General features: G+C 40.4%; 2 protein-coding genes across 2 annotated transcripts; one reads left to right on the forward strand and one right to left on the reverse strand.

The window, feature by feature from the left end:
* Window positions 1-7,942: 7,942 nt before the first annotated feature.
* On the reverse strand, window positions 7,943-42,923 carry WDR36 (WD repeat domain 36). The gene is made up of 23 exons (XM_009904354.2): window positions 42,762-42,923; window positions 41,700-41,727; window positions 38,126-38,226; window positions 36,499-36,616; window positions 35,507-35,639; window positions 33,532-33,586; window positions 32,614-32,746; window positions 30,504-30,679; window positions 29,831-29,951; window positions 25,929-25,994; window positions 24,904-24,987; window positions 23,686-23,840; window positions 22,507-22,621; window positions 21,186-21,351; window positions 20,797-20,905; window positions 19,999-20,078; window positions 18,468-18,575; window positions 17,352-17,449; window positions 15,405-15,544; window positions 14,649-14,765; window positions 14,365-14,446; window positions 11,512-11,699; window positions 7,943-10,032 (listed from the first exon to the last, which is right to left on the reverse strand). Exons 1-23 carry the CDS (start codon window positions 42,906-42,908, stop codon window positions 9,883-9,885), a joined length of 2,670 nt encoding a protein of 889 aa, XP_009902656.2. The 5' UTR covers window positions 42,909-42,923; the 3' UTR covers window positions 7,943-9,882.
* Window positions 42,924-58,505: 15,582 nt separating this feature from the next.
* Window positions 58,506-71,513, forward strand: SLC25A46 (solute carrier family 25 member 46). Its single transcript, XM_054178576.1, has 8 exons — window positions 58,506-58,892; window positions 60,656-60,698; window positions 62,969-63,026; window positions 63,524-63,601; window positions 64,996-65,096; window positions 67,287-67,343; window positions 67,806-67,863; window positions 70,782-71,513. Exons 1-8 carry the CDS (start codon window positions 58,640-58,642, stop codon window positions 71,358-71,360), a joined length of 1,227 nt encoding a protein of 408 aa, XP_054034551.1. The 5' UTR covers window positions 58,506-58,639; the 3' UTR covers window positions 71,361-71,513.
* Window positions 71,514-72,089: the final 576 nt, after the last annotated feature.

Raw genomic sequence — 72,089 nt, forward strand, 5'->3', positions numbered from 1 at the left:
AAACTAGATTCAAATGGGGGAAGTGGAGAAACCAGGGTCACTGGAAATGAGTCTGGGACGCTTGAGAGGTGGTGTGCCAGCTCCACCACTACTTCATGGGAGGTAGGAAATAATGAGCCATGTGTTGGGGAAGATTCAAGAGCCAACATGGAAACACCAGAACATGCAGGGCTCCCTGGTAGGTTGGTGGCCATGGAGGTAGCTGGGAGTGTTCAGACAGCAGGAGTGAAAACTGATGGACTAACTCCCTCTCTGAAATGCTTCTATACCAATGCATGGAGCATGGGGAATAAGCAGGCGGAGTTGGAGATCTGTGTTAGGCTGCATAACTATGATATAATTGAAATCAATGAAACATGGTGGGACAGCTCCCACAACTGGAATGTTGTCATGGAGTGCTATGTACTTTTCAGGAAAGATAGACCAACAAGGCAAGGTGGTGTGCTGCTCTCTATGTGTGAGAGCAACTGGAATGTGTCAAGTTCCACCAGGGTGGGGGAGGTAGAACAGTTGGAAATCTTGTGGGTAAGAATTAAGAGACATGGAAAGGTAGGGGAAACCATTGTGTGGGTCTACTATAGACCACCAAATCAAGCAGAATATGCTGATGAGGCCTTCTATGGTCAACTGGAAGTAGCCTCTAGAACACCCTCCTTGGTACATGTGTGTGACTTCAATCACCCTAACATTTGCTGGTAAACCCACACAGCCAGGCACAGCCAGTCTAAAAGGTTCTTGCAGTGTGTCAATGATAACTTCTTGCTGCAGGTAGTGGAGTAGCCAATGAGGAGAGGCACACTGCTGGACTTTGTATTAACTAACAAAGAAGGACTGGCTGGAGACATTAAGATTGGGAACAGCCTTGGTGTCAGTGATCATGACATGGTGGAGTTTAGTATTATACAGGGTAGAAGCAGGGCACTAAGTGGGATCACAACTCTGGATTTCTACAGGGCTGGTTTTGTACTATTCAGAGATATTCTTGCAGGAATCCCATGGGCTAAGACTGGAAGGTAAAGGAGCCCAAGGAAGTCAAACAATTTTTAAATGTCATTTCCTCCAAGCCCAAGATAGATGTGTTCCCTTGAGTTAAAAATGGGGTACATATGCCAGGAGACACGCATGGATGAGCAAGGAGCTTGTGAAGGAAGTCTCAGGATAGAAAGATACTTATAGTTCATGGAAAAAGGGACTTGTCACATGGGAAAACTATAGAGTAGTTGCTAGGGCATGTAGGAGGGCAACAAGGAAGGCCAAAGCCCTCTTGGAACTAAAACTGGCAAAGGAAGTACAAGAGAACAGGAAGGGCTTCTTCAAATATATCAGTAGGAAAAGGAAGAATAGGGAAGGTGTGGTCCCACTGCTGAATGAGGAGGCAGCCCTGATAACTGAGGATGCAGAGAAGGCAGAGTTGCTGAATGCCTTCTTTGCTTCAGTCTTTACCCCTAAGACTGAACTCCCCTATGAATTCCAGACCCCTATGTTGAAGACTGGAGTAGGAAGGACCTTCCACTGGTCCATGAAGACTGGGTTAATGATCATTAATGAACTGAATATTCACAAGTCCATGGGCCCTGATGACATGCACCCAAGAGTGTTGAGAGAGCTGGCTGATGTTGTTGCTTTACCACTCTCCATCATTTTTGCAAAATCCTGGCAGACAAGAGAGGTGCCTCACGACTGGAGGAAAGCCAATGTCAGTCCAGTGTTCAAAATAGGCAAGAAAAAGGTTCCAGAAAACTATAGACCAGTGTGCCTCACCTCCACCCCTGGAAAAATAATGGAGTGGCTCATTCTGGAGATCATCTCCAGGCACTTGGAAGAGAAGATGATCAGGATCAGTCAACATGAATTTACTGAGGGGAAATCATGCTTGACTAATCTGATAGCCTTCTATACCCATAACTGAATGGGTAGATTCAGGGAGACCAGTGCATGTAGTCTACCTTGACCTTAGTAATGATTTTGACGCTGTCTCCCATACAATCCTTATGAGTAAGCTCGGGAAGTGTGGGATAGCAGAACAGTGAGATTGATTAGGAACTGGTTACAAAATAGAGTCCAAAGAGTGGTGGTCAATTGTGCCAAGTCCAGCTGGAGACCTGCAACTAGTGGAGTCCACCGTGGACCAGTGCCGGGTTCAGTCCTGTTCAACATCTTCCTCAATGACATTGATAAGGGGACACAGTGTCTGCTCAGCAAGTTTGCTGACAATACCAAACTGGGAGGCTTGGCTAATACATCTGAAGGCTGTGCAGCCATTCTGTGAGACTTGGACAGACTGGAGAGCTGGGCAGAGAGGAACCAAATAAGGTTCAACAAGTGTAAGTGCAGAGTCCTGCATCTGGGAAGGAATAATAAAGAGCACCTCTGGCAATGCCAGCGACGAACAGTGTGAGCAATCTGGCAGCGCAGGCCTAGAGCCTGACATGGTGGTAGACCATGCTCAGCATAAGTGCAGAGCCAGCTATCAGTGTACCAAAACAGTGCTGTTTTGCAGCATGTAACTAAAACAAGACACTGGTAGCTAGAAACATAGCAAGTTATCTTGGGACAACAGGACATGCACCTGCATCAACAAACCTTGCGTGTCATCAGTAGTTGGACCAATAATCTATAATAGTGTGATGTGTGGTCACTCATAGGGAACCAATGAGTCCATGCCAACAAGGCTCTCTGAGTTTATATAAGTTAGAATAGAATAGAATAGAATAGAATAGAATAGAATAGAATAGAATAGAATAGAATAGAATAGAATAGAATAGAATAGACCAGGTTGGAAGAGACTTTCGAGATCATCATGTCCAACCTATCATCCAACACCACCCAATCAACTAAACCATGCAACCAAGCATCCTGTCAAGCCTCGCCCTGAACACCCCCAGCGACGGCGACCCCACCACCTCCTCAGGCAGCCCATTCCAATGGGCAATCACTCTCTCTGTGTAAAACTTCCTCCTAACCTCCAGCCTAAACCTCCCCCGACGCAGCCTGAGACTGTGCCCTCTTGTTCTGGTACTGGTTGCCTGGGAGAAGAGACCAACCTCCGCCTCACTACAACCCCCCTTCAGGTAGTTGTAGAGAGCAATAAGGTCACCCGAGTCTCCTCCCCTCTAGCAATTCCCTTGCTAGGCACTTCTGCCTGTCCTATCTCTTCTCCTTCTATGCTTTACTTTACTGTGCTATACTCTCACCTTAGGCCTGTGCCATAGGCCTGCAATACTGGAACAATAAAGGATCAATACCCGATCATATTGGTCAGCCATATTGATTCCAATCATCTCCGTCCCAAAAGTACCAGTACAGGTTAGGAGGTGATCTGCCGGAGAGCAGTCCTGTGAGGAAGGACCTGGAAGTCCTGGTGGATAACAAGGTATCCATGAGTCAGCACTGTGCCCTTATGGCCAAGAGGGCCAACGGGATCCAGAGGTGTATTAAGAGGAGTGCATCCAGCAGATGGAGGGAGGCTTTCCTCCCTCTCTACTCGGCCCTGGTGAGACTTCACTTGGAATATTGTGTCCAGTTTTGGGCTCCCCGGTTCAAGAGGGACAGGGATCTTCTGGAGAAAGTCCAACAGACAGCTACCAGGATGATTAAGGGACTGGAGCACATGCCCTGTGAGGAAAGGCTGAGAGACCTGGGGCTGTTTGGTCTGGAGAAGACTGAGAGAAGATTTCACAAATGTTTATAGATATCTGAAGGCTGAATGCCAAGAGGGAGGGGACAGGCTCTTCTTTGCACTCTGTGATAGGACCAGGGGTAATGGATATAAACTGCAGCACAGGAGGTTCCACCTCAATATGAGGGGGAACTTCTTCACTGTGAAGGTCACAGAGCACTGGAATAGGTTGCTCAGAGACATTGAGAAGTCTCCTTCTCTGGAGACTTTCAAGATCTGTCTGGATGTGTTCCTGTGTGACCTGTGCTAGATTCTATGGTCCTGCTCTGGCAGTGGGGTTTGGACTTGATGATCTTCGGAGGTCCCTTCCAACTCCTAACATTCTGTGATCCTATGACTCCATCAATACAATAAAATAATTACAATTTATTATCGATTGAATTAGGACTAGTCGCATTCAAATACAGACAAATGCCTAACTTTACGTACACCTGTTTGAAATTCTGGTCTATAGTTGCAACTTCAACTGTTTAAATTATATGTAGCCACCATCGTTCACCACCTTCTGTCGGCAGTGCTCCTGGGTGTCTTGGAAGAAGTGGAGCACTTTGACAATAATTACTTAACCCACTGCACTGATTTGCAGTCACAGAATCCATAGCTGCTCTCAGCCTCCTGGCTGAAATGCTGTAACACAGCAACACTGATGCTCCAGACAAAGCTGTAGCTGACTCAGATGGGGCAGCTGCATTTGGGAACAATCACAGGAGCTGTGAAACTACTGCAAGCACCTTAGCTTCTCTTTAGCTCATCTGTAATTCAGAAGTTATATAGAATCACTGTATATCTCACTGTATCTGTGAATGAGAAATAGAACCAGAATATGCTTTCCAAGACTCATATGCTTGTATTTTTACTTCCAGTAGCTTTGCTGATATTAATCCACATTAACAGCACAATTCTGCACAGATCTTGTTGCCTTTCAGGAAGCAGTTTAACTTATAAAATATATAATCTGCATGCTTTGCCACACTAAGATTTTACTTAGTTAAATAAGATTAGGAAAATCATAATTAAAGTTCAGGATCTGGTGCCTTCCAACATCACAGCTCATAACGTCATAAAAACATGCAGGTTCTCAGTAATTAACTGCTCCACAGTACCATCTACACTTACAGGATGTAGGTGATAATCCCCAGAGACCACATGTCCACCTCAGGACCATAGGCACATCCCCGTAGTATCTCTGGTGCTGCAGATGATAAAACATTTGTCAGTAAGATGAAAGTGAATGCAGAAAACAACAGCCACCCTTCACTGTGTATAAAGCAACAGAAGTCATGTCAGAACACAGAACAAAATGCAAAGTGCACTCTGCTTTCAAATTGCTTGTTATGTTTTTGAAAGGAAGAACAGAAAGCTAAAGTAGCACTGGATCTGCAATTTGACAACAGAGGTAGTACTTTTACTGTAGTATTTTATTTATTTACTAGATACTTTAATTGGGCTTTATTTGTGGTATTCTCTTTTAATTGTATGTAAAGACAAGACCATTTCAGTCAATTTGTTTTGGTGCAGTGCAGAGCAGGCAGGAAGCCTCAGCAGTCTCAGGGTACTTTTTCTCTGCAATGGTTACTTAATCTCTGGCCAAGTATCTTGACAGACACAACTTGAGAAAAGCTGAGTAGACTGCCCTAACACTCAGACAGTATCTGTCGCTCCTGTGTGTGACTGAATATGTGCAGTTGCACACTCAAACTACAATGTTCCCACCTGAGTCGTACCTGGACCCTGCAACCCGAGGGTTCATAGCCCTGTGCATCCTTGAAGTTTGCCTCCAACTGGGCAAACCTCCCTGGGCAAAGTTCCTGAAGTAGCAGGATGAAAATGCCCTGTCTCCAGAGGAAGAAATGGAAATGCTTGATAATGGGGGAGGCAAGACCTTTGCTTCCCATGCCTTTCGGCCACAGACAAAAATATTCAACAAATTTGGAAAAAATAATTTGAAAAGACACTGCTAAACCACACTTCCACATATCAGTAGCCTTTCTTCTCAGCAACCATTATAACTGTATTAATATCCATCAGATGTACAGGATGACTGCACAGTCCTTGATCCCATTGGCTCTACAATGCACGTGGAATGGTAACCACATTTACGGTACACAGCGGATTTCCTGTGTTTAGACACAGCAACATTGCAGCACATATGCCTCTCTTCACTTTTGTTTCACAGCTTCACTGTCATGGTGCTGAGAGAGCTGGCAGATGAGCTGGCCAAGCTGCTTTCCATCATTTTCCTCCAGTCCTGGCTCACTGGAGAGGTCCCAGATGCCTGGAAACTGGCCAATGTGGTCCTCATCCACAAGAAGGGACGGATGGAGGAACCTGGAAACTACAGGCCAGTCAGCCTGACCTCAGTGCCAGGGAAAATGATGGAGCAGATTGTCCTGGCGGCAATAACTGCGCACCTGAAGGATGGCCAAGGGCTCAGGTCCAGCCAACATGGATTTAGGAAGGGCAGGTCCTGCCTCTCCAACCTGATCTCCTTCTATGATCAGGTGACCCATCTGGTGGACGTGGGGAGCCCTGTGGATGTGGTCTACCTGGACTTCAGCAAGGTCTTTGACACCGCCCCCCACAGTAAACTGCTGGCTAAGCTGTCAGCTTGTGGATTGGACTGCAACACTCTCTGCTGGGTTAGGAACTGGCTGGAGGGCCGAGCCCAGAGAGTGGTGGTGAATGGTGCCACATCCAGCTGGCGGCCAGTCACCAGTGGTGTCCCCCAGGGATCGGTGCTGGGCCCCATCCTCTTTAACGTCTTCATTGATGATATGGATGAGAGGGTTGAGTCAGTCATCAGCAAGTTTGCAGATGACACCAAGTTAGGAGCAGATGTTAGTTAGTTAGAGGGTAGAAAGGCTCTGCAGAGGGACCTTGACCGACTGGACAGATGGGCAGAGTCTAATGGCATGGCATTTAACAAGTCCAAGTGCCGGGTGCTGCACTTTGGCCACGGTAACCCCATGCAGAGCTACAGGCTGGGGTCAGAGTGGCTGGAGAGCTGCCAAACAGAGAGGGACCTGGGGGTGATGATTGACACCCGCCTTAACATGAGCCAGCAGTGTGCCCAGGTGGCCAAGAGGGCCAATGGCATCCTGGCCTGTATTAGGAATAGTGTGGCCAGCAGGAGCAGGGAGGTCATTGTGCCCCTGTACTCTGCATTGGTTAGGCCACACCTTGAGTACTGTGTCCAGTTCTAGGCTCCTCAGTTTAAGAAGGACATTGAGACACTTGAGCGTGTCCAGAGACAGGCAACAAGGCTGGTGAGAGGCCTTGAGCACAAGCCCTATGAGGAGAGGCTGAGGGAGCTGGGGTTGTTTAGCCTGGAGAAGAGAAGGATCAGGGGTGACCTCATTGCCATCTACAACTACCTGAAAGGTAATTGTAGACAGAAGGGGGTTGGTCTGTTCTCCCAGGCAACCAGCACCAGAACAAGGGGACACAGTCTCAAGCTGCGCCAGGGGAGGTTTAGACTTGAGGTGAGGAGAAAGTTCTTCACTGAGCGAGTCATTCGTCATTCGAATGGGCTGCCCAGGGAGGTGGTGGAGTCGCCGTCCCTGGAGGTGTTCAAGAGGAGATTGGATGTGGCACTTGGTGCCATGGTTTGGTCGTGAGGTCTGTGGAGACAGGTTGGACTTGATGATCCTTGGGGTCTCTTCCAACCTTAGTTATACTGTGATACTGTGATGAACAGTAGGACCAAGATGGACTGAGTCATCCTGAAACATATGGCAACTCCATGATGAGCCTGAAGCTTTGGTTGGCTGTTTGCACTGACCCAACCTTCCAGTATGCTCCTGCTTTGCTTTTGGTTGTAAGAGAGGAACACCATAACCACTTTTTTGAGTCATCTAAATTTATAAACTCTTCTTGAGACTTCAGAATTTGAATAACCCTCATGGAGAATTTGGGGTGCTAATGGATGGAATGAGTTGCAGCATACACATCAGTGGAAAAAGGTATCTTCCAGAGACCAACACTAACCAGCAAAGCTCCATGACATGCAAGAGCATCAGAAAGCTTATTCAGTCCTTCTCAGGAACAGGAAATAGCTAGGGTAGAAGGTTCTTGTTATTCTGTCCTTAATTTTTCTCTCCTCAGTTTATCACTGATTCATGAAAAAAGAAAGACACAGGTACTAAGGATATTTAATGACACCATTTTATTCTAACACATACTGCAAAACTGTACTAAAAAGAAAACCAGACTTCTTGCACTGACATGAAGTAAGGCACTGATTGGACTTCTCACAGATTTTTTTAATCAAAAATAGTTTTAAAACTGGTGGTGTGATGAAAAGTCAGTATATAACATACCACACAAGAAATAATTGATAGGAAGTCAAAAGGAGAAACTACTTACATATTGGTGATCATTAAATCATGCATTAGAGATCATCAACAGAGTTCAGATATGCCAAGAAGTACCTTGGCTTTTCTACTTCACAGAATTTAAATTAATGTCTTCCAGTTTCCTTACTCTGGGACAATGACACCTGCATTATGACACTTCATAGCCTTTCCTAACATTTCTTTTGAAGGAGTTAAATCTGAAAGGTACGAAGTGTTCAAATACTTCAGTGATTCACACTGGCTGCTGAATAAGTTGATAAACATTTGCATCCATTGATTATCACTTCACATTTGCATATGGTTCCTCATAAACCCTCTATTTTTACTTGAAAGACAAAGGGAAGTAAAGGTTGTGGGTTTACTATGGCTCAGAGGGGAGCAACCTTCACTATGTAGAGTCTGAATCCAGCTAGGAACAAATTCAGGGAAAAAGATCCAACTAATGAATTTGGTGTCAAAAAAACCATGAATTCCAAGTAAGTCAGGAAAGCACAACCAAGTCAAAAGAAAATGGTGGAAAGACTGGGACCTAACTTGTGATGTGTACAGAACTTGCAAAGAGAAGCGGCTATGCTCAAAGGACAAAAGAGCAAAGACAATACATTGAAAATGGAACATAGGAACACAGAATAACAGGCCTCAGAAGAAGCTGGGAATGTGGTGACACATAGTAACACAAAGAACTGTAACAGCAAGCTGCTAGTCACAGCTAGTCTAAAATGGGCTAAGTATTGTGTGAGAACAGTAAAATCTTAATTAGTTTTTCTGCTTGGAAGACAACCTGGGGTTAACAGCTAATGATTTTTCTCATATCCTATTACACATGCTATTACAATTCTGAGAGGATAGTGAGTTCTTATGTGCAACACAAAGCCCATCTATCAAATAAAATTTTAGCATCCCTTAACACTTGCAATCAACACTTGATCTACATCACTAGGTACCATTCTTGATATCTTGGGTAAAGAACTAATACAGGAAGTAGCAGATGATAGATGCACTTGCATCTACTAGCAAGCAGAAATTATTTTATTTCTGAAGAAGTTATTAGTGGCAAAAAGTTGCTCATCAGTTTGACGCATGGAAAAGGGGACAAAATAAAAGGCTAAGAACACGAAGCAATTCAAGAGAGCTATCAGTCTAAGCCTAGAATCAGCTTTAAAAGTAGCCAAACACTCTTGAAATAGCAGTGAAGACTAAGAATGTTGAGGAAAAAACAGTAGAGATGAGATATCACTAACATCCAAAGACTTCTCTGAAGGAAATGATTGAAGTGTTCCACGTAGCCTTACAATACCTCTAAGTACAAGAATGTGTAACACATTTAATGAGATCATCTAGACTGCAAATATTGTGTCAATAGTATCATACTTAAGTTGTTTGCAAAATGTTAGCTTGCTGGTTCTGCTTTCAGAAGAATGGTCTGGCTAGCAAAAAGTATGTGTTTTTTCTCTTGATTACATCAAGTTGTTCAGGAAAGCAATTGCACCAACAGTAATTGTTTATTAAGCATAATACAGATTTTGGCTTCCTGCACAGAAATGACATTCCTATTTTTTGTTTTATTTTGAAAGCCACTTCTTCATTCTCATGAAATCATAAAGTAAGTAACTACATTACCTACAGCAGTCAAACTGTTTGTTTGCTGACAGCACAAGTTCCACATATTAATTTTGGCTCTGACTGAACTGTACTCAGTTATGTATGTTCTAAAATACTTTGCCATATACAAATGCACAGAATACAGCATCACAAGTCCCAGTATAATTCCTGTAATCTAGTATTTTTGGCAATAAATTGTGCTGTTATTCCAAGGGAAATTTCATTCAGGCAAAACCCTTGAGTATTTTACAGCAAAGCACTTTTTGTGTATGTTAACACACACAGACTCTGATTGAAAAGAGTCTGTAAATTAATCCAAATTTCCTCAAGTTGCACTGACAGTCTGGAAATCTCTTCCAATAGGTTTGGCTCTGATGAAAGAATCTTAAGATGCAACTGAAAATAAAAATAAGCAGTTAGAGAAACAAATAGATAGTAACAACCTCTGAAAGTTCAGTTTCTTCATTCAATTCCAATACTTTACTTTCAGCAATCATAGAATCAAGTAAGGGAAGCACTCTTTTCTTTCAAGTATTTCCATCCATTTAATACTGCCTTCCTCAGTCTTTTACATGCCACTTTATTCCCACATATATGTTAGAGGAGACAAGGCAGCAAACTGTCTTAAATATATTATTGCTCTACTAGACCTTCTTCTGATGCTGCTGAACATGTCCTAATCACACATTTCTCCAAAGGCCAACTCTCTCTTTCCAAACTGCATCACAAATTCCTCTTCAAGCTAGAAAAGCTAAACAGATGCTCTGAGGTCAATCAGGACTATTATTTTAAGTATCGGTTTTGCATAAAGATGCCAGCATGCTCTATACAGATTCAGAGATGACATCACTATGTAACAAACAGTAACCTTGCTAAAGCATAAAGAAAAGAAACCTCTAAGTCTTGTTGAGAAGCAATACATTATTACCTCTTAATGGATTAAATAGTTATTTTCCTGGCTACAACTTAAATTCAGTCTTGCTAAACTCAGAGCTGTTTTACTTGGAACCTACAACAGGAAATTTATGTGCCACATAGTGAGTTTATATTATATGTGGCTCAGATTAGGAGTATGTTTTTGAGGCAAACTACCTAGCTGTCCCTAATCCAGCCTGGAAGATGTAAGTTTCTTTTCTATTAAAATAAACAGAAAGATAAATTCTAACATGTAATATTGCAACTAGTAATCATATCCAGTTCACAGACCAGTCTATTAATAAATAGACATGATAAAATGCCACTGGTGAATGGCAAGACCAAAACTCTAGGTGTCCTATTTCACTCTACACATCTATTTGTCTGCACTACTTGTTCTTGTGGAAGCTGCCCTGCACTTTCTGTCTTAACCCCAACAAAATTCAAAGAGTAAGTCATATTTGTTCACCACTACATTCTGTCTATAGAACAAATATCTGCAGTATTACTCTTAAGAAACAGTCAGTTAGACAGCATTACACAGTGTCTGAATGTTTAGAACAACTTTTTCCTAGTAAACTGTAGCTAACTTGATTTCTCCAGTTTCATAAACCAGAGTACACTGACAAGGTAAGCATTTGTACAAGAGTTTCAATCTTCTGCAGAATCACTTTCTCTCTAACAGTGTACCTTAACTTAGCAACTAACAATTATTGAGAAGTTACACCAAAAAAAAATCCATTCTAAGTGGTGAATACTAGAATAAAATCTGTCTGGCACAGTCCTCTTCACAGTATCTGGGTTTTGGCAAGTTTTCCTTGACTCTGACCAGATGAGCTGGCAAGCTATCCAATACATTGTTAGTCATTTAAAAATTATTCCCCCCAAAAAATCACCAAAGTTACATCCTTTTAGAAGTTAACTATCATTTTAACATAAAATTAGTAAGAAAATTGTTACCTTTAGAAATAGTGCAAGATATGCTTGTGCAAGTTCAAAGTTGTACTTCTTGTTCAGCATCATCCCAATCATTCTCAAAAAGCTTAGCATCACCCCCACTGAGCCACCAGATTCAGGGGCCAAGCCCCTTAGTTCTATCTCTGTATTAGATGGTCCCAAACTTTTCAGTAAGTTAAGTGGAGCTGTATCTGTGTTAAAACATTGAGAGAGACATTATCTTCTGCAGAAGAGAATCTTAAAAATCCTTCCTGTGGACAGATTTATTCCAAAATTATTAAGCTATGTTTCAAGTTTCTACTGTTTCCTCACTTTTCTGTTTTCCACAAAATACCATTCCATCTTCAATTTGCTGTCCTATCACATACTACAGAGAAACACCTCTGTAACAAAACCGTTGCATCTCTTTTGTTAGTTCACTGTGAAAAATACAAGTAACTTCTTTGTACATCTATCACTTCCCCCCCCATTTTATGTCTTTTAAGCTGCACAAAATTTCTAATTAGCCACATGACATAGTCATTTTACATCACTTGTCATAAAGAACATATATACATATATATATTTTCATATATGTATATATATATACATACATATATATATAAAAACTTTGGACTCCAAGCAAATATATCCTAGAAGAGACTGGTTACTACTGCCTTTACTAGGAATCTTTAGTATTTATTCTTATTGACATTAAGCTAAACTGAATGATCAGCTGGTGCAGCTAAGGTCATTATTACTTTTGTTAAGTGAACTCCTCCTTTTACTGGGACCTGGGGGAAATCTTTTCTCTAATACAAATACATGCAACTTACAAACTGTTTTTCCCTCTTCATAAATGTTCTACTTCAGGATTTCTACAATACTAACTGATCTTTGAGAATTCTATCCACTTGCCTTTAAAATGCAGAAATAAAAACATGGTTGCAAACACAGCTGTTGGTAAACTTTTTTAAAAATGTCTTCTAATTACTATTTCTTTTGCTAAGAGGTTGCTAAGAAAAGCAAATTCCTATACTCCTATATCATGGTAATGGTATCAGGCACTGGCTAATATTCCTTATGTGGTATAAAGATATTTTCATCTGCATTTGATTCTTATGAAAATCATTAGGTAGTTTTCAATGTAACTGTGATATAAACAGATGCACTGACTCATTTTTGTGCTGGACATTAAAAAACAAAGCATGGAACATAATGTGAAGCAATTGGAACAGTATGGAACAGGTGCCCAGATCAATCTGTGTTCTACAGTCCTAATCAGAAAATCATAGAATCAACCAGGTTGGAAGAGACCTCCAAGATCATCCAGACTAACCTATGACCCAGCCCTAGGCAATCAACTAGACCATGAATGAGAAGGTATGAAACTCTGCCTCCATTCCATGGAAACTCCATTCCAATGGCAAGCCAGGATGGCTTCTAATAACAGTATTTATTTGCATAGCCTATTCACCTTTAGAAGACTTATTTATAAACCAACGAGCACAGAGCCATGTTACACATCCTGAGTCATGATCAACAAGCTCCCTGGACAAGGATTACAGCACAGACCCAGGAACCTTACAGTAAAGAGGCCTGAGTGGAGGCCATGGGGACCACTACTGCAAAGCATCATGCAGTGCACTTTCTCCTTGGTACAGGACTGAATGGCTGGAAGGCTGGGGCCAATGAGTGGTGGGGAATGGAATGGTATATGTAATTAATTAATTCCTCATTGAAAAGAACTCACTAAAACATACCCTCAGTAAGGTTGCAGATGACATCATGCTGAGTGACTCTGTTGATCTACTAGAAGGTAAGGAAGCTTTACAGCAGGATCTGGACATGTTAGACCAATGGGCCAACATTAATTGTATGATGTTCAACAAGGCCAAGTGCCAGGACCTGCTCTTGAGTCACAACCCCACGGTAAGCTACAAACTTTGGGGTATGTGTTTGCAAAGCCACAACTTGGAGGGGGGCACAGCAGTATTGGTTGACAGTTGACTAGAATACGAGTTAGCAGCATGCCCAGGCAGTCAAAGTAGTCCAGTGGCATCCTAGCTTGTATTAGAAACAATGGGGCCAGCAGGAAAAGGGAGGTGATCATCCCCCTTTACTCGCACTGGTGAGGTCACACCTCAAGTATTATGTTCAGTTCTGGGCCCTTCACAATAGCAAGGCACCTCCATAGAGGTGCTGAAGCATGTTCAGAGAAAGGCAATGAGGCTGGTGAAGGGCCTGAAGCACAAGGCCTATGAGGAGTGTCTGAGGGGGCTGGGGTCGTTCAGCCTGGAGAATAGGAGGCTGAAGAGAGACCTTACTGTTCTCTACAACTACCTGAAGGAAGGTTGATACAAGGAGGTTGCCAGCCTCTTCTTCTTTGTGGCAAGTAACAGGAACTAGAGAAAATGGACATAAGCTGTGCTGGGGAAGACTGGATATTAGGAAATATTTCTTCACTGAAAGTGTTGTCAAACATTGGAATGGTCTGCCCAGGGCAGTGGTGGAATCAGCATGCCTGGAGATGTTTAAGTGGCATGTGGACCTGGAGCTTAGGGACATGGCTTACCCTTCAGTGCTGTATCCAACTAGACATAGTCTGTGATCCTGTTATCTTAAAGAACCTTGCTTTCTTTCTCTATATGGGTTTTACTCCAAACTAGGCTTCATGATGCAAGCAAGTTGGAATACTGCATGTTTCATCTAGACTGGCTACCAACATAGTATTTTACATACAAAACCTGTATTATTTGCCTTTGCTACTCTATTATTGCCTATGTTTTGCCTCACATGTTCTGTAAGGCATTAGAAATCAAACATTTATCAAAATATTATTAAGTACATTTTTAGTTAAATGTTTTATTAACTTACATTCATTAGTGCTCAGGGCATCTTCAAGATGAATGTAGAAATCAGATTTCTGCACCAGTACTCCAAGGTTTACTACCTTTGACTAGACCATGAAAATATAAAGAGTGTACAAGAATACATCAACATATTTTTACATCTCAATTACATTCTTTTCATACTGATACAAGACTTAAAGAAAAGAAAAAAATCATTAGTGTAAATGTCTTAAACCTGTTACTTTAAAGCCTTTAGCAAGATTTCACTCAGAATTAGATAAACACTACTATATTAATTGCTGGTTTTACCTGTGTTTCATTTTCTTCCGCTGGCGCAACATATCGAGGTATAAGCCCAGGAACTGTTGGGATGAAGAAAGGGGCTGACTTGGGAACTTTTGGTGGTTCTCTTGGTTTATTTTTTTTCTGTTAATTAGATATTTGAATTAAAATCATCACCATAGTAAGGACATGTAGGATTTTTTTTTCAATAGTCTTATTTTATAAAATACTATGAAAATTTTAAGCAATAAGTGAAAAGTAATTGAGTAAAATGTTCTACCACCAAATACAAAGCTACTATTTAAAATAAAAACCAGCCCTTCTCCCAAATCTCAGGTAGAAGGAAAAGCATATCCTTCTACTGCAAAAACCTTGAAAAATATCTGAAGCGTGATCAAATTTTGTGATTAGGTAAATGTACCTCATAGAACAAAGACAATATGATATATGCTGCCTGTATACTGTTTTTTCATACACTCCTTCCTTATCCAGTTATGGAAATGCCTGACAGATTTTTGAGGCTTAATCTAGAACAGCGTCACAGGCTCTTACTAGTTGCACTGACATGGAAATACCTGTCTTCAGACAGCTATTTTGTATGCTGCAGAAATAGCAATGGGAAAAGTTATGAAGCATTTCCTCCTTCCCAAGATCTCTTGACCATCCAATAGAGTGGTTAAAAAACAACTGTATGTCTCACATTACAGGAGAAAGAGCCACCTTCTTAAAAAACACAATCCAAATACTACAGCAGATAAGCAGTGGTATGCCTAATATCATTACCTTGATAACATCAAGACTGAGGAGATTTTTCCACCTTGATTCTGGTAATAAGGAAAGGGTCACCAGCTGCTTTTCCAATTGCTCAGCTGAGACATACTCTATTGTTTCAGCACAAGTTTCTTCATCTACCACATCCACATCTACCAAGAATATATCTTTCATGAGCATACATCACATTTTTAAAAGAAACACTAAACAATACTTTATTTGATTCACAACATTTAAAATAACCCACATGCATAACAGCTATATGTATGATACTAGCATAATGTATAGACGAAGATCTACAGAAACAGTATTTATTAACCTGATTAAAAAAATTGTGAACAACACAGAATTAGATAATATTTTAAGAACTAACAAGATTTATCCATATACTTTGGGTGAAATGATATAGTTTATAGGAGTCATAAAGGAAGAAAAATGGGATACTTTAAAATTTTGTTAATTGTTTTAAAATATATACACAACAATTTTAGTTCTGAGCTACAAATCTGTAAAACCTTTGCATTTAAATAGGAACAATTCACAACCCATTTATAGGGATGACTGAAATTGCACGTAAAAATGAGGAAAATCTCAACATTGAAGCGCAAGCTCACAAAACAAAAGATACGCAGCCTGTCATTAGTTTTTCTCTAGACTTCCCATGTGGTCTTGACCAAACACATCTATTTTCCCTTCTTTTTTGTAAAATATTACATGGCTAAAACCACAAATGTCACAGAAAAGGCTAAACTAACAAAGAGATGTAAACCTGTGTCTAAACAGGAACATTTCACAAAGACAGAAAGTGAATTAAATCATTCATCCAGAATCAGTTTATAGGACTGAAAAACTCAAAAGTTCTGGGATGAAATCCTGTCTCACTAATTGCAGTATCTAAAATAAATACATGTTTGATGAAGCAGTCATCACCAAGTATATGCCTCTCTTACAGTCTACAGAAAATGGCTGTGCTTCTGAAGACCTCTAGAAGGGGATTTGGTTTTCCCAAGTATAGCAGTGCTTACTATTGGATCTCCATCTGAACAAGAAACACAACCATTTCCATTAAATGTATCAGAAGTGCAATATGGGCCTTTCTTTCACTGGGAATCTAGCAGAGATACATGGCAGGCCAGCCAAACCCAGGTCTCTTGCCTACAGGATGATATATAGCAGCGAAGCTACCATGACATACAGGCAGAGAAAAAACTTGGAGGGAAGTGGCACAAAGGAAACAATCCCCTTCCCAACAATATTAATTTCAAACTGACCTCATAGATACTCAGCCAGATTGTTCAGCCTTCCGGTACCTAAAGGGGGCAGGGCCTACAGAAAAGCTCACGAGGGACTGTTTACAAAAACAGTCGCAAAAGGCTGAGGGGAAAATGCTTTTAAAGTAGAGCAGGATAGACTTAGATTGGACTTTAGGAATAAGTTCACTGCTATGAGGATAGCAAGACACTGGAATAGGTTGCCCAAGGAGGTGGTGGAGGCCCCATCCCTGCAGATATTCAAGGTCAGGCTTGATGGGGCTGTGAGCAACCTCATCTAGTTGAGGATGTCCCTGCTACTGCAGACGGGTTAGCGTAGATGACCTTTAGTGGTCCCTTCCAACTGAATGCATTCTACAAAAACTAAGGGTATTTACTCAAGTCTGGGATTAAAGAAATCCAGCAAATAGTACAGATATTTTTATTACTTAAAAAAAATCTCCCTGAAGATATGAAGATTACTAAAACGTAATTCTTCATGTCTGAACATAGAAGTATGACTAGATTTGAGTAAATAATACTAGCATATGACTTAAGGATGCCAAAAAATGGTAGAAGAAAAAGGAACAGTTCAGAGAAGTAATGCTAAGACACTGCAAGTAAGTTTTTAATTGAGGAAAGAAACCATTTTCTATTTGAAACACAATAGCAAATAAAAAAATAGAATACTCCTTCATCTGAAGATTACCTTGCACAGGGCAGGTGCTAGGGCGTGTCACCATAGAAGGTTCATAATCTGATGGAAGAGGCCGCAAAGAGACAAGTGAATACAGAGAACGGTTTGACCTAAAAAATAAAACAGGCATTTCATAAACAAATTTCAAGTGAACAAGTATTTTAGATATCATTTGCTGCAATCTAATACTACTGCAATACAGCAATTCACCAGGTTCTATTCAAGATCTACCTCATCTGCCAGGTAAATGAGAAATTCAGTGCAATGATATACATCATTGGAAATTTGAAATATAAAAGTTATGCTGAAGCATTTACTGCCATGAATGTTTAATATATATGGCATTATTAAGTAGGATTACCTCAACCATTTCCAGTCATTCTATTTACTTGAAATTGCAAAATTGCCTATCTGAAAAACCTGCTTGCACATATTATGCAAGAAAATAATTATTCATCCTGCTTTCACAGAATTTCAGAGTAGTACTCTTATCACATTTTCTTGATGTTTGGAACATGCATGCAAGTCACTGTGGAAAATGATGATTTTCATTAATATAAACTAGCGCCAGTAAAAACATCTGTCATTATTCACAATAAAACACTTCTACTTAAGTGCAGAAACTCTAACAATGCAACACTCCTCAGCCAAAACTACAAGCAACAAGTATAACCCAAAAGATCTACCAAAAGGAAAAAAAAAAAAAACAAAATCACTTGAAGTATTTGTTACTTCAGTACTGAAAAGTTATTTTTTCATTTAAAGCCATATCATGAGGAAATGGAAGTTGAATATATTTTTTATCTGTGCTAATCTATAATCACAAAATATCAGAAGTCTCAGCCAATACTTTATACTACCACAAGACAAAAGGCACCAATAAGCACTGACATTTCAAAAAGTGTAAAACCAAAACACAGCAGAATCAAGGAAACAATTAGGTATGGTGTTTACAGGAATTCTTTAGAGTAAGAAAGAAAGAAACATTTTGAAACAAGATGTCATTTAATTATCAGAGTATGTATCTTAACTGCAAGAGATTTCAACATCTACAAATCACAACACAGATATCCATCTACAAACCAGAGAAGACAAAGCCCTGCAGATAATTATACATTATGTACTCACCACAAATAAATTCCAAGATCATCTACATGTGTTGAAGCTAGAAAATCTCCTGTAGGAGACATGGTAAGGCTTACAGCTGCAGAGTCTACCAAAAAACAATCTATGAGGCTATGGAGAGAAAATAGAACAGAGAAATTCTCCTCAGTATAAACTTGATTTTCCATATGTATGTGAACAACAGCACAAGTATGACTGCCTGCAAAGAGGACACTAGAAGTATGTATATGAACTAGTATATTAGAAGTATTCAAATACAACATATAAACTCGGCAAATGAATAGCACTGTGCAACAAACCACTCATCTCTATAAAATTTTCTAAAATCAACTAAAGTTGGTACATTCACACTACCTCCTGAGACCTTCAGGTTCTGTGAAAAATGGGATGAAACATCTCTCCACATTCCAGACTTTATGCTTAACACTAACATTTTTAGTAGTCATAAATTCTGTACTTCAAATCAGCTCTATGCTGCTCTGCCCTCACCTGTTAACAGTATGCCATTAATGATCAAGTCCCTCTCAAATTTCTTCATACACACCTGGTTAACACTAGGACCTTATGCTCCTAAAGGAAAGAATGAACTGCACACTGCACAACATTATTACCTGCAGGAGTTTGTTTTCACACTACCATTATCTTCAGCCTGATACAGTATACTGATCATTCCCTTCACTATTGCAGAAATTTGGAAAAAAACCCAAACACATAAAAAGAAACTTAAAATATTCAGTTGTATGTATTTAAACACAAGCCTCCTGTACACAGTAATAGACTTTCACTCAAGCATAGCACTGCTTGTTGATAGCACTGCTTGTCCTTTTTGAGGTATAAATTTGTTACTTATAAGAAGCAGCTCAACAACTAATTCATTTGGAGAAACAGCAAACAAAAACAATGGACAATGTGAATACTTAGTACTTGTTTACAGACCAATACAAAAGCAAAGTGACAAGTGATGACAGCAGCTCACTCAACTAGCTGTTATAGTTAGGCTAGTTCTACTAGCTGCTTAGCTGTGTTCACTAACTATAGGAAAAATACTGACATAACAAAACAGTTTAAACCGTAGAATCTTGTGGGCATGTATTGGTAGGGAGCACTCCTGTGCGGGTTTAACAAACCATGTCTTTGCTTGATCTGGTGAAAGATGTCCTGGCCAATGGCAAGGGGGTTGGACTAGATCTGCGATTCTTTGAATACTTCAGCATACCACAAAGCAATTCACCTTAAGCGGTCTCTTATTTAGACTATAGAGTTGCTTTCAGACAAAGAACAAATTAACTCATTCATAATAAATGAAAACTCCAGGTTTCAACATTAGATCTTCAGCATATTGCTGTTCTGTAAACCCAGAAAAAGGAACATACTGGCAGAATCTCCCACAACTAAAATACTGGATGTACTGAGTTGTTACGCCATATACAACTTTGAATATCACACCGTACAGGCTGGTGACAGACAATCAAGCCACAGAAAGCTTTCTGCCGCTTATAATAAATTTCTACTACATATTTTCACACTGACTCACCATCCAGAGGGAAGGTCCCAAGTCTTAATGGTACAGTCCATTGATGAAGTTATTAGCCAACGACCATCAGGACTGAAAGTCTAAAAAGAATTTTCAATAGTAAAATTAATGGCACAACTGACAAGGCAGGTCTTGGTTTATGGTTCAAAATTAGACTGCTCCATAACACCAGGATGAAATGCCTGGCAATTAAAAAAAACACCTGAAACCACCTAACTGAAAACAAGGAAAGCATGAAAGTGGGAGCTATTTCACTACAGGTTTAAATAAAACAGATGTTAGTAAAATAACTTTGATCTTTGCTTTTATGTTAATGATGAAAACCACTGAGAATAAAACTGAAGAAATCAAATACTTACTTATTAACACTTAGAATTAAATCAAAAGCTAAAAACTACTTCAGCAAACACTACAAAGCATTATTACACAAGACTCAAACCAAGGAACTCCAAGAGTGTTGTATGATCTCAGATCTGTTTATACCCGTTATTTACCTTGTCTCATCTGCTCTATATATAGTTCAGACTCTTGCACAATTCTGCTCCTTATTCCTAATGCTTAGTTGAAAACTGCAAATTATAGTAAAATCTCAGAGTGGACTAAAAATACAAGGCCATCAACATTTTAATTTGAAAACTAACATGGCCAAAACTGCTGTAGAGCTAAAATACAACTTCACTATTCACAGATGAACGTAATACTTAGTGACTTAATATACACAGAGAAATCCACCATCTTTAAAACTAATTAAGTATCTTTGTTTACATCACTTTCAACAGTAAATGAATTAAAAATTACCATGTCATTAATTTGTCCATGGTGTCCTGAGAATGTTCTGACAATCTTCCTGGTTTCAATATCCAAAGCACTAATACTGAAGTCATCAAAGGCAACTCCCAGAATATTACTGCCAAGAACCATGAGTACATATTACAGTGAATATTCAAGAGACAAAATAATAAAACCAACATTCTAACATTGCTCCAAAAATCTTTTATCCTGAGATAATTTCAGATAAACAGCAGTTTTACAGTAATTTCTTTTCTTTTTTTGGGGGGGGGAGGCAACTAGTCCTCAGTTGTATTTCAAAGCATCAAAAATTTAGCCTTGATTAGAGTATTTGGTTGCTATCATAGGCACATACTTATAGAAAACATAACGCACATGAAATAGCTTCAATTTCTTACCTGTCTCTGTGAAGCAGAATGCCACTCGGAGAAGAAGACAGCTCAGTAGTGTAAACCAGCTCTTTTGTTTTGAATTTCCAAAATTTAATTAGTGCTTCACTACCAGCTGTGATTATCAGCTGGTTTAATCCATCCACTACTACTCCTCTAATGGCCCCCTTGTGTGCTGCCAATCAAGAGAAATGAAAGTTGTGGTTCAGAATTTAAACACAGCACAGCAATCAGTAGAACAGCAAGAAATATTCCGTATGTCTTCACCTAACTACACTAAATGCACAGTAAGTATGTGACAATTCTAAAGCCATCTGACAAGTTTGTTCCAATATTGCAAGTTTCTTTATCAGTACATAATCAGAATTGCTTTCAAATAAGTACCTAGAATACAACACAGAAGTTGCCAGTAATCGAAGACGAATAATAGCTTTTATTTTTGCCTTCAGTTTTTCTGAATGTGAGATCTGTGGGACTTTTGAATCACTCATGTAATGCTCCCAGGGAGCCTATGCACGCCAGACAAAATTTACAGCTTCAATTCTGGCAAAAAGTATGGGAACCTTCCTAGGCCACTTTATGCTGTTGTGTAAAGATAAGGCATAGCTCTTCTGGTGTTTGTGTCAAGGGCAACTGGACAATAACCAAACTTACAATATTCATCCCACTATCAAGCAATGATGTTTGCTATCCTAGCTAGCTTTGAGAAACCCAGTAAAGTCTAAAGAAAAGAATTCAGATCATGAGAGCACTGTTACAAATTGCACACTTACAAAACAACAGTGAACATAAATGACAATACATGACAAGTATACATACGTACACAACCATTACTAGGAAGATTTTAATGTAAACAACAGTGTTCAGAATTTAAGTTACAGATGGGTAATTGAAAATATTAGCATATGCAAAGAAGTGGACTTCCTTAGGATTTCAATTTTTCATGCATGTAAACTATTCTTTGACTGCTAAGCAAGGAGCACAAACAGATGAGAAAACTTTCTCAAGAGCAACCCTGTAGCAGGAAGCTGAAAATAGAGTTGAGGATAGAGGATCTCTTTTTAGTGCTAATCATTTTGGCAACTGACAACTTTTCATTAGTTAAAACTAAATACATGGTAACATCAGAGCTGTTAAAACTAACAGGGGTCCGGTCCTTCAGAGCAGGTTTCAAATTACTCCTGATTACAGTGCAAGGTAAGACTGTGTAGGGTAACTAGAAAAATGGAATATTCCCAACTTTAATTCAGAAGCCATGTCAAATTTCCTAATGATAGAACACCAATTTCTTGCTGTTGAGACAGCATTTTAGAAATGTAGCAGTTCTTACCTCTTTCTTTGCCGAAACACCCTCTATGAATGCCAGATTGCATGTTGTACATATCTACTTGCCCAGTTGACAGCCCAATTACAGCAAAGTTCCCACATGAGGTAATGTCAACTGCCTTTCACAGAGGAAAAAACCGAAACACCTATTAAGACAATTCTTTAAGTGTATACCTGATTAGCAAAGTTGTCAGAAGATACAAAACATATCAGGGATACAAAATACTAGTATGTTTTTATTAGCTTTCTTCAAGGAAAACTGCACAGAACAAACGACAGATTACATCACAAAAAAGTAGAGAAAGGAGCTCCCAGAATAAACAGTCAAAAAGTAGTAAGTATGGCAGTACATGCTCCTGAAGGGCTGTCCAAGAGTACTGGAACAGGCTGTTCAGGAAAATTATTGAGTTGCCCTTCCTGGAAGTATTTAAAAGATGTAATACCTAATAATACCAATACTACAAATTCAACCCCCAAAATAAAGTCCAAGCACATTAACTGCATGTCACTTTCATTACCCCTATCACTAATGGCACCAGGTTAATTTCACATGGAGCTTAAACAGTAAGAAACTAAGAAACAATGCTTTGGAAAGATATAGTGCAAAGGATCTAGTTGTTAAAAGAGGTATTTACAATTGAATTGAACTTGTCTACTGCTTAGCTATTAAGCACAAGGTCAGAAAAACAAAGTACAGTAGTAGTATGTCTAGTGTATTAAATATGCCACAATAACTATTTATCTTGCAAGTTCATAAGCCTCAGTGAACACATTGATCTCTATTGTTGAGTGCTTGATTTTTATTGTGTCCTGCTCAAGTCCAGCATTTTAAACCACATATCTTGCCTGCAGTTTGGAAATCCATTATCATAATTAAAGTTATATTATGCAGTTTCCACTCACAAAGCAAACTAATCACCATAGTCAGTATAACATCACTATGACAGATTAAAGGTAAACACCAACCATATATTTGAATCAGACAATAAAATCTGTACTTAACCTGGGAAAACACACAGCACTTAAGACCATATACATTACAAAATGGCTAACAGGACATATTGAGCTAGCAGAAAGCTCTTTGCAAAGCAACTAAAACATTCTAAATGTTGCTTCTGTATAAAGAGAAAGCAAAACATCATATACTGTAATAGTGAAGAAATATTATCCTCAGTAAACTTACTGTTGCATATATATCAATAGGCTTGTGTTTGCTAAATTCTTCTGGCTTCAGCTTATGAGTTCCTATGCAAGTTTTCTGATAGTTCCAAGTTGTACAGGTTATATACCCTTGATGGCAGGCAACAATACTATCCCAGTCACTCTGATGTGCCACTTCTGCAATGTAACATATTCTTTTAGAAACAATCAATCTTAAATCAAGCTCTTCCAATATGGTAAGAAACAGTACTTTGAAGTACCTTTATGCAGAACGAGTTCATATTTAGTGTTCTTATCAGATAATCAGAAGGCTATCACTCAGAAAACCTTGCATTACAACCATGTTTTACTACAACCCCAGGAGGTGGGGCACTGGTTGCTCTCTCACTCTTCCAGTTCTGTTTTTGGGCTGCTGCGCTTTGCCTGTTACAGGATCTTAGCCAGGTATTCTTTTTTCCCTTTCCCCTGTTCTCTCTCTCTATATTGGTGTGATCTGATACCTTTGTAGCAGGGCAGTAAAATGTTTTGTGTAAATCAACTAACACTCGCTCTCTACCTTTTTTTCCCCTCCTTATCTCCCAGTAGGGGGAGAATGGGAAAAAGGAGACAGGAGGGGGATAGGGTAGGGGAAGGCTTATCTTGTATGACACATATGTAGCCGAAGGGCTACAAAAACTGCAAATCCAAACCTTCCAACACATGAAGCAATCAACTATCCTCAGAAGATAAAGGAACAGCTACACTTAAGAGAAAAACTTCCAAATCTGAGGAGGACATTAAATAAACACAATTTAATGAAATTTAGGTAACTGAAATTCTGCTTCAGAAAGTTAGATTCACTATCTGCACACTGAATTACAAATGAATAGCATAATTAAAACTTACTTCAAAAAGTGACTCAAATAAAGGAAATGGGGAATCAAAAGTGACCCTCTATAACTAAGACTTCCTCAGATTTCCTAAGATTTTCCTGGTTCTCCAGCCTAGAATAATATGTACATCAGAAGGAGGTTCCCAGAGTCAGCCTAAAACTCCCACACATATTTAAGACAATTTTTTTTTTTTAAATAATAGACAAGTTAGTATACGAAGTAAAATGCCATTTTAAACTATCATTCGACAGTACACAAAGAGCCACAGAATCTCATTTTCATACAGCATGGGGTTTCAAGTGTCTTGAGGGTTAAAAGAAAAAATGAAGAGATAATGGGCTCTCTAATATACCTCAAAGATTACTTACCTGAAGCAAAGACTGTAATTGGTGGAAGTGCCATTGTATCAAGCCTAAGACCTTTCTTTTTTGATTTCTTTTTGTTAATTGAACCTTAAAAAAAAAAAGAAGTATCTCAATTCCATGGTTAGATATGAGAATGATGGCTTAAAAAAGAATTACTAAATGTAGAGTTCCTACTAAATGTAGAAAAAAATTAGCTTACATTAACACAGTATTACTGTAACCTAGGATTGAGGCACTAATAATAGAATTCCTGTCAATATTCATGTGATGCTGAGTATATCACTAGCCTATTACATTCACAGATATACTGCACAATCCATTTGTGGTAGGATCCTGTGATGACATCCTGAGGTAGAGGTCACCCTCATCACAGCTAAAACCACACACGTGACTATAAAGCAACAGGTATCATCTAGTCCTTTCAACAACCTAAAAGCCTGGATTTTGACATTTAAGCCCAAAGGATATATATCATCAGTTAATCTATATTTGCCTATCCAAATGTATCTAAATATAAATATACACATCAATATAGATAGGGATACTTAAAAATAAGAACCATTTAACCTCTTCCTGAGCCCTGGTCTCTGAACTGTACAAGGAAGTGTCCCTTTACCATGGCATTGTGTGGAAGATCTGTTTTTTAAATTAACTTCTACATTAAATCAAAGGAACTAAAGTCAAGAAATATAAATTAACTAGTAATGATCAACTGAATGGAAAGAATATGAAGTAGAAAGTTGTAATTACATGTCCTGAAATGCCAGATATGGCTTTATGCATTTTAAACACAAAAATCATGACCGGTATTTGCCACAGTGAAATAACATACACTGCCAGGATAAATGCTTAAGTACAATCACATCTCAAAGTACACTTTATATATATCTGAGGAAGGACTGAAAAACTGAGGTGAATAGTTTTCATACAACAGCTTAAGTGAAAATAAGGCCTCCCTTGCTCCTGCTTGCATGAACACCTTTCTGGGTTTTTTTTAACATTATTTGTACTTTCATTGCAATACTTACCACGTCCTAAACTTTTATTGAACTTTTCATGCACTGTTGAAAAAGACTGCAATGTTCCATCTTGGCCTGACAAAATGTTAGGAGAGAGTAGTGAGGAGCAAAAATCAACTTGATGTTTATTTGTAAGCTATCTGAGCAAGAAAAGTAGAAGATAAACACTAAGAAACCTCAAACACCGTAAAGTATTTACTAAGAAAAAAATACAGATACAATACAAGCAGTGGAACTAATGAAGCCTAATTTTTTATGGCCTACATCTGATACCCTACTACTTTGCTCCACACATCACCAGAAAGACACCTCTATCACAGATGTCTTCTGCATGTTCCCAGTTCTCCATCCTTCCTCCACCACAATATCTAGCGGTTCCCAGCTTTCTAAGATTAAAACCTTCAATAAACTGTTACACTCTTCAAATACCTCCATAATAGTTCCAAAGCTTCAAAGCTCAACAACTGCAATGGTTAGACAAAAGATGAAAAAAAAAGAACTAAGACATACAGACGCTGATTACCCAGGGAGCTAGCACAAACAAAATCCATAAAAGCTGAACTGTAAATCAGGACATTAATATGAATTCCCTCCTCTACCCAGTGACCAATGTTCACAGAATTTATAGGAATTTAATTGAGAAACAGAATGTGCAAACCTGAAACTAACAGATAGGTCCACTGTGGTGTGAGCACATGGACAAGGCAGAACCAGAAACTAACAGGAAATGAAACGGTACAATGCACATAAAATTAAAGGCATTCAGATGATTTTTAAAAATCAGAACAATCACAAAGTATTTTTACTAGGCCAAACAAGTAAGGAAGTGGAAGATTAGTCAAACTTAAAAGAATCTGAAAGGTAATGCAACAATTACAGTATTCCTTGATGTCAAAATATGGAAGTACTGGGAACTAGAAGAAATGTTAAGTAGGGTGAAAGTGAATGAGAGTGAAGACACCAGTTTTAAGAAACCAGTAGCACATAAAAGCACCCCACAGCACTGCTACCTCATTTCTCTTGCACAAAGTTTTACCACTGGTTCAGAATGAAATGCTGAGAGATAGTTTCTTTTCACTGCAGGTACAGGAACTCTCAAAGCTTGAGATCCTTTTCGCTGTAGCAGTTGTCTTTGTGCCCTATCCATGTTTAAGAACAGCTAAAGCAGTAAACTGCAAAGGCAAATGTGAAGGTTTGTCAAGCAACTCTTGACTGTGACCATGGTTCATCTGGTGTGAGCTGAATTACTGTCAAGTAACTAGCTACTTGATTTCAAGTTACTAGTCAGATGACCAGCAAGGGATTTAAAACACAGCATAATTCTGTGCTGTATTAGGTGCAACCTTCATAAAAACGTAGTGTAATGTTTTGAAATACTGTCCATGTCTAAAATTTCATTACTTCAGAGTTACTAAGCATCAGGCAAAAAGTCATAGAATTGCTTTAGAAGTCTGACTGTTTAACACAGCACTGCCAAGTCCACCACTAAGCCATAATCCTAAACACTATATATACGCACATCTTTTAAATACCTCCAGGAATGGCAACTCAATCATTTTCCTGAGCAGTCTGTCCCAGTACTTTTGGAAAACCCTCTTGGTGAAGGAATTTTTCCTAATAGCCAATATAAACCTTCCCCAGTGTAATTTGAAGCCATCACCTCTCATCCTATCACTTGTTACTTGGGAGAAAGGACTGACTTCCACCTTGCTACAACCTTCTCTCACATGGTTATAGAAGTGATAAGATATCCCCCGAGCCTCCTTTTCTACAGGCTAACCAATCCCAGTCTCTATTATTCCATTACTGAAGTGTTCTAGGCACAAAACATTATGATCTAGTACTTCATCATTCTCCATCATTTTTCAGAAGCCCTGGCTCACTGGCGAGGTCCCAGAAGACTGGAAGCTGGCCAACGTTGCACCCATCCACAAGAAGGGCCGGTTGGATGAGCCAGGGAATTATAGGCCTGTCAGCCTGACCTCAGTGTCAGGAAAGATTATGGAACAGGTCGTCCTGAGTGCAGTCACACAGCACTTCCAGGATGGCCAAGGGATCAGGCCGAGCCAGCATGGATTTAGGAAGGGCAGGTCCTGCCTGACCAACCTGATCTCCTTCTATGATCAGGTGACCCAACTGGTGGATGTGGAGAGACCTGTGGATGTTGTCTACCTGGACCTCAGCAAGGCCTTTGACACTGTCCCCCACAGCAAACTCCTGGCCAAGCTGTCAGCCCATGGCTTGGATGGGAGCACACTGCATTGGGTTAGGAACTGGCTGGAGGGCCGAGCCCAGAGAGTGGTGGTGAATGGTGCCACATCCAGCTGGCGGCCAGTCACTAGTGGTGTGCCCCAGGGATCAGTGCTGGGCCCCATGCTCTTTAACATCTTTATTCATGATCTGGATGAGGGCATTGAGTCCATCATCAGTAAATTTGCTGATGACACCAAGCTGGGGGCAGGAGTTGATCTGCTGGAGAGTAGAGAGCCTCTGCAGAGGGACCTCGACAGGCTGGGCAGACGGGCAGAGTCCAACGGCATGAGATTTAACACATCCAAGTGCCGGGTTCTGCACATTGGCCACAGCAACCCCATGCAGAGCTACAGGCTGGGGTCAGAGTGGCTGGAGAGTGGCCAGGCAGAGAGGGACCTGGGGGTACTGGTCGATGGTAGGCTGAACATGAGCCTGCAGTGCACCCAGGCAGCTAAGAGGGCCAATGGCATCCTGGCCTGCATCAGGAACAGTGTGGCCAGCAGGAGCAGGGAGGTCATTCTGCCCCTGTACTCTGCACTGGTTAGGCCGCACCTTGAGTACTGTGTCCAGTTCTGGGCCCCTCAGTTTAGGAAGGATGTTGACTTGCTGCAATGAGTCCAGAGAAGGGCAACAAAGTTGGTGAGGGGTTTGGAACACATGCCCTGTGAGGAGAGGCTGAGGGAGCTGGGGTTGCTTAGCCTGGAGAAAAGGAGACTCAGGGGTGACCTTACCACTCTCTACAACTACCTGAAGGGAGGTTGAGGACAGACAGATGATGGTCTCTTCTCCCAGCAGCCAGCACCAGAACAAGAGGACACAGTCTCAGGCTGCACCAGGGGAGGTTTAGGTTGGATATTAGGAAAAAGTTCTATACAGAGAGAGTGATTGCCCATTGGAATGGGCTGCCTGGGGAGGTGGTGGAGTTGCCATCATTGGAGGTTTTCAGGAGGAGACTTGATGGGGTGCTTGGTGCCATGGGTTAGTTGTTTAGGTGGGTTGGATTGGTTGATGGGTTGGATGCGATGATCTTGAAGGTCTCTTCCAACCTGGTCTATTCTATTCTATTCATTTCCTGAGGGACCTACATATAGATTTTTAAATATGGTAGCCTCTAAGGAAGAAGAATCACATATTTTTACACTTTCAGATTAGTATCTTGATACAAGTGACCTGGGGAACAAGTATTACAGACGCAATTGAACTGTAACAAATTACAAAGACAATGCAACCCACAAAGCTTGCTTAAACTAGTGAAAAACGTGGAGTGTCTCCTTTAAGTAATTAAATGCACTATGCTGATTATTTTTAACCTGTCCCAGCAGAATTTCCCTAGTTGTTACAGGTTATCATTTTGACTAGCAGACAGTTCCTTTAGGACATAACAAAACAATTTTTATTCAAACTTATAAATATGCATAACAAAAGCTTTTCTGGTTGTAACTACTTTTCAGCTTACCTGCTGACACACCCTCCTGAGGAAACTGTGAAACTGGAACAGTGCTAGATCATACTGTCTACATTAATAATTTGCTACATTTTGTAAAGACATAAACCTAACACTTAACATACAATCTACTGTATTAATAAAATAAAGCCACTTTGCTCTGCAGGTTTTCTTTATCATATACAAAATTGGACCAAAGAATGACAATTCATACCTGCACTAAGAATCTGCTGTCCATTTTGCCCATGGTATCTGATTTTTGTTGGTGGTGCACTATGTCCCATTCGGCTTCTCAATACACGTCCTATACCACCAGGTCCGTCAAAAATCCACACCTACTTCCCAAAAGAAAGAATTAAAATGAAACTGATTAACACAATGCTACCAATAATTACATCTCTTGGTAGTGGAGCAGGCTTAGCTGAGAGCTGCCACAGCAAACCTCACACATTGACTTTCATCCTTGACCCTAGGACACTGCAAGTTTTCACTACATACAGCAGCTGATTATTTCCTGGGGTCTATTATGTCACTCCACCAAGGGCTAATAGCATCAGGGGACACAAAGCACAAGAGACTTCTACCAACAGCAACTGTTCATTAACCAGAACATTATAAAAACAGATGAATATTTAAAATAGTGCACAAGGATATAAAGAGTGCTTCTGGAAAAGTGGATCCAATGCTTTCTTCTTCAAGGCTATCATGAAGCAATGACATCAAAGCAGCAAATCCTTAAACAGCCCTGCTACGGATCAGCTGAGAGCAACTTCAGCAACTGGAGTTTTGCTGTATTTGAATTGCTAGTTTAATCCAAACAAAAAATTGACACATTGGAGGACTACAAAAGAAATTAACAGCAGATAGCAGCAGCTATTGTAACTTACCCGTATAGCATTATCAGCACCATTAGTAATAAGAAGAGGCTCTCCAGGGACAAACGACATACCAGCTATTGCTGTGGAATGGGCATCTTGCATCTGACACATCAGTTTCTTTTCTTCTAGATCCCACAAAGCAATGTGTCCAATTGGACTACCAGCTGCCATTACTGGGTGTCCATCTACTCCACAAAAGAAAAATAAAATTAAAAATTTTTTTAAAAAGTCCAAAAGATTTGTTCTTTGACTTGTCTCAAGAAAATACTCTCAAATTGACTCTAAAAATATTTTTTATTGAAATGCTATAGTAATTCAAACAGAAAAGAAACAAAGTTCACTGCTCATAAAACCAGGATGTTTTTTTCTTCATAGCATGTAACCAATGTACCTAAAAAGCAAGCAGCCAATGTCTAAAGGTTTTGCCTGAAAGCACAAAAGATTTTGTACCTGCACCATTTTCAAAAGTTACAGTTTCTTCCCCAAATTTACCAGCCTTCATACTATGGGATGGAAGAGCTATTGTAACACCACTCCAGATGTTATTCATAGATTCATTCATAGAATGGTTTGTGTTGAAAGTGACCTTAAAGATTGCCTAGTCCCAAGCCCCCTACCATGGACATGGACACCCTCCACTAGACAAGATTTCTCAAGGCTTCATCCAAGCTAGCCTTGAACTTTTTCAGGGCAGGGAATTCATAACCTCCTTGAAGAATCTCGTCCAGTGTCTCACCACCCTTACTGTAAACAATTTCTTTCTAATATACAATCTAAATCTACCCACCTCAAGCTTAAACCATTCCCTCACGTCCTACCAGTACAAACCCTTGTAAAAAGTCCATTCCCAGCTTCTTGTAGGCCCCCTTCAGGTACTGAAGTTACAGGTCTTTTTTAGATACTCTTAAGGGTTTGGCTCAACAGCTAGTAAAAATAAATTTCAGAAGTTTATCACAGATTTTTTCAATCATTGCAAGCAATAATTAAAATCTCAATTTGAAGAATTTATGATTGTGTAATATTAAGGAGATAAACACATCATACTAACTTGTAAAAAGATATTACACATTCGAGTAAGTTTTAAACTTTATCTTGTGAAGATGGAATTCCTCCAAATGTCCTGTGTAGCACCAACAAAACAAAATTCCCAAACAAACTAAATAAAAAACAGTTTCCAACTGGCACATCATAGATAACTAACACAGACAGGCTTAGGGTTCTGTTTTTCAGAAAAGCTTCAAAGATACAGAAATTTGCCAAGTTAATTTTAATTTAAATGAACAGCACTTTACTCAAAGACTGAAATGAGTACATGAGTTCAAAAGAACCCGATTACATTTACACTAAATTTCCTAACACAAAGATGGGAAGGGAGAGACTAGAAAATTTCTGAAAGCCACTCATTCAAGCAGGCAAGGGAAGTTATTTAATGTTGTTAACATTTTGAGTTAAATGGAAGACACAAAAAGGCACTCTTTCTACTTCTCACAAGTCTTTCCACAAGTCCCACCAGTAGCATTCTTCCTCAAAAGGGTCTGCATCAATCTATATTCTGTTAAGACTTGCAAGTTTGTCTACACAGATGAAATTAGATTCAGCATCAACAGCTCTATAGACAGGACCAACATTAAAGCTTTAGTAACTAGAATGTGCTCATCATTAGACAAAAAAAACTTGTAAGCCATGTTCCCTTGTGCTACATTCAGTAATAACCCAGATGTTGATATTTTAACTTTGTTTTGGATGGGGGAGCCATTACTGGAAAGTTAGCATCCAAACCTATTTAAGAGTGTACTGAGTACTCTGCACTAATTCAGATAACTGTATTAACTCTTGGTAGTTTATAGACAGTCTTACTTTTCTTTGAAAAAGAGGGCACTGTATGTCACATTTCCAGTGCTCTGAGACAGTACACAAGAAAACGCTATAAAACAATACAATGAAGGTGCATGATATCCCTTACTTACTAGCAACTTCTCCAGATTATTTGCAGTCTCTGAAACCTAAAACTCTCATCCAGAATTTTGATTCTGAAATGCCTTATAAGAATATATGTTCCTACATTCCAATTAGCTGCAGTGATTTTATACACTTTTTCATTAAAAGTGCTAAGACTTACCTGTACGGAAAGATATTGCTGTGATGGGACCCCAGTCTTGTTGAAATTTCATCAGAGTTTCATCAAATTTAATATTATGTACAATGATATGACCAGACACAAGACCAATAGCAACAACATCTACTGCTGGAGCCTGCAAGAAGAAGTGGAAGAGCAACTGAAATGAAACAGTTTATTGCTACACTACTAATATCCAATACATACAAGGCAATGTATCTAAGCCCAGTAAAGGAAGGCATCTTGCATGAGATGTTTATCTGTATTACCTTAATACATGACTGAACATCTGATACATCTAAACAAGATTTTGTACTTAAGTCTCCACTGGATGAAAACAATTCTGTTTCCAGAAGCTGGAACTCCTTTGAAAAACACTTCAGCAAATTTTCTGTAGTTCTAGTAGACTGTATACACCCTGTCACAAAACCCCATTTAACATGCAGACCATGTTCAAAGCTGCCACCAATGCTACCAGTAAGTTTTAATTGATTTTGTATCTACAAAAATACAGGATATGTACTTACAGAATCTTTCCTTGAATTGGCAAAATCTGTATTTTATTAACCTCCAAAGGAAAATAAATTCAGCAAAAACCTACTAGCTGAAAGAGTTATATGATACACATCTTGCAAACATGCAATTTCTGTGAATTTGTTGCATCATTCAGCAACTAAAGACTACAGACAAGACAAACACTGAAACAGGTAAGACACTAAATGCAACAGAACTAGAATTAGAGGAAGGGCAGATAATAAAACCTTTATATCCACCTCTCTTCAATTCCTAAAATGCTCAAGGGTTATTAAAAACTACCTGAGAGAATACAAGTAATATTTATTGCTGTGATTTTACACAATTATATTCTGCCTGCTATTCCTGACCAGTTATGTAAGAAAGTAAGACACAAAAAATACTAACTTGTTCAAGAGTTGTGACTGCTGAGCGCCATCCTGGAAACGAGTATAAGAGTTTGCTGGAAAACAAACAAACAACAAACCCCATAAATTGATTAACCCTTCTGGATTTTCCACAACAAAATGGATGCTTTCTATATGCTTACATGGAAAAGTAGGTCAGCACCTGTTCCTATAAATCAGTTAAAAGGAAAAAAAAATAAGTACAGTTAAGTAAGGTTAAGAATAAAAAATGGTTAATTTTTATTGAAAAACTTCGTGTCATGCATTAATACCTCAAAGGTGATATAATTACAAAACACAAAATAGGGCAGATCCCTTCTATGGCAGCTGATCCCTATGTGCTTCTGATCATAACACACTTCTTCAGAATTCTTAACATCAACATAAAAAGACAGCCTTAGTCCAACTTCTAAGAAAAAATAAATCCTTCATCTGCAAAGTAACTACTCAAGTAGGTCCAGCAGGGCCACAAAGATGATCAGAGGATGGAGCACCTCCTCTATGAGGACAGGCTGAGAGGACTGGGGCTGTTTGGGCAGGAAAAAAGAAGGCTCCAGAAAGACCTTGCAGCAGCTTTCCAATACTTAACAGGGGGCCTAGAGGAAAGATGGGGAGGGACATGTGTAATGGTTTCAAACTAAAAAAGGGTAAATTTAACTAAATACTAGGAAGAAATTTTTTACTGTGAGGGTGGTGAGACACTGGAACAGGTTGCTTACAGAAGTTGTGGATGCCCACACCCTGGAAGTGTTCAAAGCCAGGCTGGATAAGGCCTTGAGCAACTGAGTCTAGTTAAGAGGTATCCCTGTCCATGGCAGTGAGGTTGGAGTAGATGATCTCTAAGCTCCCTTCTGACCTAAGCCACTCCATGATGACAATGACAAAACTTTCCCTTCAGTTTTTCCAATGTATTCTTTTGTCTAACTGTGCCCATACCTACCTACAAGGTATCTATGTAGGAAACAAGTCAAACCCAGAAACTCCTTGACTCACAAACAGTGCTAAAAGATTAGTAACCGTTCTCTAAGTCTTTATACACTTCAAAACCAAACTAAGCCACCTAGCGAAGACTTTCTGTCATCTCAGATGCAGCTAAAGGCATTGAAGAGCCGTAAGCAGAGTAATTTGTCTGTATTTTTAGGTTGTTCCTATTTCCTAACTTTTATAGCATATACAGCATCCCCAAAGCATAGAAATATGAAAGAAAAAATTAGCACTGATATCACTGAAAGTATACAGTAATTTTGAAAATATAACACTCGACTATGCAAGTTGCAGTATGCACATTAACATGCAGTGTAGTTTACTGTAGCAGTAATGTTCACAAGTTATAAAAGCATCTGATCATGGTAGGGACAAAACAATCCCATACTGCTCTACTACAATGTGCTCAGAGACACCTTCATGTCTACACATTCAGTTTAAGTATCAGATGCTACTAATTACCTCCATACTAACCGCCAGCAGATCCTTGGACAACAAACAAGCAAATTAAGCTTAGAAGAAGGGTGGCAGAAGGCCTGAACAAGTATTCACTATTATTTTAATTATTTCATAAGAAATCTATGTGATTCCAATAAATAAAACTAAATAATTATACTTAAAACAAAATCATTAAAAAAGTCATAGAATGGTTTGGGTTGGAAGAGACCTTGAAGATCATCTAGTTCCAGCCCCCTGTAGCATTGGCAGGACCACACCAATCAAGGCCTCGTTCACCTGCTGGCCCTGAACACCTCCACAGCTTCCCTGGGCAACCTATTCCACTGTCTCACCACTCTTGCTGTAAAGAACAATCCTTGATATTTTGCAGGGAGAGTAAACAACATGCAACTTGAAAGGCATCAGCATTCAGGGAGCAGCAGCTCCCTGTTCCTGGAGTCAGATCAAATGAAAATTTGTGCCAAACAACATGGCATTATTTACTGCACATGAACATGAAGCATGAAGTGTATCTAAGTTATTAGGAATCTTACTTGGAGCTTATATTCCACAGCTGCAAGCTCCCTTGCTCACTCGCAAGGAGAACTTTATTCAAATAGGTGCTGGGATGCAGAAGTGCAGAAACAGCAAATGTGGCATTATCAAAATCCATGTGAAGATACTCCTCTGAGGAAAAAAAACACAAAAGAAACAATGTTTGCATGACTACCCCTACAAACCTGCAGGCTTGTCATTTCTTGGCAGATGTAAAGGTACAACCAATGTTTACCCCATATACATCCAGTAACTGGTGTTTTTTGCATTAAAGGATTAGCAAATGCATAGCAGGACAGGCTAAACTTACTTTATAACATGTGTTGGCTTGAAGGTATGTTTTCCCTATCTAGCACAACAATGCTGGCAAAAGTCTAGTGATTCATATCTTTCTGAAGGATTTCTGCTCCTGCCTGAGCAAAACACCTCAACTGATTAGCCTTTTGTTTGTTATAGCAACTTCAAATTTCTGAAGCCTGTCTGCAGTCACTTTCAAGACTCAGCAACCAAGCAGGAAATGATGCTGCTCACACTAGTAAGAATGTTTACTAAAGGAAAAAACACACAGCACTCAAACAAGACTTTGTAAGGCACTTTACAACAACATAAGGAGATGTGGACACAATCTTACATCAACCTGCAACTGTCATGGAACTACAGGATTTCAGAGATGGTCCCAAAACTGCTGTACTGCAGTTTTTACCCAAAAACGGAACACTAAAATGCAGTTTCCATATAAGCACCTCTCTTTACACCTATATGGAAGTTTACTGGGTCTCCAAATGTGGTGTAGGATCCATTCATGAAAAATTATTGCAGGCCTAGGACTTCTACTAGTAGCATTATAATTTAAGAAATTTTTTTCTTTTTTTTTGTTTTTAAGAATAAACTGCTTCTGAACATGCTCATTAAAAAAAGACCAACAATGTAATTGTTCAATGCTTAACAGTCTTATCCTATAAAACATTAACAAAAGTAAAGTGTCTTTCACCTTCTGACTGTATATTCCAAACAATAAGAACATTATCAACATCCACAGAGATGACATGATCACCAAAAGGCTGCAGAAGGTGTATCCTTGCCTTGTGACCTTCATAGGTATGAACCACCTGCAATTTCAAAGTAAAAATGTTTTCAATAGAAGCTGTTTGGGTAGCATATCATGTTAACATATAACTTGAAGACAGCTAACACATGACAGCAGCAAGTTTAAATAAAATACATGGAAAGGCCACAGAACTGAAAGTGGAAAGTAAATTGTTTTATCTGATACTTCATAGAATGATAGAATTGTTTTGGTTGAAAAAAACCTCTAAGATCATCAAGTCCAACAGTTAACTTGACACCACTGTGGCCATTAAACGATGTCCTGAACTGCCTCGTCTACGCACTTTTTGGACATGTCCAAGGAGAGTGACTCTGCCCTCCCTGGGCAAGCTGTTCCAATGCCTGACCACTCTTTCAGTGAAGAAATTTTTCCTAATATCCAGTCTAAAACTCCCTGGTGCAACTTGAGGCCATTTTCTCTCAGTCTATCACTTGTTCCTGGGCAGAAGAGACCAACACCGACCTCACTACAACCTCCTTCCAGGTAGTTGCAGAGAACAGTAAGGCCTCCTCTCAGCCTTCTCCACACCAAATGATCCTCCAGCCACTCCTCATAAAACTTGTTCTCCATACCCTTCCCCAGCTTTGTTGCCCCTCTCTGGACAAGGTCCAGAACTCAGCATCCTTGTAGTGAGGGTCTCAAAACTGAAAACAGTATTCAAGGGGCAGCCTCATCAGTGTACAAGAGCACAATTACTTCCCCAGTCCTGATGGCCACACTATTTCTGATACATGACACTGCTGGCTCACACTCAGCTGGCTGACAGCCAGCACACCCAAGTCCTTTTCTGCCAGGGAGCTTTTCAGTCACTCTGCCCTAAGCCTGTGGAATGCATAGAGGAGTTGTATCCTAAGTGCAGGACCCAGCATTTGGCCTTGTTAACCCTCACACAATTAACCTCAGCCCACCAATCCAGCCTTCTGCAGAGCGTTCCTACCTTTGAGTATATCAGCACTCCCACTCAGTGTGGTGCTGTCTGTAAGCTTACTTTAGGGTGAACTCAATCACCTCATCCAGGTAACTGATAAAAGATATTAAAGAAGACTGGCCCTGAAACTGAGCCCTGGGGAACACTGCTTGTGACTAGCTGCCAACTGGATTTAATTCCGTTCACTACAACTCTCTGGATTTGGCCATGCAGCCAGTTTTTTAACCAGCAAAGACTCCACCCATCCAAACTGTTAAACATTTAAAACTGTTGGCAAAAATACTTTAACTAAGTATTTTTAATTACTTAATTTAATTTATGGAAGTTAATTATTTTTTATCTTCAAGTAACTACTTCGTTATTTTAACTAAAACAAAATCATAGGTAAGCCATTAAAATGGGAGAATGAGAGCAAAGTCAATATGCTTTTTATTCCTCCTTCTGCTGTTTTTGTTTTCCTACAATTGAAGGTACCAAAAAAAATCTCTGGCAATAGACATCTGTAGAAAATTAACTGTCTTGAAAATACAAATGCTACACAACTGTTTGGTACTACAAAGCAGTAAGTAAACTAATAAAAACCTCTTTGTTCCTGGCAAAAGCATGAAGAATATTGTCGTATGAAGCAAATATCAACATGTGGTCTGCTGCCAAACATGTAATGTCCTGTGGCAAAGCATTACCTGTTAAGCAAACAGAAGAAAAGTTTAACAAGTTTCAGGTACATAACAAAAAAGCAAGCCTGGAAACGTATTTATTTAGTGTGCTGACCCACCAAGAAAGCTCTCCTGTTGAACATTCTGTAGAGTTTCACAGAGCAATGCACACATTTCAGCTGAATGCTATTATCATAAATAACACCATACAAGTAGCATTATCATGAATACGAACGATAGATCACAATCTTTTGAAACACTTAAAATATCATATTAGCACTCTAGGTAAAGGCACACTTTAGATGTATTGGAGTTTCTAAAGAACTTATCCCACAACAACACTTCTGCAGATTGTATAGGCCCCATAGCCTACTGGACTGCAAACAGATAATGCAATGCCTATTAGGTTAAGCTAACTGGAAGCTAGGGACTCCCTCATGCAGCTGTTCCCCCAGATATGGCTACAGACAATGGGAATCTATGCTGTAAGAAAACATCCCACTCCCTACCTTGTGACTGGTTCAGATAGAGTAGCGCAAGTCAGCTACTTCACTAGCTCAAATGATGAAAGAGTCAAAACTACAGACCACATTGACAATCTGCTGCTGTGGTCCCAAATGGTAGAAAACTCCAGGAAAAAGCACTCTCAATATAGAAGAAATGTTAAAAACGCGTTATCACGGCACTTAACGATTGTACAAAGAAACACCAGATCAAAAATCCATCATCAGTCACAACAGGGAGTGCACCTACCACACAAACCTGCATCATCACATGTCACCTTTGTATCATACTATGTGTTACTTTGTATTATAAAGTATTAGCAGACACAAAGAATCCTGTACTCCTTGCCAAACTGAAGCACCGCTTCAATGAAAAAAAAAAAAACAACTAAGAAATAAAAAAGCTTGCACTTAGAGAGGTTTCATTTGTGCAAATGTGTTAAGACATCTTCCCTTAATACCTCTGAAGCAACTCAGACCTATAATCAGGCTACAGAATTATAGAATGGTAGGGGTTGGAAGGGACCACGAGATCATGAAGTCCAAAGCAGGTTCACTTAAAGGTCAGAGGAACCCCTTCAGATGGGCTTTGAACATCTCCAGATGTTAAAAAAAACCCACAACAGACCTTTCTGAGCAGCCTGTTTCAGATCTCTGTCACCTCTAAATTAAACAAGTGCTTTCTCATGTGTAGATCGCATTCAGTTTGTCTCTACTGCCCCTTGTCATGTCACTGGGCACCACTGAAAAATACTGGTCCCATCCTCCTGATGCTCACCTTTTAGGTATTTAGGAACATTTGTGAGATCCTCCCTTAGTTCATTTCCAGACTAAAAAGACTCAAGTCTCTCAGTTGTAAGTGGTATATTTTAGTGCCCTAATCATCTCTATAGACAGGTAACTAGTATTTCACATGAGCTGTACAGAAGATTGCTTAGGCCAGGACAGTTTTAAGCACACTCCCAGTAAGAGTACCAACTACATAACATCAGTAACACTGATGAGTAGCACCTTTTCCCTTAGTTTTGTATGCAAGCATCTCAATTTCTGAAAAAGCTTACGTGGTTACAGAATCATAGGACAGTTTGGGCTGTAAAAGAGCTTTAAAGGTCATCGAGTCCAACCCTTCTGAAATTAGCACAGACATACTTAACTATACCAAGTTGCTTAAAGGGCAGTACAATCTGATCTTGAAAGGGGTCACGGATGGGGTTTTCACCATCTCTCCATGTTACCTGTGTCAGTGTTTCACCACCCTTACAGTAAAAAATGTCTTGTTTTTTATCTAGTGTAAATGCACCCTCTTTTAGTCCCTTGTCCTAATGCAACAAACTCTGCTAAAATGATCTATTTATTTCTTAGGTCCTCTTGAAGTATTTAAAAGGCTGCAGCAAGGTCTTCCCATATCTGTGTAAGATGTAGTCTGTGAAAAGGATTTAATGGGACATGCAACATTTTTATGATTTTGTAAGCCCAAAAGAGAATTAACATTAATGTTAATGTGTTTACAACTGTAACTATTAACTGCAGACCTCCTAAATCTAGTCCTGATTGTGTGACTTTTATTCTGCAAGACTGTAGGTGTTCTGTTAATGAAAATTATTTTGCTTTATAAGGTTCATAAGAACATCACATACAAAGTAAAAAACCCTATTTTTCAAAACAGCGTGCATCTCACTAAATCATGTAAACATCAGCTGTAAATAACCTAGTTCAACCTTTCGTGCAGCTCCTCCCACAGCTGGATTACCAGTATCGGATAGCATTAACTGCATCCATGCCCAGCAGTCTTTAGAACTTCTGGGGAAAGAGATCGCTACAGCTCTACACTGTAAAGCTTCTGTCTGTAGACCCTTCTGTCTTGGTCAGGGTCATTTTTCTTAACCTCTGCTGTGACCCCCTCAAGCTGCAATTTGTGGCTGTTGCCTACCTATTACCTTGTCTACCACGCCACCACAAATTCAGCTCTGCCATGTCCTTAACTGTCCTTCAGGTAACAGACTACCTCTAGGTTGTCCCATATTCTTCCCTTCACAACACTAAATAAATCCAGGTACTTCAACGCCTCTCCTCATACTCCTCAGCTTCTTTCACTCCTGAAAGAAAAGAAAGTGCTGGGCAACCACACTGTTTATCACAGCCCAGGTATTGCCTCACCAGCATGAAGTACAGGAGAGCTAACAGCCTTCCCTGTGCCACATTCCCAATGCAGCTCAGTACATGGCTTGTCATATCCAGTTATTTGATCCAAATTCAACTTGGCACAAGCACAGCCCCAGCTCCTTTTTCGCAAGATGCCATGCAGCCAGTCAATTCCCATCTTGTCCTGCCCAGGTGTAGTGTTCTGCACTTGCTCTCACTGAACTTGGTGAGGTTTCTGTTGGCCCAGTTGTTAGTATTTTGCAACACTTCCCTGAACTGAAGCCCTGCCACTCTGGCTGTCAGCTACTCCTTAGCCAAAGCATGATCTACGAATTTTTGCTAAGAGTGTACACCACCTCATCACACAGGTTGTTGGTGAAGGTACTGTTGACACCTAGGGTGTTATGCTTTGTTACCAACTGGATGTCAAGCCACTGATCCACATGCTTTGTATTCAGCAGTTCAGCCAATTTGTTAAACTTTCTGAAGACTTCTAGTCTCATCAACACCTGTTTTGTTCCTGTAATTACTTTCCTTCTATAACACAGCCTTCTAGTAAACACAAAAACAAACAAAATCCCCAAACAAACAGAAAGTAGGATTTGGTATTAACAGCTTTAGTCATTGCTTACTCCTTAAGGCTTAGGGAGTATTCTTGGAAGAACAAGAGGAGCAATATGCACTGCCAACAGCAATCTTATTTCCATATTGCTATGTGCAATTTCTTAAGACTATTTTCAATATATTTCAGTGCAAATATTAGTACATACAATGAATTTTCCATTTTTGAGTTGAGAATAAAATGCAGATGTCAGATGTATTAAAAAAAAAAGGTAATGATCTGTGTATACTTACTCACAGCAACAATACCAAGTTTCTTCACCTGCAATGAAAACAATAAAATGGCATTTATAGTGATTAGTTGCAATGAATTTTCTATAAAAAGAAATTCAAAATTCTAGCAACCAACCAAGGTAAGGAATTTATATGCCCCACAAGAAAGAAAAATCCTTCATTTTAGTCTACAACAGTATCTTCAGGAAAGGCTGCAAATAGATCAAAAGGACTAAGACAATATGTTTTCTAAAAGACAACTATTCAGCAATAGTAAGTTGTGCTTCTTGATATACTTCACCCTAATGCACAGGAAACTGAGCACATGCTTAGACAGTTTGCATAACTTGAGCAAATTTGTTTTCAAACCATCTCTGCTTCTACTTCACTTCCACTACAACCACACTATATTGCCACCTCTGTTCACATAGATTTTTTTTTTTTCAGTTAGTCATCTTTTTTCAGGGACGTTCATTACTGTTTTAGATCAAAGTCAAGATTGTCAGGAGTGAACACTAAAACACTATACATGCACAGAAGTTCTATGCAGTCTGCACTCTACTGTTCACTATAATCACTCGATTCAGTTCTGCTTTGGTACTGTTTCTCTATACCGAAAATGCTCTTATTATACAGCACAAAATGAGTCAGTGTTACTAGCTTTCAACTTAGAGAACTAAATTATGCTCATGTGTTTCTGTACAGAAGAATCTAGTACGATCTAGTGGTTTGTCCCTCAAACTGTAGCCCTTAACCGCTAAAGTGCAGCTGTCCAAACTGGAGATGATCTTGGTTTATCAAGCATCGAAGAAAAAGCTTCATCCCGCATGCCACCGATACCAACTCCTAGGGCGCTGCGGCCTTCCGCACAGGCTTCCGCCTCCCGCTTCAGGATAGTCATGATGTTGTTTTTTGGCGGGGGTTCCAGCAGCGGGGAGGGAAGAAGCGACGGCTCGGCCCTGCTCCGTACGCGGACGAGCTACCCCGCGCGGCTCCGGCTCTCCCAAGGCCCAATGTCGGCCAGCGCCAGGGCGGCCTAATGACCCACAGGAGACCGGGGAAAAGAAGGGGACTTGTACTCACGTTGTAGGTGTGGATGCTGCGCCCGACGGCGGTGGCCAGGTAGAACTCTCGGTGGCGGCCGTGGTAACGCAGGACATGAGGGACGTGGCTGCTGAAAAGCCCAAGCACGCGGAACCCGGCGAACAACCCGCCGCCTTCACGAGCCATTGCTCCACCACGCTGCTGCTGCTGCTGTCCGCTCGCAGGAAGCGTCCCCTCACCTGCTTCCGGCCTAGCAGTCCGGCCCTCCTTATCGCCCCACCCGGGCGTGCACAGCCGAAACAGGTTCCCGCGGCGGCCCAGGTTCCACTCTCCGGGCAGCGCATCGTTGCGGCGCTGCACACAGCCATTAAGCCTCATCTTCTCAGCCCCGATCCAGACGCAGGTTTGTTCTGCGATGCGCTTAGGGGTGTGTCAGCGCCGACAATCTGACGGGCTCAGTGATAGCGGAGAGGCACGCAGCAAGGCAGGAGAATGTTCGGTGAACCGGCTTCCAAAAGCGTGTGCCTTGCGGGCTGTGGGGCCGCGGGACGCTCCGGCTACCTGTGCTAACAACCGCTGTACTTAGGAAGGTGATGGCTGGGGGGGTTGGTATTTGTTCGGGTTTTTTGCTAGATTGTTTTTTGGAGAGTTTGAGTTTATAGTTTTCGTGAATTATATATATATAAAAAAAAAACAACGCGCAGGATGATTTCATTGTGATGACTGCACAGCAGACAATAAATATTAAAAGTCCAGTGGAGGGCGTAAGGTAAAAAATCTTCCAATTTAGAAGTTCCTGTTCACAATGGAGACAGTGGAGTCTTGTAAAACTTTATTCGAATAAAGGGAGAGTACACATGACAATTCCTTGTGGGGTCTCTCAAATAGCTGGAAGACGCAGCTCCCCTTTCATCCTAAATTCCCGGATGGAAATTTCCCTCTCCCTTTCCCCATTGGCTCAGGTACTCAGGATTTACAGTCTTTCCTGAAAAGCTTACTACATGTCCCCCATCACATGTAACCCCGCCTGCATCCTACATTGTATGTGCATTTAAATTAGGTTCTTCACTTCTCTGGGTGGAGAAGTTAACACTCAGTAGTATATTAAGGCTGCACTCTGTCCTAAAAATTTCAGAAGTTCAGGCTGTGTTTAGTGCCTGCTATCTTCAGACAGACCCCTACTGATTTCCATCAAGGTTCAAGGTAAGGTACTTAGCAGAGGCCCTTTTGTGATTTACATACACATAGTTAAGGTGAACTGTCTGGTTTCTCCCTTTCTCTTCCAGGTCCCTCTTAGACAATTCTTCCTTTGTAAAGACACTAGTTACTTTTAATCCCATCAAGGGCTTCCCCTTGATGTGGAGCCACCCACTAAAAGCTGCCTATCCCAAGCTGATGTAGCTTCTCCACACCACCATCAGCTCACAAGCCTTGCTCTCTTCGCAGGGGCCTTGGCTCGCCTTCCAACTAGCATTGCCCTGCCACTTCACACACGTCGGTATGTCAGCACTAGGTTCGCTAGGTTTGGTGGAACTCGCTGCACCACACCGGCGGCCGCTCGCTGCTGCCCTGCAGCCTCTCCAGGACGCATTCCAGCAGCAGCCACTCCACTCCACTTGCCAGGAGCCCTGCAATCATGCTTCCAGGCTGTGGCTGCTACCCTGTTGGGAGTCGTCAACTCATCACCCTTTTTCACCGTCTCCCCACGCATGCTTTTTAAAAAGTTGCCACGTCCCCCTTTCCCCCCCCCCCCCCCCTTTCCCCTCCTTTTTCCTCTTTCACTTCTCTTTCTTCCTCCCCTTCCCCCTCCTTTCCCCCTCTTTCCAGGAGTTGTAGCTCCTGGAGGGAAATAACAACAGGAGATGTCCGTTAAAGCCACAGCCCCTGACGTAGGGTATGGGCGGCTGCAGCAATTGGGCAGCAGTGATGCGGAACAGCCAGCCCCAGAACCATCTGTGTAATTTCTAAACTGTTTGTCACCTTTGCAACCATGACACAAGTGACATTCAGTTCTACGTATCTTTAAGATGCTGGGAAAAGATGGGTAGCCCTCTGGCAGCAGCCTCCTGGGCTCCTGGTCTCTGTCCCAGCTTCAGCAAAGCACACAGGAAGGTCGCTGGAGTACAGTATGAGATACTTGCCTGTCTGGCTTCTCAGGTTCCGGTCTACTAAACTAGCCAACTCCCAGATTGTTAAGTGAGATTTTCAGAAAGTAGCTGCTGGTGATCAAGGGTGAAATTGTGGAGGCAGTGCCGCTCCCAACAGTTTCCTTCTGATGCCACCAGAGAAACCACTAACCTCTTTTTTAAAGGTGGTGAGTGGATCCAAGACGTTTAGCAGATCCTCTTGTATGTTGTGGTTACAGAGTCTGAAATTCTAGGTAGATCCCCGTGGCAAGGTGATGATGTACATAGAATACATAGAATAAACCAGGTTGGAAGAGACCTTTAAGATCATCACGTCCAACCCATCAACCAATCCAACACCACCTAAACAACTAACCCACGGCACCAAGCACCCCATCAAGTCTCCTCCTGAACACCTTCAATGATGGTGATTCCACCACCTCCCCCAGCAGCCCATTCCAATGGGCAATCACTCTCTCTGTATAGAACTTTTTCCTAACATCCAACCTAAACCTCCCCTGGCGCAGCCTGAGACTATGTCCTCTTGTTCTGGTACTGGCTGCCTGGGAGAAGAAACCAACATCCGTCTGTCTACAACCTCCCTTCAGGTAGTTGTAGAGAGTAATAAGGTCACCCCTGAGTCTCCTCTTCTCCAGGCTAAGCAACCCCAGCTCCCTCAGCCTCTCCTCATAGGGCAAGATGTGAAGATGATCAAGCTGCAAAAGACTGTGTAAGAAAAAGTCAAAGGTGAATTCTCCTGCACTGCTACATGTCCTGACAAAGCACAGAGGACAGATGTGAAGAGAGGGATGCTGGTGCTTCGAAAGCACTAGAAAAACTGGTTGGCTACCCTTGTTATTATCCAATATGTCTTTACACGTTTTTCCCCTGCTGGGCTTCAGAGCATTGATGGCTTCATACATGTACCTGTACACCTACAGAAACAAAGGTTTCCAATTCCATAGCAAGGACTTATTTGGATGTCTTATGCACCTATTTGTAGAACTGCAAATAACAATTAATTAGATTTGGAGTTGTGTCGAAAAGAAAACCAGAATAATGAGTAATTATCAAACACAGCATCCAAACCCAAGAGAAAACAACAGCAACAAAAAGACTTCCAGAACAGCCAATCTTGCATGACACAAGTGTGACTAGCCCTTCCCATTACTGCGTGGCATCCATCATCAGCGTGGACTGTTACAGTAACATGAGATTTTCTCTCAAAGGTAAGATGAAGCACTCCAAAGCACCTGCAGATGGACTACTCCAGGGTGGATGCTCATATCCTCCAAGCTGAGGACACAGGGGGCTCTCTCTAGTGTATCACTAACACACTAGCATGCAAGTGGGTAGAGGGTCATCTTTCTGTGCCTCCTGCAGTTGTTCCTTTATTTTTCTCGAAGTTGAATGTTTTGCCTCACAAACTCCCTTTCATCGGATGGCCTCTGCACTTGCACAGTCTTGCGGGAGTTGCAGCTGAGGGGCGGTTGGTCTGCTGTGGGTACAGCCTAGCTAATAGGACAGCCTGGGCACTGTCATCTGGGATGCCCGGGTCGTCGAGGGTCAGACTGGTGAGAAGGATGCATAGCCCCACTCTCTCCTTCGACCCGAGGAGACCCCAGAGCCCTTTCTCCGAGAGTGGCCGGCACTGATGCTTCTGGCACGGTTCTGTTAAAGCGGTTCAACGAAAATGCCACAGGAGCTGCCGCGGAACCCCAGTGGGCTGGGACAGGGATGCAGGGTTCGTGCCGCAGGATTGTGCCGAGCCCAGCTGAGCTGGCCCCAGCAGAGCTTCATCGAGAGGCCCCTCAAGTCCTGTGAGTGTGTCAAGGTAGGCGTTAAGTCTGCTCTTAGCTCGGTTTCAGAAAAAGCTCGTGTTCTTTTTCGGTGAATGCTTCCCCTGCATGAGTCATTAAGGAAGCCCAGGAGCAATTGCACCTCTGTGGGAAGAAGGTTTTATTTTGGCTGGCCACCCTTCCTCCTCTTCTCTCTCACCTGTCTCTCCTAAAGACCTTGTAACCCCCAGTGCAGTACTCCAATTATGTGAATCGTCCCACCATGTTTCTGTAATGGCAATTATATCATAGTTTTCCTGGTGGACCAAGACTAACAGTACCTTTTGTTTGTTACCCACGCTGCGTGGATTGGTTCCTTGGCTTCATTCCAAATACTGTAGTTGAGAACAATCATAGCTTTCACAGATGAATTAGAACTGCTTAGAATATTTAACAGAAATACAATTTACAGAAATTTTACCTTCTTGAATATAATTATTTTCACTGAAACAGCATAATTGCTTCATTCCAGGCTACTGTAAGATTCACATGCTCTCTAGAAACTTCAGTCCTAAGACCTATTTTTTTCTGTTTGGAAGGAAAATGGTAAAAGGATTAAGAATATTATGGGTTCATTGAGAGCAGATTAGCCTTATTACTTGCAAGAAAAAAAAACAACCTTTTAAAGAAAACTGCATGTTTGAGAGATAGTATTAAACAAGCTTGCTGATGCAAAACTGAAGAGTAGGAATTAATGAGGCATCAGTGCTAAATATCTAGAGCTAGCACTTAAGTAAGAACAGGCTTTTTAACCTATAATTATAGTTTAATTACCCATTTTGAACATGTATCAACAAAACCAATTGTTTGGCACCTTATTAACAAATCTTTAACTCCAGCCAAGGTAGTGCAAGAACACTATTATGACAACTGGCATAACAATAAAATAGAAGGGATATCTGAAAACACATTACCTTGCATTACTTTAGAGTGGTTTGAAACACTTTCTACTCAATGGACATCCACTGACAAAGTGCTTTATAAGACTATGCAGAGCATTTAGTAGCCAAAATCCTGGCATATCCTACTCTTTAAATGAGGAAAACACATGATTATTAGATCTCTTAACATTTTCCATATATGCATCAATTCCTACGGGGGAGAAAGAAAACAAAACCAACCAACCAACCAACACCAAAACCCCACCAAAACAGAAAAGCCAGAACATTCTTTCCTTCCTATTTTCACCATTCTAGTAAAAGTGATGCTTCGTGCACCAGTAATTTCACCATCAAGGAATCAAAATGAGCTTTTCATTTCTTGACATTGGTGTAGCTACTAAGGCGGCACCAGTTTTGGACATAAAAGACAGGATCAGCTGTAGGCTTAGAAAATTGTGCATCAGTCTGCAGTGGCAGACCAACCTGGTTAAGAGTTATTATCACTACAGAAAGGGACAGAGAAGGTTTTACCAACTACCTTGTCTGCACAAGACCCTCAAGAAGGTTTTCTTGCCAGTGTTCCTAGGAAAGAGATCTAACAATGCAGAGGTATGGTCACTGCTGGAGGAGGACTGTAATAAACTGCTTATTTTATATTTAATATTTCCTGGCAGTGGTCTTCAAAACTGCCATAACTTATTTACAAAGTATATTTACAGGTTCTACTATCCAGTTGCGGGTATTACATTCCATATATGAAGACAGTTAAATGATTTAAGCATAGATCTAAAAATTTCCAATACAGTGATTCAAACTGGAAATAAAGGTGCTGTGATCTGCAGTTTCCCTCAAATTGGATTCTGTAGTAGATTAGCCAGGTATTTATGACTTACTCCTCTGACCACCATCTTCCTAGATGCTGTGACTATAATTCAAGCATCTCTTGGCTCAGAGGACTAGGGGTCCTCTCACCTCTCATGCCCAGTTTACAGTCTGGAGATTTCCCTTGCTTGGAGATGGTTAAGGGTCCTCTCTCTCTCGTGTGCTGTCACCAGGCTGTAGCCTTTCCATGGCTCTTTTGGGATTCAGTTCTCTTTGAGCTTTTCCCCTTTCTGTATTGTTCCAGGTGCAAGGCCCAGGTGTAGTCAGCCTGCTACAGCAGGCTCTTCAGCTGCTACTCCTGTGGCACTGGCTCTTGTTGCTTGCTTGGTGAGAACAAGGCCTAGGTGGCAGCTTGGCAGGAGCTGCCGCCGCTTGGCACACGGCACGGCTGCACCACAACCCACTGAGAGAAGAGGAGCCGTGCCGTGCACCAAGCAGCGGTGGTGGTCCTGCCTGTGCCGTGCTGTGTTCAGCAGTAGCAGCTCCAATCTCTTCCCTGATTTTTGGATATGCTCCGAAGATGGCACCTAGCACCTGGCTCCACCTCCTCTCCTTTCAGTGGGTTGTGGTGCAGCCGCTCCCTCTTCTGGGGGAGGGCTGTGTAGCCGGATGCTGTCATGCCTCGGTAGGTGAACACCCAGTGGTGGGGCGGTGTACCTGTGATGTGCATTTGTACAGCCTCAGGCCGTGGCTGGAAGCGGTCAGCACTGGGCTTGGGATAGGCCCGTGCAGGTTTATGGGAGGCTCAATGTGCGGCTCCCTGGAGGGATGGAAAAAGGCAGTTAGAGCCTGATTGTTCTGACTTGCTTACCCCAGGGGAGGGAAAAAATGCCGCTGAGTAAATGTAGATGCAAATAAAGGTGTGGCTGAGAAGCTGTGAGGTTCTTCCAGGTGGTGAGGATGTCCAGTGAGTCCATGAAGAATTCACACTGCAGAAGAATGATTCTGCATCACTGGGAGATTCCACCAGATGAGGAAGAAGAACTGGAATGGACTAATATTTGAGCCTGAATGAGAGACTGTGTGGAAGGACGCCCAGATGAAGACATGGACTTTCGCTAGATATGTCATCAGAAGAGTTCTAAATTGATGATATGTTTTGGGTGCAGGGATTATGGTATGAAATAAGGGGTGATACATGGTGGGCCAGGCTGGATGCTGCTGCACAAGCCACACCTGTGATGCCCCAGAGGGTCCAGCCCAGTGGGTGGGCACAGGGAGCCAGGTGTTTCATCCCATAATGCCCTGCTCCCCTATTAGACATCAGTGGGGGGGTCCTGCAATTCCCTTTTCCTCCCTCACTGCTACATGGTAACAGCTTGAGCCGCCACTCTTGGGCCTGGCTAGGCCCAAGGCCTGGGGAGGAGGGGGGAAGAAAGAGCCCTAGGGGTTTTGGGTGTACCCCCAGGTGGGGGTGGGATGCTTTTGGGTATGCTTTGGGATCTCTCTTTTGTCACGGTGCTTGTGGTTCTCTGTAAAACTTTCACTGCTTTTCCATTTAAACTTTCCACCATTTTTGCAATCCGTTTGTCTGAGTCTTTTTTTTGCCCGTGGTGGAAGAACTGGTCTCTCAACCTACCACAAGCTTCAACTTCAGCAGCATTTGGCTCTTGTCTCTTTCATGGTAAGAACAAGACAAATTTAAATTATCTCAGACAGCTTAAGCTGACAGCTTAACCTATTGGATGGGGCATAGCCAAACATGGCCAGGGGCACACATAGTTCACAAGCGTGTTACAAAGTTAATTACAAGTGCAACACATTTACCTGGACCATCTGAACCCCAAAAAGTGTCCAGGTTGACACATTTACAGGTGCTTAACCCATTGTCGGAATTAGGGTCTGTTTTGGGGGTTGATGTCTTGAAAATAAGAAAAATCATATTTGCCTAGGGTTTGCTTATCCATAAGGCAAAAAATAAAAATCAGTTTAGTCTACACTGCTTAGAAGGTGTGAGCCAATTCTGAGTGAAGACTGAATTAACATCATTAGTAAGTGCACTAAGCTGAGGTGGTTCTACCTTTTGATTCACTAAAAGGTGCTGCTTCTTCTGTTGTAAAGAATTCTTCTGGTGCTGAAATGAATCCAGGCTTAATTCAGACAAAAATGATTGCTGAGCTCAATTCCCAAACCAGTCAAACCACACCATTCTAGGTTGCCAATTATAACCGTTTTACAAGCTCTTTTAGCCAATGGTCTTCTCCTGCCAAGTTTAAAGGATAAAGGATAACCCTCAAAATGAAAGTCCATAATTTTTCAGTAAGTTCTTACGTGTGTTTTATAATTTTTGCAGTTTCTACTTGGAATGGAGGACAAATTATATTAGCACCACAGCCTTCTTTTGGGGGGTTACTAAATGCCAAAGGTATCACCTGTTTTCTCCTTTCAAAACATTTGCAAATAATTTAATAGAGAGAATAAAATAAAACATGAAATTAATCAAATCAGCATTGCAGCTAAACTGCTTCTCATAATATTTCTAAAAATCCTTTCATATAAATTAAGATTAATACAACTGTAAGCTAGTTAAAATCTCTGTACTTTCCTGCTGTGTATTAAAGTATTATGGAAGCATTAGGACTATGACCTCAGACACAGGATCAAACTTTTTCATTAGAAGTAAGCCATTTACTCATTTGATTTCCCATTAGTATGTTATAATACATAACACACTATGAAATTACACTTACTTTTTCCAGTTTTCCCTGTCATATCTATGATCACTAGCAATAAGATTGAAAAAGATTCTACTTTTAGGAAAAGCTCACTCAGTGGTTTCACAGCAGTTTAAGTCAGTCACCTCGACATGGTATCATGCTCTTAAATGACCCAATCCTATCACCACACTGAGCATGTGATTGTAGTGTAAATCAGCTCAGAAAGACTGTATGTTTCAAAACTAACTCTAACAGTGGTGGGTAGGAGAATAATTTTTTTATCACAGATATCAGCTCCCTTGATGAGTTGAATCCATGGTGCCAAAACCAATGGTAGACAGTGGAAGAGAGTCCAGTGGCACTGATCGTACATGGTTATGCACCTGCACTCTTAAAGCCTTAAGGGAGAGAGACCTGGGCTAAACTCCTGATCCTGCCATCAGTCTCACTTCTCCATTCTCAAGTCCTCTTTGGTGGTTGCAAGAAATGTTCTGCCTTCATCGAGCTTAGGGGAGGAAATTATGCATTACCTGTCTCAGTATTTTAATTATTAAAATTTTAAACTTTTCTTTCTACTTCCATAGAATGAGTTAATGGAAGTGAAAAACCACAGGGAATAATATATAACTAATACATACACTTTTATATAGTAGCAAAGAAGCTGGATTCTTCTTCCAGTATACGTCATGTATTTGACAACACTTCTCCAGCTAGTCCTTACTTTCTGGCCTTTCTAACACATTGGTCTGATGAATAAATTTGTCTGCAATTTCACAGTTATACCCTGGAACATATAAACAACATGAGGAAAAAAGTATTAAATCAAAACTGCACTTTTACTTTTCATTTCTTGGAAGCCTGTTGTGGCAGTTTTAGGCTATGCCTTAAAAGGTTAGCTGCAGATTTTGAGCAGAAAAGTAGAAAAATATAAAAAAATTCACAATTGTGTGTACAAAAGGAAAACAAAATATTATTGTAAATTAATTTCATTGGACAGAGTATCTGGTATAGAAGCAAGTGTTCTATAAACATCTCACACATTTTACCTTCATTCCCTTTTCTTCTCTAGCTGCTTGGCTGTTCTGCTTGGCTGAGGAGCATAACCCTTTTGACCTTGCAGATAAGGACACTAACATTGCTTCTTTGAACTAACATTTTCTCCTAATGGCTTCTCTTTTCTTCTAATTACAGGGGGAAAGGAGGTGGCTTTGGGGGGAGTGGGGCAGCTTTCCCAGGGGTATCCATGCTATCTTCTGATTGTAAATACTGTATATTTTGTACATATTCATTGCATTCCATTGTAGAGTGTAGTTTTTGCTTTGTAAATACAGCTTCCATTTGCTTCCAATTGAGCTGGTTGTGCTTCAGTTAATGTAGTAGGAAATTTCAACACACCACACCTGTGGTCAGTGGAGTTCCCCAATGATCAGTACTGGGTGAAGTTTTGCTCAATATCATCATCAATGACCTGAGTGAGGGGACTAAGTGTACCATGAGCATGTTCACTGATGATACGAAATTGGGAGGGGTGGCTGTGCTGCCATTCAACAAGATCTGGACAGGCTAGAAAGCTGTGCACATGCAAACCTCATGAAGTTCAACAAGTGTAGAGTCCTGCATCTAGGGAGTAATAACACCAGGCACCAGTACAGACTAGATGTCTTCCTGCTGGAAAACAGCTCCACGATGAAAAACCTAGGAGTCCTAGAGGACAGCAAGTTATCCACAGGAGAGTAATGTGCCCTAGTGGCCAAGAGGGCCAACGGCAACCAGGGGTGCATTAAGGAAAGTGTGTCCAGCAGGTGTAGGAAGATGTCATGTCAATTCGATGATTTTGATTTAAGCAAAAGCAGGAGCATGAATGATGAAACAAGGGATCAGACACTGGGAACTTTCATATGTAACTAGAATGAGATTCTTTTTAGGCTTTATTATAATTAGTTGTTTATGATTAATTTGACTTGTTTTAGTATAGAGTAAGATTTTAGGTTTTATTATAACCTGTTGTTTATTAATTTTATTTGTTTTAATATATGTATACTAATGCCCTAGTGAAATGTTAGGAATTAACAGCTAACAGTTGAAGTATTAGGAAATAGTAAGTTGTTCAAGGATGAGAAAGGAAGAGAGATGGCTACAGAAGATGTGAACACAAGGGACAGTTGTGAGAATGAGCAGAACCTATGTGAAAACCCACCCCTGGGAAGGACGTTGATTGTAACAACAAAAAATACAATCACAAGGACTTAACACACAATCCATCGGCTGTGCTGACTAGAGGATTACATCATTGAAAGACCACCAGAAGGACAAACTAATTTAAATAAACCCACCTTTATATGCATATGTGTTAAGGGTAGAATATTTAAAGGGTAGTTAGAAAGTGGTTAGTGTGCACTGAGCACCCAGCGCTGTTTTGCATGTCTCTTATTGTTTCAAAATTGCTCTTTTTGAATTAAAACTACATTCAATCGACTTTAATTGGCTCGGTCATTTATAACATCCTCTCTCACTGCACTGCCCTGGTGAGACCACATCTGGAATACTATCTCCAGTTTTGGACTCCCCAGCTCAAAAGAAATAGGGTTCTGCTGGAGGGAGTCCAACACAGAGCTATGAGGATGATTGCGGGACCTGAACATCTTTCCTATGAAGAAAGACTGAGAGAACTGGGACTGTTTAGTCTTGAGAAGACAGAAAGTGGATCTTATCAACACCTACAAACATCTGTGGGGTGGGTGTCAAGGTGAAGGTGATAGTCTCTTTTCAGTGGTGCCCAATGATAGGACAAGGAGCAAGAGGTACAAGCTAGAACACAGGAGGCACTTCTTTAAGGTGAGGGTGAACAAACCCTGGAACAGGATGCCCAGATTGGTTGTGGAGTCTTCTTCTCTGGAGATTTTCAAAACCCACCTGGCTACATTCCTGTGCAGCCTGCCCTGGGTGATCCTGTTTTGGCACAGGGGTTTGACTTGATGATCTGTAGAGGTCCCTTCCAACCCCTAACAATCTGTGATTCTGTTATTCTTATTGAATTAATCACAGTATTTTGCATTTATGATACAAAATGTATTATTATCATATTTTAAAGATTTCAATTGAGAAACAACTTTAATACTGATAATGTACTAAGCAATCTAAGTCTTCACAAAATATTTTCCTTGTAAACTGATGCAAGGATGTGGTGAAAAATTAACATGAATTAGCTTGTTCTTGAATGATGAATACTCATTTCATTCATATATGAAATCCTGCTTCTCACATAGGAATTTTGCTACTGCCTCCATAAACCAGGATTTCACTCCTTCTTTTTTTGTTATGGTAGTATTCATATAAAAATTTGTAAACTTCCCACTGTAAGATCACCTTAGAGTGGAGTGTCTTGTTGACAGATAAAACTGAATCAGTACAAATATGTTTTGGGATCTCTCTCTTTTGTCATGGTGCTTGTGGTTCTCTGTAAAACTTTCATTGTTTTTCCATTTAAACTTTCCACCATTTTTGCAATCCATTTGTCTGAGTCTTTTTCTTTTGCTCATGGTGTGAGAATTGGCCTCTCAACCTACCACACATGAATGCATAGTTAATATGACGTTTTGTGTCTCAGAAAATACTACACTGTAAGCACAATAAAAGTAATTATCAGTTCATTTCAGGTTAAAATAAAACAAAGCAAGCAAGTAAACAAAAAAATTCTCTGTACATCTTGTAGTGCTCTCCCTCAAATTGAATTCAATAAAATGTACATTTTAAATGTAAATTAAATGACCAAACAATTTCCAGTCTGCTGAACTAATATCCCATGGTGTTTAGGCACAGTTTATATGAAGGACTTTGATTATAACCAGAAGGTACATTTTAAAGCAGTGTGCTGGAATCGGCCTTATGTTTTTATTTATTTTACTACACTGAACAATTCCACTAATGCCAGGAGGTTTCTCTCACAGTAATAAAGATACTTATATCCCTAAATATTTACATGAGGAGTATAAATCTAAAGACCATTTAGTCTGATAACCTGAAGGATTTAATGAATTTGAAGTAAATGGAACATGTCACTTGATGAACTTTTCAAAGATCAGACTTTAATTTCCACAGTCTGCAAACACTCATGCATATCTTTATAATCATGACTAGGAACATCCTTTGTCTTCAGAAAGACTGTAGGCATATGTGAGGCTATGCAAGTACATATTTACAGAAGTCCATGACTTTTGAATCTATGACAAATTTGTTCTACACTGTCATTGGAGAAATAAATTTTGCATGAGTTCAGGTGTCCAATGGTTAAGCAGAAACAGAGAGTCATGACAACTTGCATTTACAGAGCTTTGCAAATTTTGTGAAAAGGCTGAGTTGTCAGATGCAGTACTAGTGAAGTCTAGGGTTTCTTTCTGAAGTAACTCCCCATTAACTAAAATACCTTCCCATGATAGCGCCATTACAGTTTGACTTGGTGTGATTAAAAGGAATTTATTTGCCTTAATCACTAGGCTTAGTTTTCTTAGTATGATAATAGCATTTAAAACCTATTTAACACATAAAGCAAATAATGCTCCATCCTAAACTGATTAGGAAAATCATATTATTAGTGATAGGAAAAACAGAAGAAATGATGCACAAATGCTAGTTAGGGATCCAAGGTATAATGTGGAGATGATTTTTCAGGTGGGGTCAGTGTGATTCCAGAGATGGAATAAAGCTTCTGTTGACAAACTGCAACCACTGAAAGAAGATAGTATGAGAAAGCAGGCTGTCCTGCTTCTGTGAAGGAATGGAAATGGAATTACCCAAAGACTGACTCAGGAGATACCAGATGGGGAATTAAGTCAGGAGGAGTAAGGAGAAAAAACCTGAATATCAAGCTCAGGTTTGCTGAAGCAGAACATCCTCCCCTACCACTTGCATCAAGAGAGGGTAAGGAGGTCCAGATTTCCTCTCATGCATACTTTTGAATATGGGTAATCACAGAAGCAACTGGTAATATTGAAACTGAGAGAGAGATACTAGAAAACCAAGTGTAAGGTCCTGCACCTGAGTTGGGTAAATTTCCAGTATCAACACATGCTGGGAGCTGAAGGGACTGAGCATAATAACTTTGAGGGGAAGGACTTGGGAGTACTGGTGGATTAAAATTTGGAGATGAGCTGGCAATGTGCACTCACAGCTCAGAAGGACAACCATATCCTGGGCTGCATCAAAAAAAGTGTGGGCAGCAAGTTCAGATTGGTGATCCTATCCTCTCCTCTGCTCTGGTGAGATCCCACCTACAGTATCACATCCAGCACTGGAGCCCTCAGCACAGGAAAAACATGGACCAGCTGGAGCAAGTCCAGAGGAAGACCACAAAAATCATCAGAGGGATGTAACACCTCTGCTATGACAAAAGGTTGAGATATTTGGGTTTGCTCAATCTGGATAAGAGAAAGCTCTGTTGAGACCTTAATGAAGTCCTTCAGTACTTAAATGGGGCTTGTAAGAAAGACAGGGATAAACTTTGTAGTATTGATTTTAAACCAAAAGGGGAGATTTAAACTAGATACAAAGACTTTTTTATAGTCACGGTGGTAAAACACTGGAAGATGCTGCTGAGGTAAGTGGTAGGTGTCCCATCTCAGGTTGGATGGGACTCTGAGCAACCTTACCTAGTTGAAGATGTCCCTGCTTTTTGCAGGGGGAGTTCGACTAGATGACTAGTCCCTTCCAATTCAAACTATTCAATGATTCTGTGATTTCCATAGCTTTACAGGGGACTAAAATCATGTAACAAACAAGTATACAGCTATGTCGTACATTTATTTCTGTGTTAGACATTTTCATTGTTCATACTGTCACTTTCCTACTGCAAGCTCTGTTACCAATACCACACTGTTCAGCTCTTTGGCAGCTGATTCCTGTAAGACTCAGACCCTCCCATTTCATGTGTAAGGCCACATGATCAGATCACTACATACCCTTAAAATCATGTACATTCCAATATTTACCTGGTCCAGGCTGAATATTGTTTGAGAAACAAATGTAACCTAGTTGGTTTTAACATGGATCATTATATTAAAAAAAAAAAATAAAAAAAATTGTTGCAGTGTTTTGGCCTCTGCTTCAAGGCAATTGGTTTTGCTGCCCATATTTTTCAGACTACAACATTAAAACACAGCATTCCCAACAGACTTTAATTTAAGGAGAATGTCATAGCTTGAAACTCAAGGTCTCCAGGAAAACAAAGGAAAGAGAAACAAAACACAAATGTCTTGTGCATTCTTGTTCTTTGAAATGCAAATAGGCCTAAGGTCTAGCCTTTGAAATGCAAGTCTAAAGTGACAGGAGCACTACTTTATTTTACTTCAAGACAAACGTGCAGATGCTTTCTGAGGCTTTGCTCTTCCCATTTCAGAGTGATGCCAGGTCTTGACCTGGAAAACATTTGAAGTCCTACTGATAAAACGAAACTAACATTTAAGGGCCGAAGAAGAAATTAACCCCAAGCACACCATGCAGAGCCAGATGGGATTTTAGTGGTGGAAAACCACGAAGGGCTAGATGGCTTCTGTTGCCTGTGCTGTATTTAGACTTGAACAGACTAATGTTGGATTAACCTGTATAAAAAAAACTGAGCCAGACTAAGACCTACTTGTGAAAGACCTCAACAGGCTTCTCAGAGCAGAAGGAGGTAAAAGAACATCAAACCCACAGGGAAGGTGTTCAGATAGCATGCGAGACTTGAACTGCTTCTGGATGGCAAAGGGGATAATCCCATGGTGCCACTCATGCCTATTTGTCCTCAGGCAAGAGGCTACACAGCAAACAGAACTTTTGGGGGAGGAAGATTAAGAGAAGAGGGGGAAGTAGAAAGGAAACGAATGGTAAGGTTGCACCAGGCAGACGCTGCTTCCTGACCCTTCCTGTCCTGTCTCCCCTGCGCTGGTTGCTGAGGCCTCCTAGCAACGTCAACACAATCAGCAGCCTGAGCTCCAAGTTGCACGATTCAGTTTGTACAGCAAGCCCCACGGCCCTTGCACTTTGGTCTCACAGATTTCGACCGGACTGAGAGTTTACCAGGGAAAACGGTTGGGACTGTGCCGGCAGAGGGCCTCTCTACATGGCAGGAGGGTACTGAGGCTCTTAAAGAGAGCTCTCCTCACAAAAGCTTAAGCCCGTAAAACACCACGCAATGCCTCTCGCCTCCGCTCCTCACGTCTCGGCTCTGTTCCGCTCTCCCGAGGCGTTCCTCCGCAACGGTAGGGTGCGCCCTTACCCACGCTCCGCCACCAGCCCTGAGCCGCATCTTTCCAGTCTGAACCCACCCCGAGCCGGGCAGGAGAAGGGATACTATTGGCCCAGATGAAGACCGTCCCCGCCTCCTTCTGGTCACATGACCCAGCTCTCGGCTTCAGGAGGGCGCGGCGCTGCGCTTCGCGGCCGGAAGTGGCCGTTGGAGCAGCTGGGTGAGGGCCTTACTGCGGCCGGTGCCGGCCTCTGCTCAGCCGCATCCGTCCCTCCATCCTTCTTTCGCCCGCCCCGTGCTTGCTTCCTGCCATGCACCCGCGGCGCCCCGAGGGTTTCGACGGCCTGGGCTACCGCGGGGGCGCCCGGGAGGAGCTAGGCCCAGGCACAAGGCCCTTCAGCAGCGTCTCGGATCTGGGCCACTGGGTGACCAGCCCGCCCGACATCCCCGGCAGCCGCAACCTGCACTGGGGGGAGAAGACGCCGCCGTGCGGGGCCGGGATCCCCCTGGGGGGCGCCAGCTTCAACGAGGAGCCCAGCCTCGGAGCGGGCGGCCCCGGCCCTGGTAAGGGAGGGCCCAGCCTGGCCTGGCGGGGCAGTCAGCTTCTCGCCGTTCCGCTTGTCGGTCGCTTCTCTTCGGCTCCCGCCGTCCCCGGGAGCCGCCTCAGCAGCCTGTTAACCCGTGACCTGCTGCGGCAAGCAAGGGCGAGCGGGCGGCGGCCATGGGCTGTGCTGCGGCCTGGCCGTGCCCGTTCGAGCGCCTCCCACGTTTGCTGGCTCTCACCGCTGCGTTGGGCCGGGAGACGCGTTGCAGGCACGGGCTGGCGATGCTGAAACCCCAGGGAAAAAAGGCCTTTAGAAGAAAGAGAACGTGCTCCATCGCCTGTTTCACTCCAGCACCCGCTTCGCATCACGTAGTTACGTGATTGAGAGTGCCCGAAGGCACTTGCAACTTCTTCAAAAGCGTGTGGTCAGCTCCCCATTGTCTGTGTAAATGATACCCTGCAGGAATGTGCCTATCTTCTGTAAGGCCCGGACGTACTGATAAGTTTTGACAGTATACTCTATTATTTAGTGGTCATATTTCAATCTTTGTGTCGTCTGTCTGCTTGTTATGTTTCAAAAGTGCAAGGATTACAGCATGAGCTCCTGAAATAGAGCCCTCAGCCCTGCATGAATGTGAAGGAATCGTGGGATCGGTTGAACCATATTAAACTCTTTTCCAGTAATTGTGAAACTGAGCAATACCCCTCAGAAGTACAGTTTATGTACCCCTTAGTATCAGAGTGTTATGAAAGACTAATTTATTTAAAATTGAATGGGTATGAATGGGTGAGTCCTCTCTTTTCCTAACCAGTAGTTCAGGGCTTAAAACTAGTACAACCCCTAGTTGGATTTTATCCCTGCAAGCACTACTGAGGTCACTACTTAAATGTAGATACTTGGAGTCTAACTTTTTTCATCCCACTTTGATATGGGTGGGATGTTGTTGATGCATTCTGGAGGACTGATGAGTTAGTATATCACTGCATCCAGCTTCTGCAATTGTAAAGATTCTTGCCATTCCTTTTAGGAGGGCTGCCATGTCTGTGTGTAGCTCCACTGAAGTTGCTGGTATTATCCATGATTCCAGGTTGCTTGCACCCTCTAGTTTATAGGGCCGAACACTAATTTTTAGTTGTCTTTACTGTTCTGATACACTTCTTAAATCTGATAATTCCAATTTATCAGAATAATAATGTGCAACTGATAAATTTCTGTCTGGTAGCAGACAACAGACAAACCCATTACACTTCTAATTTTAATATCTCTCTAGTAACAGCATTTTTGCAGAAAAGTGAGGAGAAGCAACCAACTTGAAAATGTGCATTGTTTGTTATATTGTTGACGGTGTTTTATGCCACTTTTGTTCCAAAAGTTTCTTTTTACTGTTTCTGTTTTTAAAATTAATTTTAGTTCAGATATCCATGTTTCAGAATTACTGTAAACTGTCATGCATGCTACCTTTTTTCAGTAGTTGGCTTGATCTAGATTTTTTAGGTATTAAAATACTGTAGTTTACGGCTCATGTTCTCTTCCCCTCCCCCCCCATCTAGCTGTTTAAAGACAAAAATATTTTGTTTGTAAAAGTATGTACAAACATAGATGCAGTCCAAAGTGGAAATATTCATGAGGGTTTTTTAAAATATCTTTTCTTGCTGATTTACCATAAATGTTTAGTACTTGTTTTCTCAAGTAAGTACAGTATATAATGTTTTTCAGATTGCATGGCATTTTCTCCCACTGTGCTTTTATCACTGCTGTAAAATCTATTTTCTTTTTTTTCAGAGCAGTTGAACAGATTTGCAGGTTTTGGCATTGGCCTTGCAAGGTAAGAATTGTGTAGTGATTATGGAGCAGTAAGCTATAGCTGTCTTATGATTCCAAATGTACACTTAAGCCTACTGCCATGCAGACACACCACTTAACATGGTTGAAAGTAGAAGCCTAGTACCTGAAGTCCATGTAGGTTTGAGTTCTCTGAAAAACAGCAGTGAATACAGAAAACAGTTTTTTGTACTGTGTGCACTGTATGTGTACCCTATCAGAACAATCTGAAAATAACACCAGAAAACTGTTCACACATTTGCCACTTTTATTGGTATTTTTAGGCAATTAAATGGTTTCTAATAAGCTAAAAATGTGTTCAAATGTATTATCAAAGTATCCTGAAATAGCAGCATTAATCTAGACAAGTGCTCTGATAACCATTTTATTCTTTATTGTGTTGATACTGATTATTGATAGTATTTTTGAGAAAATGGTGGACTTTGACAATTTAAGTTTGAAAAATTGGGATAAGCATGTTAAGCGTAAGTCATGATAAGTTTAGGATTTTTGTAGGATGCCTGCTCAATCACACATGTGAAGAAGTTTCTGTTGGTTGGCTTACTGATGCAACTTTTGAAAGTGTTGGGGATGGAACTTGTGAAAGGGTGGCCTTGAAAAAGGACTATAAAAAGTTCTGCTCCTTGTTGACCTGAATGTGAGGCTGCTCAGAGAAAAGCACTTTTCAGAGCATATGTCAATTTACCCAGTTAGACCAACATGAGAAGCTCTATCAGTTGAGGTTCCTATATTGTACTTTTTCTTAAAGAGGAGGACCTTTTACTTAAGCACCAACCATCCAGCTCCATACCCCGTTATCTCTTTGTCCATCAGAACCTCTTTTAACCAGTTAGACTCACTAAAACAGAAGATGAAGGCAATGGAAGTGGTGGATTATTTTTTTCTGTTTAAGTTAGGTTGATTACTTGAGAGCTGACTAGCTGTGGAAGCCAGTAGACACCATCTCACTGGACCAGAGAGGATAGAGATAAAGGATGACTGTGGCAAGTAGTGAGTTGTATAAATTAAGTCATCCCTTGTCATGAAACTGTCACTCTTCTTCTACTGATTTCTATGCAGTGGCTTGAGTTCTCATTCAAACCCCTTGATGAGCCTGTTTGCTTTACTAAAGCAGAGTTGATGGAGGGGAGAGGGAAGAACTAGTCCCTTCAAACACATAAAGAGTTGGTTTAGTTTTTCCAACCTCATCATGCTGAATGAGCTCAGGAGAGTACCAGCAGTGGAGTGGAGCCATAGAGCAGGAATGTATTGATCTTCACAATCAAAACAAAGAGATCAAAGAGATAATCAAACATAACCAAAGATTTCCATGTCCTGAGCATCATGGCCATTAGGACTTTACTGAGCATGTGGGTTTGGGAAAGAGACCTAGTCAACATTGTGTTATTGTGGAGAGCAATTCTCCCTGGCTTTGTTTTTTCAGTTATACCAGATCAGCTACTAGATGAGATCAGTTACTAGGTTGAATTCAGAAAAACACTTAATAGAAAGGTTATTTTTTGTGAAGTTAGTTGAGTCAACTAACTTAATGGAAGTTGGAGTACAGGGGAAGTTTCACCTGTTTTGGTAGTAGCAAACTACTGATTAGCTTAATAGTTAAGAAACCGCAAGCTTGGTTCTTTCCTGTGCCAGTTAGTACTTCTTTATCCAGAGTAAAATTCCCATAAGAGACCTACCCTAGACAATTTTGTAGGTTGGTGGTCAGAGCTGTTACTTGGGATGTTTAGATGAAGCCTGGAGGTTTTGCTTTTCTAATCCTTGTCCCACGTTTGAGTTACATACAGGTAAGTACTGTGATCACTCAGGCACCTTGAAATTAAATGTAAAGTTCTTCTGTGTTTTTCCATAGTTTGACCAAACTACCATTTCTAGGGGTGGAAGAAGAGTTGGTTTGGGGCAGTAGCATTTTCTAGCCCTGCTAAGGAGAATCTTGATTACTAAAGTGGAACATGGAATTAGCGTAAAGGTGGAAACTTATCCTTTCGTAATTCTGGCTCTAGCCTGGTTTATTCCCTCGTAATTTGCAGAGGAAAAGTTAAGGAAATTTAGTATATTGTTTTGCCTATAGAAATACATATATATTGTAAATACAAATGTATACAAATGTATGTGTCAGGTTTTTTGATACTTGTTGCTTTATGGTATTGGAAGCCACCCAGAATTCTTCATTTATTCACTAGATCCAAGTAGTGATTTTTATTAGAGAAAAATAACAAGCTTTTTCTAATAAATAAATACACTTTTCTTTTAAAGCCTGTTTACAGAAAATGTACTCGCACATCCTTGCATTGTTCTACGTCGTCAGTGTCAGGTATGTCTTCTATTTTTCAGTCAGAGCTGCTGCATAATATGATTTCTGTGTTTGCATATTATGTAGCATATAATGATGCTGATTTGTAATTCACGGGGAGATGCTGCTACACTGACATACTGCATTTGTAGCATACATGTTTTATGTTCCAAAATACAAGTTACTTTGAACTTCTTCATTTTTATGTGGACAGTGGAAAATTATTTGTATCATGTGTTTCCAAGTCTGTATTGCAACTTTCAGATCCCCATTCACAAGCAGAATGATTTGTTTTCAGTACTTTTCTGATTTATGCTGGCCTTATGGTTTTCATTTTCAGCATGTAAAAATTTAAATGTTCTGAATCTTCTGTACATTTCAGTGGTAATTGATTTGTATTTTAATCACTAGCTGACCTTTAGAGAGATACTGTCCTAATTTTGGAAATAGTTTTTCCTTTAGAGCTGTAACATCTGCAAGTGTGTTTATTAAGCTACCATTGTTTGTATTTTTAACAGGTGAACTATCATGCTCGGAATTACCATCTCACTCCATTTACTATTGTCAATATTATGTACAGTATCAATAAGACACAGGTCAGTACTTGATATAAGGCTGTATCTAAGCAGTGAATGTTACTCCAGCATGTATGCACATTAACATCTTTAATTCTTTATGTGGCTTAGAGTGGTTAAAAACATGGATATTATTAAGAGTTTGATACTTTTACGGTGGCACAAGTGTTTCAAGAAGATCAATGTACACTTTTTTTAAAGTAGTATTTAGTAGGGAAGATTTGTGGGAGTGTCAACCTGCTGGAGGTGAGGAAGGCTCTGCAGAGGCATCTGGACAGGCTGGATTGATAAGCCAAGGCTGACTGTATGACCTTCAACAAAGCAAAGTGCCAGGTCCTGCACTTGAGTCACAGAAAACCCATACAATGCTTCAGGCTTGGAGAAGACTGGCTTGAATGTAACTTGGCAGAGAGAGATACTGATCAATAGCCAGCTGAATGTGAGGCCATAGTGTGCTCGGGTGGCCATCAAGACCAGCAGCATCCTGGCCTGCATCAGAAGTTGTGTAGCCAGGAGAAAGGAAGTGATTGTGTCTCTCTCCTTGCTGCTGGTGAGGCCACACCTTGAGTACTGTGTTCAGTTTTGGGTCCCTCGCTACAAGAAGGACATTTAGGTGCTGGAGCATGTCTAGAGAAGGGCAACAAGGCTAGTGAGGGGTCTTAAACTCAAGTCCTATGAGGAGTGGCTGAGGGAGCTATGGCTGAGCCTGGAGAAGAGGAGGGTGAAAGGAGGCCTCATTGCTCTCCACAGCTACCCAAAAGGAGGTTGTAATGAGATGGGGGCTGGCCTCTTCTCCCAGGTAATAAGTGGTAAGAGGAAATGGCTTCCAAGTTGCACCAGGGTGGGGTTAGGTTGGATATGGGGAAAAATTTCTTCACTGACAGTGTCATCAGGCACTGGAACAGGCTGCCCAGAGAAGTAGTGGAGTCACCATCACTAAGGGCATTTAGAAGATGCTTGGATGAGGAGCTCAGAGGCAGGGTCTAACAGTTATATACAGGGGGATGTTAGGTAGTAGCAGGACTCCATGATCTTTTCAAACCAGGCAAGTCTGTGTTAGAAAACAAAAGGTCCTTGAAGCTAATTTCTTTCAAATTTTCTGGATTTCTTAGGGATGTGCTTTGAACATCTCAAGCTCATTTTGTCCATAGAAAATGATGCTAGGTTTATAGTACAGCGAGTATAGTACAGCATGGGGTACTCCTCCAAATTGTTGACAATTATTTGAAATTATGGTAAACTAAAAATTTCCTCAGCTTTGAAATTAGTTGTCCCCTGGTCATAGTGAAGTTTAATGGTAGAGTTATAGCCCTGTGCAGTCTGAAGTTGCTAAAATACTGTCATAGTATGTAAGATTAAAAGATTTGACTTTTACATTGCACTAAACAAAAGATATTGTATATTTCAAAACACAGGGTCCAAGAGCGCTCTGGAAAGGAATGGGCAGCACTTTCATTGTTCAGGGCATAACCCTGGGAACAGAAGGCATCATCAGTGAATTTACACCTTTACCACGGTATTGCATGGTTGTTTTTATTGCTTCTAACAAATTGATATCAGTTGTTGACATGCTCAAAAGTATTAAAAATTCCAAACAAGGCTGTTTGAGATTTGGTTAAAACAGCCAAGACACTCAATCTGTGTTTTCAGCACAATGGGATTGTCATGAAGAAGACAGCCTTGTAGTTAGTAAAGAGTGAGATGCTAGTTCCAGAAGCTTTCTATGTTTAGTATGTCTTACTCATCTGAGTATAGAAGTAGTGAAGCAAATTGCTCTTCAATATAATTCCACTGTTAATAGGAAACAATCCAAAGTTTCTTTTTGTATTTTGGGTTGTGTTGTGTGATACTAACAAATGCCAGGTATGAAGTGAAAAGTCCTAGTTTCATTAATCTAAATGCAGAAAACTTACACAGCTAATGAGCTAGCGCTGATACCATGCTGAACATCTTCACTGTCTTTGGTAGATAAGAGAACAGAATGGCCTACATTAATAAATAAGAAGATTAAGTAAATAAGAGTCTGTGGCTGTCAGCTTGCGTTCTGTCCTCCTTTACCATCAACTCTGTGTACATTGTTCAATATTCTCATACCACATGAGATGTGATACAGTGTTTGTATTTTCGTGGTTCTGAATTTTGTCAAAAATAAACAAGCATTTTCTTCTCACGGAGCAGTTGTTCGCTAGTTGGAAGAGTCAGTCGGTGCTGCTGCCAGAAAAGGCAATCCTTTCTGGTAGCACTTCCTCAGGAAACTTCATCCAACACAGTATATGAACAGTTATGAAATTAATGGGGTTGTCTTGTGCATGCAGCACTCCATGCAGTTCTACTGGATGTTCTCCCCAGCTTTTTAATGGTAGCATGCATGTTTGTGCTGTCACAGGTAGGTGGAGGTTATTGCTTATAGCAGCAACATTATAAACGTTATTGAGCTGCATTGTCAAGCCCTGAAGGACAGAAGGAGATGAGATGTTAATTTCAATTCTTTATCATAGTATCCTAAAAGAATCCTTATGTTTTAAGAGAGGAGACCAGAAATGAGTATTAACATTTTTGTGGCAAGATTATTGTGGTTCCATACTAGATAAATTTACTCTGTAATTGTTTTTCCACTGTTGGAACCTAGTGGATTGGCTTTCACACATGAATTTGGCTGGTCTCATTTTCTGTATAAATGTTATGCCTTGGCAGATATGATCCAAATGTCCAAAATACATAAAGATAAGTGGTCTTCCTTTCTTCTTTAGTGACTGACCTATGTATTTAAGAAAGTGCTAGCTCACTATACATAGTCCTTCAGAAAGAGCAGAGTTTCCTTTCTCAGATTATTTTTGGAACTACAGACAGTGAGTGAGTGCCATTCCTGGAGAGGAATTAAAGTTGAACACTTTATAACTTACTAAAAATTCATAGCCTAATGTGTCCAGTGTTTCAGACGGAAAATCTTTACCTCCTTGCTCATGTGGTAAATCCATTTGGTATTTAAATGTTCTCCCGAGTGAGGTGATACTAAATTTTCTGTTAAGTGGAGTGTAGTTCATGTTTACTCTTGACATTTTGAAGTGTGTAACTAGAAAATGCTACTTTAAGGGGCTTTTTCAAAAGTCATTTCTGTGTTAAACACATGGGGTTTTTAGTATTCTACCAGGATATGTTGACGACTTGTCGTAAGTAAGACTTGACATAAGACTGTAGGGAATTACTATGGAGTGTCTAGTCTGACCTTTTGTACTTGATTGGGTCTTGTCTCTGTCAAAATGTCATTTACATTTTCAGGAAAGAAATGGCATCTTGGTAAACATAACATCAAGGAACAGAAGAAGCAAAACCCAAACAAAAGATAGTAACAAATGTGTATAGATAAAGGAAAACTATGGAGATGTAAAAATAATCCACTATTCTTTGAAAATGGCTTTAAGAGTATTTAATGATGCAAAAGAAATGCAAAATACTAAATCCAGTAGCTGTGAGAGTTACAGAAACCTTATTAATAATTGAAAGGTTTTTTTGACAGAATATCTTACAAGCTCAAACAGGTTGTGAAAGTTAAGAATGTTTTGTTAAATGTGTCACTGATCTGCCTTTTCGCTATGGGAAATCCTCAGCTAAAACCAATCAGTATGAAAACTGACTGTTCATACGTGTGAAAGAAATACTTGAGAGGAACATGTTCTCCACTAAGGTGCAAATACTTTCTTTCTAGGGAACTTTCTCATAAATGGAACCTCAAGCAGATAGGTGGACACCTTCTACTCAAGGGGTAAATATAGCATTTGTTTTTACCTTATGTCTTACTATCTAAATGTATATATTTGGTAGTTTTATTTTGTTTCATCTGAAGCTGTGGTTACTTGACAGGATGCTAATAGTAATTATGAAATTTTTATTTTTTGAACAATCTTGACTGTGTACACAACTTTCACAATTTTATCTTCTCTTATTGTATTCCTATGTCTATATGTATCTAACTAATTTAAAGATTATATTCTTGTTAAATTATAGTATCTGAAGAGACCTGAATCAATCTGCTTACAAGGAAATAGAATTGAGCTTCAGACTGAAGATTAGCTGAACTTGTTGGTGTGCATTTTAATAACTGAATTGTCATTTGTTAATTTTCTGCCAGGCATGACTTGCTAGATAACTTTGTCAACTTTCAGGTGCATATTTAGCTAAAACAGTGCTGATATGACCTTAATTCTTACTTTGTTAATCTTTACAGTTTAACACATGTGATAGCAATGCCTTTTTATTCTGCAAGCCTGATTGAAACTGTACAGGTAACTTACATACATTTACAACATTTACCCTTACTCATTTTATAGATTTGATTATATAGAGGAGTGATATATTCAAGTTTTTGTTGCAGGGGTTGCCTTTATTTTGCTTGAGGCTGTGTGATGTAGTAACAGATAAAAAGTATTTACTATGATGGCAATATTTTACTGTTCAGTAGAAGTCTAGAATTAGAAAAGACATTTAATATAGGTAGTTGGAATATATTGTCTATGAAATATGAATGTTACATCTATGTGATCTAAAAGATGAACCATAAGGAAGTTTATCTCATTTAAAATTTTAGAGGCTTGCTACGAAAGTTGTTGTAGTTCCCTGTAACAACTATAAAGGTTTTCCAGTAATTCGGCTTTGTTTTGATAAAACACTGACCTCTACTACTTTCAGGCAGTCAACATTTTGCTGCTAAATATGATCTAGTTCTTCCTTAGCCATGAAAATAATCTGGGCCTGTCATTTAGGATACAGCTTAACTTATCTTTAGCTGTAGAGTAACCCAGAGCACTGTTGCAGATTGTTTTTCAGTGAGTCATTGCATCTCTTTCTGGAGAAAGAGACATGTTTTAGTCATGCAGAAGTGGTCTAGGGCAATACCTCCAGCTATTTCTGTATAATGAGTTGCTCTTAATTACATCATGGAATCTTTTTGCAGATAATGGAACTCATTCTAAGGAGAGCTCTTACATTAAGAGTAGTGCACAGTAGTCACTTATGTCATTTAATCATCAAAATAATAATTTTCTTTCATAATGTAGAAAAATTTTAAGTACTCTGAGGACTGATTCGGATCCAGCTGTGTAAACTCCCAGTTCAACTGCTGGTGTGTGCCTACAAAATGGTGCTTTTTCTGAAGAGAAGCAGCAAACAAAGCTGACTTGTACAGTTTCTTCTTTTCAACTTGTACTTCAGAGGCAGGTACTCTTAAGAGGGAGGATTCTGCTCTGTGCAGAGGATTGAAGCTTAAAGGAGCCAGAAAGTACTAGGAGTGTCGAAAATGGCCATGTTACAACCTAACAGGACAGGTGAAATCAAACATCTCTGCATAAGGGTTAGACTCCCAGCAATATACTCAAGTTATCTGAAGTTATTCTCCAGGGTCTCCAAGAGGAAACCCTCTTCCTCTCATGTTGAATTATTTTGAAAATCATGTTCCTTAAATCCACTGGAGTGGATCTCTGAATTTGTGGAAGCCTTGGAAAGACTTGGCTGGTCTCACACTGGGAAACTGGCTTAAGAAACTATTAATGTCCTGGGGAATGACTATACCCTGGGCATGCTGTAATCCTGGAACTAGAAACAGTGGTAGAATACTGTTCATCTTTCTTGAGTTCATAGCAGGCCACAAAATGAAATGCTTTTCTGAGGTATCTTCTTGCTTCTGTTTTTGTCTGAAAGGACATTACCTGTGTTGTGGGACATGGAAACATATTTGCTGATAAATTGTAAAAGCGAATGTGATTTAGAAATTTATTTACAAATAAACTGTATTTGCTAGAAACAGCTTAGAGGGAAAACAATTGAAAAGATGTACCAACATCTCCCCTAGACATTTAGACAGGTTATAATCTCTGTAAAGCACTGGAATCTGAGGGGGTTTAAACTTAGGCTCATCTGTGTTCAAATATTTTACTACTGTACGAAATGTATTCTCCAGTTCGTTTCTTATTAGAAATACAACAGAGGTAGTTATAGTATTTGTGAAGATATTATTTATGATGTATTAATCACTGCAGAGAGGCAACTTGGCTTATCAGGTTTACATTGTATTCCTGTGCTGCACAGTACAATGACCAATAGCAAACTATATAAGAGATTGTGAGATGTGTTACTAACAGTTTTATATTAACATTATCTAAATTCTGATAATACCATTCAGCAATATTAGTTTGGCACCCAGATAAATGTATTTTATCAAAATAACTGTAAATGGTAAAAATTTGTAGCTATGACATTACTAGTTTTGTCTTTAACATTTCAAACCATGTGGTGGAGTATTTGACAGAAGCAAGTTTTGAAGTGCAATGACTGTAATGAAATGGAGAAGCAGAGGATTTGGTAGGGTGATTAATTTCTGGAATGTTATATTCTTGAGTATTTGAATTAGTTCTTCTGTACAGACTGACCATGAAGGCTTTGGAGGCTGTGAGTCCTTCCCCTGTGTACTGAGGAATATTCTGGTGGTTTAACCTGACATGAGGTCAGGACACAGCCTGCATGGACTCAGACTTGGAGCATTGAGAAGTGTTCCCAAATCATGAATTTTTGATGCAGAGATGATAAAACTCTAAGCTTATATAAGCATTAGATGGGGCAGTAATGCCTTTAGCTTAATCCTTCAGTCATAGGTGGAGTAGAATGGATTAAGTAATTAGGAAGTGAATTGTTTTCAGTACATGAACAAAATAATTATCTTATTTCTAAGAGGCAGCATGTATAAAGGGTGCTACTTAAGGTGCAGAACAGAATGGAAATGTTCAGAGCTGAACCTATTGAATTCATAAAAATGATCTTTTGACTCAGTTTTAATTGTAGAAGTCTTTATTATACACATTCAAGAGTAAACATTAGAGTCATAGTCCTTAAAAAGATTTTTTTTCTAAATACTAGTCGATACTTTTATTTAATACTTCTTAGCTTCTTACTTCAGAAGCTGGCATTTTCAATATGTGACTGTTTTGCAGACTGATACTTTCAGAAGTGGTCTGAAAGTTGAATTTCTTTGGTAGCAATACAAATAACTGGAATGTGCCTAAAATATACATTAAATAAAGGTCGCTCAAGACCTTGTATCAATATACATGTGAAGATACAGTAGCATGCAAAAGTTCACTGTGTCAGAGTGTCTGTCAGCATGGCTTTAAAAGGTGCGGCACAAATTGTAACTATTCCTTTGGGCTTGTAGAGTGAAATAATTCGAGATAATCCTGGTATCCTGGACTGCGTGAAAGAAGGAATTGGCAGAGTTGTGGGTATGGGAGTACCACACAGCAAGCGTCTCCTTCCTCTTATGGTCTTGACTTTCCCAACTGCTCTCCATGGAGTTCTTCACTATGTCATCAGTTCCATCATCCAGAAGCTTGTTTTGTTTGTTCTGAAAAGGGGTAGTTCCCACAACCTTCCTACTGAGAGCTCCACTTCTGTGCAAAGCATGCTGGATGCATATTTTCCGGAACTTCTTGCTAGTTTTGCTGCTAGCCTTTGTGCTGATGTCATGCTTTACCCACTAGAGACGGTTTTACATCGCCTTCATATTCAAGGTACACGCACAATAATTGACAATACAGACCTGGGCTATGAAGTGCTTCCGATCAATACGCAGTATGAGGGAATGAGAGACTGTGTAAATACTATAAAAAGAGAAGAAGGAATGCTAGGCTTTTATAAAGGGTTTGGAGCTGTTGTAGTACAGTATACTTTACATGTGGCAGTTTTACAGCTTACCAAAATCATTTACTCAACACTGCTTCAAAATGTTTCTTAATCTATTCAGTTGTGGATTTAGCATGATGGACATGATAGACTTAGGTAATTGTTTAAAATGGCTTACAAAATTAAGTCAGAAGAATCCCTTCTGGATTCTTGTTTGTGCTATAAAGAACTCGTTTTAAAATTGGGGATATAGATTCCAAAGTGTAATTAATATACTGTTTAAAGCTATAGACACAAATATAACATGTAGTTATACAGAAGGGGATGTTTTCAACTCCTCTCAACTGGAGTTGATAGTAAAATAGAAACTGTGAAGGTAACTTAAGCGGACATAAATGTCACAGTTTACAGGTACATGGAAGACTTATTTTGCTGCAGAGTGACAGAAGATGACAGAAATCTTGCTTTGTTGGTTTGGAAAGTTGCACAGAATGTGTATTTGGCTCTCTTGCAGCTTGCAAGGCTTACAGTAACTGAAGTGTGAGAATAAAACAAATTAGAAACTGATGTATGCATGTGTATGTGCCATCTTTAGTCTACTCTCCACACAACTTCAGGGTTTTACTCTCCTGCTTTGTATATGAGTGGAAGAATTTTACAAATGTCATCAATCTTCAAAGTATATAAATAGTCTAAGTTATTAATTGGCTATTGCCAGAGTTTCTCTTTTGTTAGATCAGCGGGATACGTACACAAGTATCTACTTACTATTTATTGCTGATGTCCATTTAAAATCTCTGATGGATTAGGTATTTTGTGGAGCAGAATAAGGTCTGTTTAT

Source organism: Dryobates pubescens, chromosome Z, assembly GCF_014839835.1.
Source record: "Dryobates pubescens isolate bDryPub1 chromosome Z, bDryPub1.pri, whole genome shotgun sequence".
NCBI lineage: Eukaryota > Metazoa > Chordata > Aves > Piciformes > Picidae > Dryobates > Dryobates pubescens.

Bases quoted from the DNA above. Each gene is read 5' to 3' on its own strand.
- WDR36 (XM_009904354.2), bottom strand. From the start codon at position 42,908: ATGGCTCGTGAAGGCGGCGGGTTGTTCGCCGGGTTCCGCGTGCTTGGG. The intron at 33,587-35,506 runs GTAAGATTCCTA...TTTGTTTTCCAG, and splicing joins CTGTGGAATATAAGCTCCAA to CAAACTCTTATACTCGTTTC. The intron at 11,700-14,364 runs GTAAGTTAATAA...GTTTTAACACAG, and splicing joins TGCCCTGAGCACTAATGAAT to ATACAGCTCCACTTAACTTA.
- SLC25A46 (XM_054178576.1), top strand. From the start codon at position 58,640: ATGCACCCGCGGCGCCCCGAGGGTTTCGACGGCCTGGGCTACCGCGGG. The intron at 65,097-67,286 runs GTATTGCATGGT...CTTTCTTTCTAG, and splicing joins GAATTTACACCTTTACCACG to GGAACTTTCTCATAAATGGA. The intron at 67,864-70,781 runs GTAACTTACATA...TTGGGCTTGTAG, and splicing joins GCCTGATTGAAACTGTACAG to AGTGAAATAATTCGAGATAA.